The sequence below is a fragment of the Mus musculus genome, chromosome 12 (assembly GCF_000001635.26).
Source record: "Mus musculus strain C57BL/6J chromosome 12, GRCm38.p6 C57BL/6J".
NCBI lineage: Eukaryota > Metazoa > Chordata > Mammalia > Rodentia > Muridae > Mus > Mus musculus.
In genome coordinates this window covers 21,522,596-21,583,543 of record NC_000078.6, presented here as the reverse complement: position 1 = coordinate 21,583,543, position 60,948 = coordinate 21,522,596, and the positions used below count along the sequence as shown (strand labels likewise).

The following is a 60,948-nucleotide window of genomic DNA, read 5'->3' as shown; positions in this document are numbered from 1 at the left end:
TGCATACATGCAGGAAAAAAGCTCATATACATGAAATAAAAATAAACCTTAAACAAAAAGGATTTAAATGAGGTCAGGCAATTGTGGCACACACCTTTAATTCCAGTCCTCAGAAAGCAGAGACGTGCGAATCTCTGAGTTTGAGGCTACCCTGGTCTACAAAATGAATTTGAGGACAGCCAGAGCTACACAGCCAGAGCTATCTCAAAAAACCAAATGAATAATTCAAACATGAAAAATAGTGTAAATTTTAAAGAATTCTAATGTGAATAACTACAATACACAAAATATAAAAGAAAAGATATTTACTATCTTGGACAATTAACTAATTAAAGAAAACTTTTTTGAAAACCATAATTGATTAAGAATCAATCTAAGTTTCTCAACATATACATGGAAAGAACCTGAAGTGGAAAATGTGTTAACTAGCTTGATTTAGTTATTATACAATGCATAAATAAGCTGTTATGTTACATAAACATATGTATGAGTATTTGTTAATAACATAAGTTTTTCCATGTGTGAGTATTTGCCTGTATGTGTGCATACCACATGCATGCCTGGTGCCCTCTGAGTCTGGAAAAGGGTGTTAGATCCCCTGGAACTAGATTTACAGATGGTTGTGACTCACCATGTGGATGCTGGGAGTTGAACCTGGGTCCTCTGCAAGAGCAGCAAGTGCTCTTAACCACTGAGCTATAACATTTTCAATCCAGCAGAAGACATCCCCTGACATGCTCACTTAGAAGTTCCAAATGGCAAATTTACCATTTACTTCTAGCCCTTGGAATGATAAGGAAGTGCATTTAGGCGAGAATCTAACTTTAGGCTATAATAGGGAAGTAGGTTAAGGCAGGAATTTTAATCTTAGGGTGGAACAAAAGAAGTAGGCTTCAGGCAAGAGTTTGGGCTTTGACAAGAAAGTGAGCTCAAGTATTTTGGTCATTATGACTCGCCCCTCTTAAACAGCTGATATGGGAATAATCCTGGGACTCTGCTTACTGCCTGGTTAGTTCCTTATTGTACTGCTCACCCTTAATACTTGCATGTAAATAAAATGATATAAAAATGGATTGGGAAAATTAAATTTGCCTTCAGTCTCAGGATACACTGGGGTCATGCTACAATGTTGTCTAACTGTCTTTTCCTTTTTAATCCTCACTCCTGCCCTGGAGAACCTGTTGACTGACTGAGGGGGCTTGGTCACCTATCCAAATACCAATGAACTTTTTTGCAGAAATGAGACCCGGTCCTAAAAATAAAGGAATCACAAAGGTCCTCCAAAAGCCAAAAAAAAAAATCTTGAAAATAGTTAAATAACTCCGTTTCTGTTTTTGAAACTGTGTACAAACTACAGTAATCAAAAACAGTTGTACAACTGGCACAGGGACAGACTTTTAGGGTCAATGGAATTTAACACTGAAAATCAGCTGATTCTCTGCAGAGGCACCATGGCCATTCAATGCAAAATTAAATAAATAAATAAACAAACAAACAAACAAACTTTAATAAATGGTTCAGGCACAACTTGAAGACCACATGTAAATGAATGAAGTTGGGCCTTTACTTTGTATCATTTTTAAAAATGAATTTGAGATAGAGAAAAACCTAAATCTAAGAATTAAAATTATGAAAGTCTTTACAAATGAAGAAAAAGGAGGAGGAGGAGGAGGAGGAGGAGGAGGAGGAGGAGGAGGAGGAAGAAGAAGAGGAGGAGGAGGAGGAGGAGGAGGAAGAAGAAGAGGAGGAGGAGGAGGAGGAGGAGGAAGAGGAAGAGGACAAGAGGAGAGCATAGGGAGATGGTTCAGCAGTTAACAGCACATACTGCATTTCAGAGGACCTAAGTTCGATTCCCAGGATCTATGTCAGATGGTTCATAATAGCCTGTAATTCTAGCTCCAGGGGAACCCAATCACCTCTGGCTTCTGCTGGTACCTATGCTCATATTCTTACACACAATTACACACATACACAATTACACAAACACACAATTTAAAAAATAATAAAAATAAACCTAAACAAGAGAAAGAATTATAGTGGTTAATCTTATGTAGACTTGACTAGTCTATGGAACCCAGTTGTTTGGTCATATATTATCCTAGAACATTTCTTTGACAGTAATTCTTACATCTGATTAACATTTAGAATCAGTGCACTTTAAAGCAGATTGCTTTCCATACTGTGACTGGGCATGACCCAATCTGCTGAAGGCTTTAATAGCAGAGATCAGAACTCCCTGAAGAGAAAAGAATTCTTCCACAGGAGTGAAGCACAAAAAGTGTACCCATTTTTCTAGTCTGCCCTTTCCTGCATGTTTTGGACTCAGGACAATGGCACTAACTTTTACCTGAGTTTCTATGAATTTCAGAGGAGCCATGAGAGCTGTGTGTGTGTATGTGTGTGTGTGTGTGTGTGTGTGAGAGAGAGAGAGAGAGAGAGAGAGACAGAGACAGAGACAGAGACAGAGACAGAGACAGAGACAGAGACAGAGACAGAGACAGAGACAGAGACAGACAGAAAACAGCAATATGGTCTCTGTTCCAGATTTTTAAGTACAGAACTCGAAAATCCCTTGTGACTCCAATTAATGTTGAGGGTGTCTGTTAAACAAGATGCAAATATAGATTCGCTTCTATTTTTAATTGAGGAAGCTGGAAAGATCTTCATTCTAAAATCTAAGACCTGACCAGTCCCCGTCAGCCCATGACCCGCCTCTGTCCCCAGCCCTCCTGGTCCGACCTTGATAGGATTAGTAAGAAGATGGTGTTCCTACAGGGAGCTGGCAAGAGGGTGACACGTCCACTCGGCCTGGACAAGGGAGGCAAACTGCTCCCCTTCAACCGTCAGCTCGCCAGGAGCTCGCGATGGAGGCGATGGCCAACTGGAAGGTGGCAGGGAGTGAGCTTGGCAGCTGGCAATAGTTCTGTCGGAGCAGACAACTTGTGGCTGTGCCCTGCGCACGCCTGAGCCAGTGTGAGAGGAAGAGACAATCCTTCCTCACCATCGGGATAATCAAGAGTTTAGCAGGACCTTTGAGTACACATCAGGATAGTAAGGAGCCCGGCGAAAAGCACAGACTATGGCGCTGAAATGGATTAATAAGGAACTTAGTGTTTTGTTCCCCCTTCTAAGATGGCTATCCATCTCCTGAGAGGCTCTGCCAGTGCCTCACAAATACAGAGGTGGATGTTCACAGTCATCCATTGGACTGAGCATAGGATCCCCAATGAAGGAGCTGGAGGAAGGATACAAGGAGCTGACAGGGTTTACAGCCCCAAAGGAGGAACAACAATATGAACTAACCAGTACCCTCAGAGCTCCCTGGGACAAAACCATCAACCAAAGAGCAAACATGGTGTGACTCATGGCTCCAGCTGCATATGCAGCAGAGGATGGCCTAGTTGGTCATCAATGGGAGGAGAGGCCCTTTGTCCTATGAAGGGTCTATGACCCAGTGTGGAGGAATGCCAGGGCCAGGAAGCAGGAGTGGGTGGGTTGGTGAGCAGGGAGAGGGAGGAGAGGATAGGGGGAGGGTGTTTTTAGGAGGGGAGACCAGGAAAGGGGATAACATTTGAAATGTAAATGAAGAAAATATCCAATAAAAAAATTTTTTAAAAAAAAGGAACTTAGTGATTTGGTTCATGGCCCTCCAGTACAATGTTCTGCAGGTCCAGTTGGAGATGACATGTTTCATTGGCAAGCCACAATTATGTAACCTAATGACAGCCCATATCAAGGTGGTGTATTCTTTTTGACAATTTATTTTCCTACAGACTCACTCTTCAAACCACCTAAGGTTGCATTTACAACAAGAATTTATCATCCAAATATTAACAGTAATGACATCAATTGTCTTGATATTCTAAGATCACACTGGTCTCCTGCTTTAACTGTTTCTAAAGTTCTTTTATCCATTTGTTCACTGCTATGTGATCCAAATTCAGATGACCCCCTAGTGCCAGAGATCGCACGGATCTATAAAACAGAAGATCTTGGGAATGGTCTCAGAAGTATGCTGTGTGATGCTACCTTAAAGTCAGAATAACCTGCATTATAGCTGAAATAAACTTTAAATTACTGTTCCTTTTTTGACTTTCTTATCCACCTGCTCCCCTATCAGACCTCATCTTTTCTAATTTTATTTTTTGTTTACCTCCCTTCATTCATTCACATGTTCATCTGAGAAGACCTAAGTTCTTCTAGCTTTGGACAATAACTGCTTTTAGAAACTGTAAAGTAGTTACAAGAAAAGAGTTGCCCAAGATTCAGATTTTTTAAAACCTAGAGCATGTGTATTATGTGGCCAGTGTCTTCACTCTAACTTGGTTCTGAGACCAAACCAATCCTCACTGTTCTACCATGCTGAAGAAGCCATCTGAGGGGGAGGGAGATGGATGCTCAGCTGTCACATCAAAGGAAGCAGCACTGTTCTAGAAGCATCCATTCTTGTTTAAACCTTCCACTATTAGAGATTGGAGGTCACATGATGTACTTTATGATCATAACTGATGTGGCTGGAGAATTGGTACTGAATTAGAGCATTAGCAGAACAGAAAATATGATGTATTTTATGCATATCAATAAAGGAATGACCTATTCTTGTGCTACAGAGGATGGAAATTGGAAGACAAACACTATTTGTATACCAAAATAGGGTCTCAAAACATTTTGTAATTTTCATTTAAATTGTTAAGAGGCTTGGAGCAAACCGGGCGTGGTGCACACCTTTAATCCCAGCATGCGGGAGGCAGATGCAGGCAGATTTCTGAGTTCGAGGCCAGCCTGGTCTTACAAAGTGAGTTCCAGGACAGCCAGGGCTATACAGAGAAACCCTGTCTCGAAAAACCAAAAAAAAAAAAAAAAAAAAAAAGAGGCTTGGAGCTATTAGTTTATCTTCCAATACTGTTTAATGTAGCACTGAATAAATGATGTGAGTTGCAACTAATAGCTCTCCTATTATTTTTCTTCAATAAAGTTGCATAAATCAATGAGTTAACTGCCTGGATTAATCAGTATGGGACACAATCCTTTGTAAATGCAAAGCTGTTTTTGTATATACTGTTGGAATTTGCTTCAAATGATGATGTAAAGTTCAAAAGAGTGAATATATTGCCATGTTCAGTGTTACATGTTGACACATTGCTTGACTAGATTTATGCATAGTTAATAAGCTATTCAAATAGTGTAGCTTTAATACACTACACATGACTCTAGCAGGCCTACAGTTCATGTAAAACTCAAACTCAAACTCAAAACTCAGCAGTTTTGAAACATGTATATGGACTTTAAGAAATTTCTTTTCCAGGTGTATCCCCTTCTAACTAAAATTTCTTCATCATCTTATATACTTAACAGCTGAAATTATATATATATATATATATATATATATATATTGAGAGAGAGAGAGAGAGAGAGAGAGAGAGAGAGAGAGAACGAGAAATAATTGGTCAAAATTTATAAAACACGGTATTGTTTGGTGAAAAAACAAAACAAAATAAAAAAGGCCTGACCAGTCAATATATTTCACATACATAGATGCAGAAATCCCAAACAAAATATAAACAAACTGAATCTAATAAATCCATTAAAAGGGTATTGGGACTAACATTATAAATGTATTATATGTATACTAGGAATTCACAGTTGCCTTTCTTTCTTACATTCTCATGTAACTCAGTAAACTGATTGAACAAACAAGAAAATAGCATATGACCATCTAAATAGAAATAGGAATTATACTTAATATTTAGCATCCAGTATAAAGAGGTTAATTTTAAACATTTAATGCAAGTTTTTAAAAAACTAACACCAATTCTTGCTAAAACTCCCCTGATTTGGCAAAACATTTGAAAAACCACACACACACACAAACTGGTGAATCATGGAAATTTTTTCTTTTTTTTATGTTATAACTTTTTTATTAGATATTTTCTTTATTTACATTTCAAATGTTATCCCCTTTCCTAGTTTCCCCTCCAAAAATCCCCTAACCCCTCCCCCTGGCCCTGCTCCCCAACCCACCCACTCCCATTCCTGGTCCTGGCATTCCCCTATATTGGGGCATAGAGCCTTCGCAGGACCAAGAGCCTTGCCTCCCATTGACAACCAACTAAGCCATCCTCTGCTACAAATATAACTAGAGCCACAAGTTCCACCATGTGTTTTCTTTGATTAGTGGTATATAGTTCCAAGGAACTCTAAGAGTACTGCTTAGTTCATATTGATGTTCCTTCTATGGGGCTTCAGTCCCCTTCAGCTCCCTCGGTATTTCTCTGACTCCTTCATTGGGGACCTTGTGCTCCATCCAATACATGACTGTGAGCATCCACTTCTGTATTTGCCAGGCACTGGCAGAGCCTCACAGGAGACAGCTATATCAGGCGCCTGTCAGCAGGCTCTTGATTCCAGCCCACCCAGTCAGAATGGCTAAGATCAAAAACTCAGAGAAACTGAGATTGGGATGCAATATATGAGAGAAGAATTTTTTTTAAAGTTAGCTTTACAAAAAGAGAGAGGATTTATTAGGGGAAGCTGCGCATGTTGGAACATGCCTTTGTTTCCAGCCTTAAGGAGGCAGAGGCAGGTGGATCTCTATGAGTTTGAGGCCAGCCTGGCCTACAAAGTGAATTCCAGGGCAGCCAAGGTGACACAGAGAAACTCTGTCAAAAAAAAAAGAAAAGAAAAGAAAAGAAAAGAGAAGAGAAGAGAAGAGAAGAGAAGAGAAGAGAAGAGAAGAGAAGAGAAGAGAAGAGAAGAGAAGAGAAGAGAAGAGAAGAAAAGAAAGAAGAGAAGCCAGGTGGTGGTGTCGCATGCCTTTAATCCCAGCACTTGGGAGGCAGAGGCAGGCAGATTTCTGAGTTCAAGGCCAGCCTGGTCTACAAAGTGAGTTCCAGGACAGCCAGAGCTACACAGAGAAACCCTGTCTTGAAAAAAAGAAGAAGAAGAAGAAGAGGAGGAGGAGGAGGAGGAGGAGGAGGAGGAGAAAGGTGGCTGTAGGGGGGGGAAATAAAGGGTGAGTAATGAGGGGCTGAAGAGATGACTGAGTGTGAAGAGCTCTTGCCCTTCTGCCTCTAGATCTGAGCTAGAGTCCCAGCACCCACACTGGGAGGTCCACAATCACCTGCAACTTCAATTCCAGGAGATCCAATGCCCTCTGCTGGCCCACAACACTGCACACCCATGGTGTACATTCAAACAAGCAGGAACACACATGCATACATAAAAAAAATAAAATGAAAATGAAATTAAAATGTAAAAATATATTAGAGCACATCTAAACTTTGCACAGCGGTGAATGTCTGTTATTTCAGTATTCTGGAGCCTGAGGTAGGGGAGTTATGGTTCAAAAATAGTCTGAGCTTTATAATGGTTCTAGTCCAGCTATGCTACATAGAAACCCTGTCTCAGAAAAAAAAAAAAACTAAACTTTAACAACAAGAAAATTCATGAGTCCATAATGACATTAAACAACTACAGTTGGAGTGGGGAGTGAATCAGAAGCTCCTTAGCGGGGAGGGAACGCCAGTTAAAGAATATTTAAGAGGAAGAGAGCTAGCAATAGAAAACCACCAGTTGAGAGTCACCAAGGGGGAAACTGTGTCAAGCAGAAATCAGCGGCACGTGCAGAAACAGTGGGTAAGGACCGCTGGGTGACAAGATGTGGAAAGACAGCAGCTATTACCACCACTGAATGGTCCCGTGGCCTGGCCAAGGAAGAGACACACACGCCAGGTGACTCCTGATGTGACATATTAGTTTCCTCCAAAGGGAAAAAAAAAAACAAAAAACAAAAAACTTTAAACCTGAATGAGGAAAAGACAACACAGCACCTTTGTACATTCTGGAACTGTGAGGTACATTCCAGGAAAAGATTTGCCTACATTTCTAAAAATGTCAGTGTCATTAGAAAGAAGGAAAAAAGAAAAAGACTGAAGATAAGGAAGAGGGCAGAGACCTGGTGACTATGGTTGGTAGGTTCTCCTTGATTGGGTTCAAGATCTGAAAAATAAAAACAACTTCCCCAGGGATAACTCAGGAAATCTGTATTTAGGTAATGATATCAGATTTACTGTCATTCCCAGAGTGGATAATTGGTGTGAGGTTTTGGTTTTGGGGTTTTATTTATTTATTTATTTTTGGAAAAGGTCTCAAGTAACCCAGAGTGACCTTGAATTCCTTATATAGCTAGGGATGGCCTCGAACTCTTCCTGATTCTGTTTTGGGCCCCAGAGCTGGGATTACAGGATGTGCCACTCTGCCTGGCATAGTGTAAAGTATAAGACAGCCTCACTTATCTGTCCAGTGCTCTAGGGAAAAGAAAGGGATGAAGGAAATGTGACAGAGGAGGACCCTTGAATAGGATACAATGTTTCAAATTAAGAGTGAAGACCATTACAGTATCAAAAATATTTCTACTTACAGCAAACCAGTAGCCAGCATCAAACTAAATGGAGACAAACATATACAAGGCTGCCCACTTTCTCTCTACCTATTCAATATAGTACTTGAAGTTCTAGCCACAGCAATTAGACAACAAAGGGGGATCAAGCGGATACAAATTGGAAAGGATGGACCATCAAGAGACTGCCATATCCAGGGATCCATCCCATAATTAGCCTCCAAACGATGACACCATTGCATACACTAGCAAGCGTTTGGTGCAAGGACCATGATATAGCTGTCTCTTGTGAGACTAGGCCGGGGCCTAACAAACACAGAAGTGGATGCTCACAGTCAACTATTGGATGGATCACAGGGCCCCCAATGGAGGAGCTAGAGAAAGTATCCAAGGAGCTAAAGAGATCTGCAACCCTGTAGGTGCAACATTATGAACTAACCAGTACCCCGGAGCTCTTGACTCTAGCTGCCTATGTATCAAAAGATGGCCTAGTCGGCCATCACTGGAAAGAGAGGCCCACTGGACAGGCAAACTTTATATGCCCCAGTACAGGGGAACACCAGGGCCAAAAAATGGGAATGGGCGGGTAGGGGAGTGGGGGGGGGGAGACTTTTGGGATAGCATTGGAAATGTAATTGAGGAAAATATGTAATAAAAAAATTTAAAAAAAAAACAAATTGGAAAGGAAGAAGTCAAAATATCACTATTTGCAGATGATATGATAGTACACTTAAGTGACCCCCAAAATTCCACCAGAGAACTCCTAAACCTGATAAACATCTTCAGTGGAGTAGCTGGATATAAAATTAACTCAAACAAATCAGTGGCCTTTCTCTACAAAAGGATAAACAGGCTGAGAAAGAAATTAGGGAAACATCAGCCTTCACAATAGTCACAAATAATATAAAATACCTTGGCGTGATTCTAACTAAGGAAGTGAATGATTTGTATAATAAGAACTTCAAGTCTCTGAAGAAAGAAATTGAAGATCTCAGAACGTGGAAAGATCTCCCATGCTCATGGATTGGCAGGATTAATATAGTAAAAAAGGCTATCTTGCTGAAAGCAATCTACAGATTCAATGCAATCCCCATTAAAATTCCAACTCAATTCTTCATAGAGTTAGAAAGGGCAATCTGCAAATTCATCTGGAATAACAAAAAACCTAGGAGAGCAAAAACTCTTCTCAATAATAAAAGAACCTCTGGTGAAATCACCATCCCTGACATCAAGCTGTACTACAGAGCAATTGTGATAAAAAAAAAATGCATGGGACTGGTACACCAACAGGCAGGTAGATCAATGGAATAGAATTGAAGACACAGAAATGAACCCACACACCTATGGTCACTTGATCTTTGACAAAGGAGCTAAAACCATCCAGTGGAAAAAAGACAGCATTTTCAACAAATGGTGCTGGCACAACTGGCAGTTAGCATGTAGAAAAATGCAAATTGATCCATTCTTATCTCCTTGTACAAAGATCAAGTCTAAGTGGATCAAGGAACTCCACATAAAACCAGAGACACTGAAACTTATAGAGGAGAAAGTGGGGAAAAACTTGGAAGATATGGGCACAGGGGAAAAATTCCTGAATAGAACAGCAATGGCTTGTGTTGTAAGATCAAGAATTGACAAATGGGACCTCATAAAATTGCAAGGCTTCTGTAAGGCAAAAGACACTGTCACTAAGACAGAAAGACCACCAACAGATTGGGAAAGGATCTTTACCAACCCTAAGTCAGATAAGGGACTAATATCCAAAATATACAAAGAACTCAAGAAGCTGGACTCCAGAAAATCAAATAACCCCATTAAAAAGTGGGGTACGAGCTAAACAAAGAATTTTCAACCGAGGAATACCAAATGGCTGAGAAGCACCTGAAAAAATGTTCAACATCCTTAATCATCAGGGAAATGCAAATTTCCTGAGAGTCCACCTCACACCAGTCAGAATGGCTAAGATCAAAAATTTAGATGACAGCAGATGCTGGTGAGGATGTGGAAAAAGAGGAACACTCCTCTATTGAGAGTGGGATTGCAAGCTGGTACAACCACTCTGGAAATCAGTCTGGTGGTTCCTCAGAAAATTTGACATAGTACTACCAGAGTATCCAGCAATACCTCTCCTGGACATATACCCAGAAGATGTTCCAACTTGTAATAAGGACACATGCTCCACTATGTTCATAGCAGCCTTATTTATAATAACCAGAATCTGTAAAGAGCCCAGATGCCCCTCAACAGAGGAATGGATACAGAAAATGTGGTACATCTACACAATGGAGTACTACTCAGGTATTAAAAACAATAAATTTATGAAATTCTTGGCAAATGGATGGATCTAGAGGATATCATCCTGAGTGAGGTAACCCAATCACAAAAGAACTCACATGATATGCACTCACTGATAAGAATACCCAAGATACAATTTGCAAAACACATGAAACTCAATTAGAAGGAAGACCAAACTGTGGATACTTCTTTCCTCCTTAGAATGGGGAACAAAATACCCATGGAGGGAGTTACAGAGACAAAGTTTGGAGCAGAGTCTGAAGGAATGACCATCCAGAAACTGCCCCACTCGGGGATCCATCCCATAAACTACTGCCAAACCCAGATACTATTGCATATGTCACCAAGATATTTCTGTGGGGATCCATCCCATAAACTACTGCCAAACCCAGATACTATTGCATATGTCACCAAGATATTTCTAACAGGACCCTGATATAGCTGTCTCGTGTGAGGCTATGCCAGTGCCTGGCAAATACAGAAGTGGATGCTCACAGTCATCTGTTGGATGGAACACAGGGCCCCCAATGGAGGAGCTAGAGAAAGTACCCAAGGAGCTGAAGGGGTCTGCAGCCCTATAGGAGGAACAACAATATGAACTAACCAGTACCCCCAGAGCTTGTATATCTAGCTGCATATGTAGCAGAAGATGGCCTAGTAAGCCATCATTAGGAGGAGAGGCCCTTGGTCTTGCAAAGATTATATGCCCCAGAACAGGGGAATGCCATGGCCAGGAAGTGGGAGTGGGTGGGTAGGGGAGCAGGGCCAGGGGAGGGTATAGGGGACTTTTGGGATAGCATTTGAAATGTAAATGAGGAAAATATCTAATAAAAAAGAACAAATATTTCTACAACAAAAGCAACACGTCTGAGCTGCGTGCTGTCAACTTGATACAAGCTAGAATCCTATAGGAAGAGGAAACCTTAGATGAGGAACAGGCTCCATCACAGTGGCCAGTGGGCAACTCAGTTGGACATGTTTTTTCCTGGGCCCAGTCCACTCTGGGTGATGCCACCCCTGAGCAAGTGATCACAAGATGAAGGCTGATAAGATTGTTCAGTGGGTAGAGGTGCTGATAACTTAAAGCACAATGTACCACTCCTTCAAACACAACACACACACACACACAGACACCACACTAAGAAAATGAAATGGGAAATAAAAAAGAAGGGAAACTGAGCAAGCCGTGGAGAATAAGCCAGGAAGCAGCTTTCCTCCATGGTCCCTGCCTCTGCACCTGTTTCCTGCTTCAGCTCCTGTCCTGAATCTCTGAAATGATGGACTGTAAAGTGTCAGATGGAATAAACTTTCCTTTCCAAGTTGGTTGTGCTCAGGATTTTATCACAGCAGCAGAAGACAAAATAGGACAAAGTCCAACGGAAATTTTGTTGACCACTGCTGCTTGACAAAGTTTCATCATGTGGATATCTCGAATCACAGATCCCCAGCATCCTTTGACTTTCATTTTGATGATTCTGACTATGCATTATGGGAGTTTCCTTATGCCTTTTCCTTTGGGAAATTTTGTATGGGCTTTGGTAAAAGATATGAATGTATACAATAACAGTCTTGTTAAACAAAGTAAATCTTTGGAAACAAATGTCTGCCACTGTGGAATCATATAATTCTGCCTACTCCTGCGCAAGAATCCCCTTTGTGCCCCCTGTATGCACCAAGAATAGAGAAGCTGCACAGTCCTTAACTGAAAGATGGTGCCAGGAACTCTTACGTATACCTGGTCCTAAGGATGAAAGCACAAGGACTAGAGAAACAATGTGCCCAGGCTCTCAGAATGAGTGGCAAGACCAGGTACATCCCACAAGAAGCAGGTTCTGTTAAGAAGCTAGACTGGCTTGATCCCTCTCTGACATATACAGCAGCATACATTGAAGGGATTAGGATGGTAAGGCACAATGGAAGAAGAGGAAGAAGTGAGACCTTCCCTTTGAGGAGTTGATGAGAAGAGACCCATACTCTAAGACCAAGGCACATAGGAACACAATTAGGAAATGGCTCAATGCTTATTTTGCTTCCTGGTGCAAACACTGCTTCATGCCCCTGGAGGGATGGAAATTGCTCTCATGGGTTTGTTTCACAGGACTCGATGTCTGGTGCCTGCTGACCAGAAAGCCAGGACCTTGCAGAAGGAGGTGCAAAGGGCACATGCTGGGGTTGCTGGACCTTAGAGAACAATGGGGACTTAGATGCTTTCTGAACTTACTGCCTTTGCTTCAAAGAAAAATACAGCACTAAAGTTGATGATTTCATTCATTCTGGATATTAAAAAATAGAACTAAATTAGGTTAAAAACAATCTGTGAAAAGATCATATATTTCTTGTTATCATTAAGTCTGCTTTCAAGATTGCTAGTGACTAAGCCATTATGCAATCATAGACTCAAAAAGGTGTGTCCTTTTTTTTTTCCATTAACACCAGCTCTCCTGATTTACCCTCAGATAATGTCAGTCCCTTCTCTCCCCGACTCCACACCTCTACTTTGGGACCTGAACCTGGCTGGAGCCAGACTCCAGCAGAAACCTTCTTTCAGACAATTCCATGTAGAGAGATGAAACCAGTTCCAAGTGAAAGATTAAAAACCACCAAGGGGGGAAAAAAACCTAATAGATTGGAATACAGAGAAAAATCTAAATAAGATGTCACTACATTAAAAGCAGAAATAAAGGGCAAAACTCTACACACAGGCTTAGAAGATTGCTATGAGAACTGAGATAAAAGACATGAAATATTCACCAGACTATAAAGGGCTATATTTGTAACAGAGACCATGATTGTGTAAGTGTGGAGAAGAACATAGCATGGAGAGCCAAGACAATGTAAAGTTAATCAGAAGATGTCTCAAAAAACAGGCAAAGTCAGAGGAAACTGTGAATGTGAGAATCATGCCAAAAGTAGAGAGGTAACATTGAAACACTGAAACAGTATGTAGAACAAAAGACAAAGGAGAGTGGACCTTCCACTGGGGAGAGACATTTCTGTAAGAGCTCTAGGTTCCTTGAGGCCTTGTGTTGGCTCTGTCTGGTTAAGTCTAGAAGCTTCCAGAAAGAAGCAGTTTGAATAAGGATGAAAGACCATACCTCTCCCAGACCCCTTCTAGCCCCTGCTTCTGCCCTGTAGAGGGTAGGCAGGTTGTGTGAGAACAATAAAGCACAGAGATATAAGTTTGTTTTCTTTCTTGGGCCACACAGCAGAGCTCCTCTAACACCTTGATTTCCCAGTGTGTACTCCAAACCGAACTACAAAGTAAATACAAACTGCTCAGCATTTCTATGATTCCTATCAGTGTGACTCCTGGATTGTAATTTCACTATTGAGGGAGAACTCCATCGGGGTAATACCTGGATTATGTTCAGCATAGTGTACCATGCAAAAGAAAGGGTCTCAGTATCTTTTGGGTGGTGACAATGACTTCAATGTCAACAATGAACCCATCCCCCAAAACCCAACGAGTGTGCAACCACAGGTGGCCTGTCTTGCCCTTCCTGTATATTCCTAGACAGAACTGAACCCTGTTGCCTTGGCAACTCTCTTCAGAGACCTGACAAATCCAGTATTTGCCCAGCTTGGGGAGGGGAGAAGACTAAACAAATGTTTAGGCTTTCCCCATCCATTAGATTTGGGGGCTTTGGACTTCTCTCCTTCTTAGGAAACATTGCCTTCTCATCCCTGCCTACCTTAACATAGCTCCCTTTGTAATCGAAGAAAAGAAGTGGCCATGTGATGCTGATGAGCGAGGGAAAGAGCTTCTCTAGAGGAGCCTGAGGAGAACGAGATGAACAGGGTGGTTTGTTCCAGAAGGCCTGGCTGCACCACACCAGGTCTGCTCCCCAGTGCCTGACACTCACTGGCAAGGACTGCCCCACTGTGCTGTGCACCAGGGCCTGGATGTTTCAGCTCTTCTCCTTCACCACTTCTGCCAGGGCTTGTACTACTGTGAGGTTATCTGTTAACGTCAGAGTTAAAAGTCTGGGTTAGGAAACAGTTCTTCCTGCTGCCAGGACTCTCATTTGGACCCTCTGCGCTGGATAGTTTTATGTCAACTTGACACAAGCCAGAATCATTTGGCAAAAGGGAACCAGCACATGTCACTCCTTCCTCATTGTGTTCTGGCTTGAACCTGATGTTGTCACAGGCTCCTGAGTGGAACGCAGGGTCCCCGGCTGGTTTCACTGTTTTGGGAGGTTGTGAAACCTTTAAGAAGGGGAGGGAGTCTGGCGGGTGGAACAGGGTCACTTAGGAGCAGGCCTCTGTAGGTTATGACCCTGCTTCCCTCCTGTTCCAGTCCCGATTCAACCACCCTATGAGAAGCTCTGACCCAACTGCCTGGTACCTGCAGATGAGTCACTGAAGCCAGGGACTCCCAACTGGGACTGGAAGTCGTGCCCAGATATTGGCTAATCAGCACTTTATTAACCAATCACAGGTGATAGAAAACAACTTTTCCACAACACTGAGGTGGGAGATGCAATGGGATCTCTGGGCACAGAAACCAGCATCTGAGTACACCATGTAGTAAACCATCCCCTAACAGCTGGACTCAGATTTCTTTTTTCTTTCTATCTCTCTTTTTTTCTTATTCAGTTTATGTTCTGCTCACTGCCCCTCTCCTGGTCACCCTCTCCCACAATCCTTCCCCCACCCCCTTTTCCTCTGAGGGCTGGACTCAGATTTCTAAATCACACTGTTCATTGAGAAAAATTACTAAGCCAGGAAGTAGTGGTGCACATCTTTAATTCCAGCACTTGGAAAGCAGAGGCAGGTGGATCTCTGAGTTCGAGGCCACCCTGGTCTACAAAGTGAGTTCCAGGACAGCCAGGGATACACAGAGAAACCCTGTCTGGAAAACAAAGTAAGCAGCAAATAAAAGCCAAACCAAACCAAAAATTACTAAGAAAATACAAAGTCTCACACACTCTTCTAGGTCACTCAGTACCCAGCAGGTTTTTTTTTCTTTTTTTGTAAAGAAAGGGTTTATTAAGTTTATAACTCCAGGTTACAGTCTACTATTGCACAGAAGACAAGGTAGAAACTTAGTGGAGTTGTCAAATAACAACACAGGCAAGAACGAGAGGTGAATGCTTGTTGTGCTCAGATGAACTTCTGCATTCTTATACCGTCCAGGATCCCTTGTTTAGGAAATGGTGCTAAGCAAAGTGAGCTGGTCTCCCCACATAAATCAATGTAAAACAATCCCACACAGATCTACTCATGAGCTAATTCAATGTAGAAATCCCTCACTGTGCCTTTTTTCAAGATTGGGTCAAGTTAACAATTGGAATAATTATCAGTAGTTTTTCTTGTGAGGAACTATCCCATTAACTGGTTTTCTGTCCTGTATTATAAGAAAAACATGATGTCTCCATCTTAAGAAATTGAATAAGGGGAAACTAGGAAAGCGGATAACATTTGAAATGTAAATAAAGAAAATATCTAGTAAAAAAAGAAAAGAAAAAAGATCACTCTAGAGTAAAAATAAATAATGGTTACCGTTACTAGTAATTATATTTGACATTCAGCTATATGAATATTTTGTAGAGTATACAGATACTAATCTTTTACCAGAATCATGACTTGTAAATATTTCTTCTAAACCCACAGTTTAACTATCTTTATTATTTGTTTGCTGAATAGTTTTACGTTTATATCATCTCATTTGTTTACTTTTACTTTTAATGTGAAAAATTTTAAAAACATTATCATAAGCATTGTCAGGTGACTTTCTTATTTGCTTTTATTAGAGGATCTAGGTTTAATGTCTGACATTTAAGTTTTTAAATTTCATTTATTTTTGCATACATTGTAACATAATATTTTTAACAGTATTCACTGAAATATTATCTTTTTCTAACACAGTGTTATACTTGGAGGTTTCAAACTATAGTCCTCTCTACATACATGCTCGTTTTCAAGGACTTCTGTTTGTTTCTACTAAGATACTTGTATATCTTTATGTCAGTAGCATCCTCCTTTTGATTAATAAAGCTTTACAACATAATATGATATCAGAAAAACCTCATTGATTTACTCTACATTCTGATTGGGAATTGTTGTAGTTTAACAGTTGTTTGTCATCTTCAGTCATTCCATTTAAATTTCTTTTTTTTCCAATTTTTTATTAGGTATTTTCTTCATTTACATTTCCAATGCTATCCTGAAAGACCCCCATTTCCCCCCCTCCCTGCTCCCCTACCCACCCACTCCCACTTCTTGGCCCTGGTGTTCCCCTGTACTGGGGCATTAAAGTTTGCGTGTCCAATGGGCCTCTCTTTCCAGTGATGGCCGACTAGACCATCTTTTGATACATATGCAGCTAGAGTCAAGAGCTCCAGGGTACTGGTTAGTTCATAATGTTGTTCCACCTACAGGGTTGCAGATCCCCCCCAGCTCCTAGGGTACTTTCTCTAGCTCCTCCATTGGGGGCCCTGTGTTCCATCCAATAGCTGACTGTGAGCATCCACTTCTGTGTTTGCCAGGCACCGGCATAGCCTCACAAGAGACAGCTACCATAAAAATTTCTAGACACTCCCTTTGCAATAAAAAATGACATTGTTATTTTTAAAAAAAGAAATTGAATAAAATATCTTAAAATTAATTTTTATCCTTTTAATGGAATTGATGTTAACAAGAATAATATGTAATAATAGATGTTATGTAAACTTCCTCAAAGTAATTGATTGTGATTTGGTTGTTTTTGTTATTGTTTGTTTATTTGAAGGTATTGGCAACTTTTATTTTGCACTCTAGCTTGCCAGAAGAACATATAGCTGTGTAATATAAGTCTGTCTCTGCGTTTTTGCCCAATATAGAAGGAATAATTTTCTGATGGACCAAAATTACACTGGAGATTTCTTTTAGCCAATCCCTTGCTTATGCAACCTTGATGCATATACTACCATTCATCAGTGTGACTAGAACCTCAGGAACTTTCCTAATATGCCACAATGTTCACTGACATTATTTGTGTGTTCATTTCTTTTCCCCCAGAGCAAGTCCATTTCTAAGACCCTGTTCAACACTGTGCAGTAAGGGTTTCCAACTAAATCTCATAACAAAGCATTAACTTGTCAGTGTCTATTAAGATGCACAGAGAAGCATTTGTAAAAACAACAAGCAGAGAAGCATTCACTAGAGATAAAAACAAAACAAAATACACCACAGATAAAGTGTCCAGGATAGAGTTAGCCTTTGGGTTACTAAGTTTCTTAGATGGTTCAGTCTTGCGCACGCTCGACTGGCCAGGAAGAACAACGCTGCAACAGGATCCTTCTGCACACATTTATTGGGAGAGCTTGATTGTAGAGGCGAAGAGACCCCGAGCCCAGAACTGGTGCTGCTTTTATAGGCCTAGGAGAGGCGTGTCTTACACCCGGATTGGTTATGCACTACGCCTCATTTGCATGTTCCTCATCTGATTGGCTACTCTCAGTACCTCACAGAACCTCATTATCATACCTCATTTGCATGTCTCACATCTGATTGGTCATACTCTCAGTACCTTACAGAACCTCATTATCATACCTCATTTGCATGTCTCACATCTGATTGGTTATACTCTCAGTACCTTACAGAACCTCATTATCATGTCCAGGCCAGGCAGTGTCTTTGCAAAAAACTTTACTGCATATGTACACATTGGTTGTTTGTCCAAACTTATGCGTGGTGGCCAGCAGTAGTCAGTGCCACTCTGCAACGGCACATGTGGCTTCCCACAGTTCAGGTTTAATGGAGAGTCCATCTTCTCCATCCCTGAAATCCAATGCTGTTCCTTTTTGGTTTTTGTTTTTTATTAATTAGGCATTTTCTTCATTTACATTTCCAATGCTACCCCATAAGTCACCCAAACCCCCCCCACTCCCACTTCTTGGCCCTGGCGTTCCCCTGTACTGAGGCATATAAGGTTTGCACAACCAATGGGCGTCTCTTTTCACTGATGGCCAACTAGTTCATCTTCTGATACATATGCAGCTAGAGAGATGAGCTCTGGGGAGTACTGGTTAGTTCATATTGTTGCTCCACCTATAGGGTTGCAGATCCCTTTAGCTCCTTGGGTACTTTCTCTAGCTCCTCCATTGGGGGCCCTGTGATCCATCCAATAGCTGACTGTGAACATCCACTTCTGTGTTTGCCAGGCCCCGGCATAGTCTCACAAGAGACAGCTATATCAAGGTCCTTTCAGCAAAATCTTGCTAGTGTATGCAATGGTGTCAGCTTTTGGGGGCTGATTATGGGATGGATCCCCGGGTATGGCAGTCTCTAGATGGTCCATCCTTTTGGCTCAGCTCCAATCTTTGTCTCTGTAACTCCTTCCATGGGTGTTTTGTTCCCAATTCTAAGAAGGAGCAAAGTGTCCACACTTTTGTCTTCGTTCTTCTTGAGTTTCATGTGTTTTGCAAATTGTATCTTGTATCTTGGGTATTCTAAGTTTCTGGGCTAATATCCACTTATCAGTGAGTACATATCATGTGAGTTCTCTTGTGATTGGGAAGGTGGACTCCAGAAAATCAAATAACCCCATTAAAAAATGGGGCTCAGAGCTAAACAAAGAATTCTCACCTGAGGAATACTGAATGGCTGAGAAGCACCTGAAAAAATGTTCAACATCCTTAATCATCAGGGAAATGCAAATCAAAACAACCCTGAGATTCCACCTCACACCAGTCAGAATGGCTAAGATCAAAAATTCAGGTGACAGCAGATGCTGGCAAGGATGTGGAGAAAGAGGAACACTCCTCCATTGTTGGTAGAATTGCAAGCTTGTACAACCACTCTGGAAATCAGTCTGGCGGTTCCTCAGAAAATTGGACATAGTACTACCGGAGGATCCCGTAATACTTCTCCTGGGCATATATCCAGAAGATGTTCTAACCAGTAAGAAGGACACATGCTCTACTCTGTTCATAGCAGCCTTATTTATAATAGCCAGAAGTTGGAAAGAACCCAGATGCCCCTCAACAGAGGAATGGATACAGAAAATGTGGTACATTTACATAATGGAGTACTACTCAGCTATTAAAAAGAATGAATTTATGAAATTCCTAGGCAAATGAATGGACCTGGAGGGCATCATTCTGAGTGAGGTAACCGAATGCTGTTCTTGATGACATTCACTGTCATCCATTTGGGAAATAAACAATCATTTCCTAAAACAGAAAAATTTGCCTTTTTTGTCATTGGAATTCATCTTTCCCCAAATGTCTACTTGATATGATTTGTAACACAGATTTGATAGAGGAGAAAAATACAAATGTATGCAGGAAAGACATGTCTGGCTGCAAAGTTATATGAAGGCTCTCCTAGAGGTAGATTTTTCTAGCACTCTTCCCCTGCTTTAAGGATTTATAGAAATTTATAGGGTAGCATTTTTTACAACTTTTTTGTATAATGTAATCAAATAGTCACTTAGTTAGAAAACAGGATATGTTACAAAATTTCCATACTCTGTTGTGATTAGATTGATTTCAAAAACCCCAGAACCTTTTTTTTTTCTCCTATAGAATCTATTTCTAGCATGGGCATTTTGCATCATTTCTATGATTATACAATATTTGGGCACAAAGAGCCTCTTCCATATTCCTTCATCCTAGGAGCCTTCTCATCTATAACTATTAAAGTAGACATTCATTGGCCAGTTGACCTGATGAAGTCCCTTGCAGACTCCGAGGGATCAGCAGCCTCAAAGTGGGAACTCACACAAGGTGCTGGTCATGTTCACTGCAGTGCAGCTGAGAGCATCGCAGAGTGTACTGTTTTCACAGAGGCTCTGCTCTTTAGCTGTCCTCCAGTTCCACATAAAAACTGTCTTTATGGGGAACACTGAATTCAGTAACCCCTTCACATGAACAAAGATGTTTTGACCGCCTCAGTGATAGCATCAATTCTAGATTAATGACCAAACTGTTGAGCTCCTCCGAAGTTTCTTATATAAATTGCAAAGTTTAAGCCAACTACTGTTTGATTATTAGTGATTTATAACATTTACTCTAACCTTATGTTAATCTCTGCTCAAAGTGGTATGTGATTCTTTACATTTCTGTTGAAGTAGAAGCAAATTTAAACCTTCACAAAAATTGATGTCTTGTCCAAAGCAGTTGAATACACTATCTTTATCCATAGTCATTTAAAAACCCACTTGCTCAGAGATGCCTTGCACCAATTTCTATTCTCACTCCCAATTGTCTCCCGCCCCACTCTTCCCACATCCAATCCGCATGCCAGTGTACCTCCTCACGTCCTCTCATACTTAGCTCCCTCACTTTATCCTCCTCCAATGACTATTTTGTTTTCTCCTTTGAATGACATCCACACATCCTCTTTGGGCCTTCCTTATTTCTTAGTTTCCTTAGATCTGTAGATTATAGCATGGTTATCTTGCACTTTATACCTAATGTCCACTTTTTTTTTAAAGATTTATTTATTTATTTTATGTATATGAATACATGTACAGATGGTTGTGAGCCTTCATATGGTTGTTGGGAATTGAATTTTTAGGACCTCTGCTCTGTTCTTCTCTGGTCACCCTACTCACTCAGGTCAACTCCGCTTGCTCAGGCCCAAAGATTTATTTATTATACATAAGTACACTGTAGCTGTCTTCAGACGCACCAGAAGAGGGCGTTAGATCTCATTACAGGTGGTTGTGAGCCACCATGTGGTTGCTGGGATTTGAACTCAGGACCTTCGGAAAAGCAGTCAGTGCTCTTACCTGCTGAGCCATCTCTCCAGCCCTAATGTCCACTTATAAGTAAGTACATACCATATGTGTCTTTCTAGGTCTGGGTTACCTCACTCAGAATGATACTTTCTAGATCTATCCATTTACCTGAAAATGTTATGATGCCCTTGTTTTTCATAGCTGAATAGTATCATATTGTGTAGATAAACTACATTTTCTTTATCTATTCTTAAATTGAAGGACATCTAGATTGTTTACAGTTTCTGGGTATTTACTGCTATGAGCACCGTTAAGCAAGTATCTTTGTTGTATATAGTGATGCATCTTTTGAGTATATGCCTAGGAGTAGTATAGCTGAGTCTTGGGGTAGAACTGTTTCCAGTTTTTTGAGAAACCACAAAATTAATTTCCAAAGTGGTTGTACAAGTTTGCACCTCCACCAGCTCCAGACCCTCGCCAGCATGTGCTGTTGATTTAGATTTTGACCTTAGCCATTGTGATGGGTGTAAGATGGAATCTCAGAGTCATCTTGATTTATATTTCCCTGATGACTAAATACATTAAGCATTTCTTTAAGTGTTTCTCATCCATTTGAGATTCCTCTGTGGAGATTTCTCTGTTTAGCTCTGCATCCCATTTTTAAACTGTGCTTTTAGTTTGTTGGTGTCTAATTTCTTGAGTTCTCTATATAATTTAGATATTGTCTGTTGTCAGATGTAGGGTTGCTGAAGATCTTTTCTCAAACTATAGGCTGCTGTTTTGTCCTATCGATGGTGTATTTAACCTTTCAGAAGCTTTTCAGTTTCATGAGGCCCAACATTTTAATTTTTGATCTTAGTTTCAGAATGTTCTGTTCAAGAATTTGTCTCCGGTGAGAATATGTTCAAGACAGTTCTCCAATTTCTCTTCTGTTAGATTCAGTGTATCTCGTTTTCTGATCATTTTTACCATACTGTTGGGCAGAATGATAGATGTGGGCTTATTTGCATTCTTCTAAATGCAGCTATCCACCAGCAGCATTTGTTGAAGTTACTTTCACTTTTGTATTGTATGGTTTGGGCTTCCTTGTCAAATACAAAGTGTCCATAGGTGTGTGGGTTTATTTCTGGGTCTTCAATTATATTCCATTGATCAAACTGTCTTTCTTGTGCCAATAACATGTGTTTTTTATTACCATTGTTCTATAGTATAGCTTGAAATCATAGATGGTCCTCCAAAAGTGCTTTTCTTGTTCAGTATTGCATTAGCTATCCTGCATTTTTATTTTTTTCCATATGAAGTAAAGAATTTCTCTTTCAAGGTCTGTAAAGAATTGTGGTGGAATTTTAATAAGAATTATATTGAACCTAAGCTTTCTTTTGGTAAAATGGCCATTTTTACTATGTTAATCCTACTGGTTCATGAGCATAGGAGATCTTTCCACCTACAAAACCTTCAAACCCAAGTTTTTCCTGCATACAAGATAAACAGGGATAAAAATTAAGCCAAGACTGAGGGAATGGCCAACCAAGTACTGTCCAAACTTGAGATCCATCCCTAGGAAGAGAGCCAACACTCTGACACTATTAATGATACTCTGCTATGCTAGCAAAGAAGAAGCTAGCATAACTATCTTCTGAGAGGCTTCATCTGGAAGTTGATGGAATCCGATCCAGAGACCAACAGCTGAACATCAGGTGGAGCTTGTGAAAACTTGAGGAAGCATCAAAGAAATAAAGTTAAAGGACCACAAGAATATCTACAGAGTCACCTAACCTAGGACCATGGGAGTTCTCAAAGAGCATGCATGGGCTGGACCTAGTCCCTTACACATTTGTAACATTTATGTGGCTTGGTCTTCATGTGGTTGCCCTAACAATTAGAGCAGAGGTTGTCTTTTTTCTGTTACCTGCCATTGGATCCCCTTCCTTTAACTGACTGCCTTGTTGGGCTTCAGTGGGAGAATATGTGTTTAGTCCTTTTGGACCTGGATGTCCCAGGGTAGGATGGTACCTAAGAGGGGCGTCTCCTTCTCTGAGACTGGGAAGAGGAGAAAGAGAAGGCTGCCATTGGAATGTAAAGAATGAATAAGTAAATATTTTTTAAAAAAGAACTCCACTTGCTCCATTAATTGATGGCATCTCATATATAATATTGATTGACATCAATGTTGGTATGGTACTGAAAGCAAAATCTCATATTGTTGCCTAACCTGACTTTTTTAAAATTAATTTAATTTTACTTATACTTAACTCTGTGTCCCAAGTACTAAACCAAGCACTGTCATCTTTCTGTTTGAGACACTTGACTCCCTCTGTGTCTTTTTCCCCTACAGTTATGCTCCTTTGTAAAGTGTCGTACACTACCATTGAATTACCATCCAAGATCTTTAGCATGCCATACAGGAACATGCCTCAACTTTCACTGAGCTCAAACTTCTACACACTCACTCACTCTTCACTATCTCAAACTAGCTCAGGGTCCTGTGTGTGAGTATGCATTGCTGTGTGTCCATCAGCACAGATGTAACATATAGACGTCTGTGCATTATTGTAATATTCATAATTTACTTTCAAATGTGAACTACTTTCTTGAATTCTGGCATAACATCTTAAAATTACTACCTTTGACATTGGGCTTTCCTTGCTTGCCAGCTGCTCATAAGCTCCTGATTACTTAAACCTTAAAACTTTCCAAAGCCCCCAGACAACAGCCATTCGAGCACCTTGCATTTGCCTCTGCTGGTAGCATACTATTTGGTTCAGGTTAATGTTCTCCTTCAGGTCCATTCCCACCTTTCTTCTCTCTCTAACTGATGGGAATTTCCTAATAAAAGTCACTGGATATTCACTGTCTGAACTGAACTGAATTCTAAGGAGCAAAGGAACATTCACATGCTCCATAGGAACCACACTTAAAGTTGCACGTAGTACACAGTGGTAGTAAGCACGACGACAATAAGAAGTCTACTAACAATGATCAGCATAAGCAGAGCTCGTGTTGTAAATGACAGAAACTAAGCTTCACCGATTCTTGGCAAAGCAATAAAGCTATAAGATGACTCCTAAGGTACTGAATTTAATAACAGGAAGAGTAAGTGTGTCTAAGGTGGTAACATTTAACTGGAGTGCAAAACATGTTTGTCCCCTCACAACCTTGTTTTTTGTCCCTCTGCCTTCAGCATCAAATATTCATATATGTTCTGCCTGTCTGTATATTGTCAATACTCTATTGCTGTCAATTATATCTGACTACATACTAGAGAATACAGTAACCAACATCCTGTAGATTTCAATTTTTGTAATTCCAAATACCAAACAGGAATAACTTATTGGTGTGTATTTCTATGACATTGATAAGACAAAAAATAGCCGGGTGTAGTGTCGCACGCCTTTAATCCCAGCACTCAGGAGGTGGATTTCTGAGTTCGAGGCCAGCCTGGTCTACAGAGTGAGTTCCAGGACAACCAGGGCTATACAGAGAAACCCTGTCTCGAAAAAAAGAAAAAAAAAAAAAGATAAGGCAAAAAGAGCACTTATAAGTAGGGAAAAGATATGAATCAGAAATTACAAATTTTTGCCAAAATAAGAGATAGAGTAGGAGAGAAGTTGTCAGATCAAATTGGAGTTTTATCCTTTGTCATCATAGTGCATAGATAAAAAATAAAAATAAAAATAAACCTGATTTTCAGGTATTAAAATTGACTTTAGTTGCAATTCTATAATTTCAGAAATATCATAAATATTAAGAGCTTGATCCAATATTAGTGTGTAATTAGCATTTATAATTCTTATTTTGTTACTTCAGACATATACATATAAGTATACATATATATATTTAAGTTTTATTGCATTATGATGAGAAAAGATAAATAATTTCAATTTAACTGAATTTGTTAACATTTAAAAACATATTTTGAGTAAATAGTCTTACATCACATTCTTCTTTCCCTTTTGAACCCCAACTCCTCCCAGAGACCCCCTTCAATACCTGCCATACCTTTCATTTTTTATCATATTCTTTAAAATTTATAAAATATTATAACAATAAAAATGAGTATTATAAAAGTTGTCTTATTTAGATGCTTGTCTACAGCAATAATGAAAATACATGTTTTTCTCAATATAAACTTTAAATAACTCCAAATATATTAACTGTATGATATTTCAAAATAATATAACACTATTAGCTTGGTTTTTTTGGTTTGGTTTGGTTTGGTTTTGGTTTTTTTCGAGACAGGGTTTTTCTGTATAGCCCTGGCTGTCCTGGAACTCACTTTGTAGACCAGGCTGTCCTTGAACCCAGGAATCTGCCTACCTCTGCCTCCCAAGTGCTGGGATTAAAGGTGTGCGCCACCACCACCACCACCCCGGCTATTAGTTTGCTTTAATGAACATAAATAAAGTCTTTTTGTTAGTTAGTTAGTTAGTTAGTTAGTTAGTTAGTTAGTTAGTTAGTTAGTTAGTTAGTTTTTAGTAGAGCTTAAAATCTTGGCTCTTACTGTGGTACAAACCCAAAATAAGAACAATTTTTGGAATTGGAGGTCAGTGTAATAAGGCTATGCTTCAATTTACCTTACATCACCAAAGGATTTCACCTCCATAGTAGCTAAGCTAAGAGTTGACAAGTTTGCTGCACCAAGGAATGAATTGTAGGCACGATTTTTAGATACAGATTTCCTGCTATGGTCAAAGCTACTTGAATTGAGTGATTGTCTTCATTCTCAGCCCACAAGGGATAGGTTACATGCCTTTAAGAAATGGTGTGAGTATTGAGATGGTCTATTCATGAAGTCATTCATCGAATGTTTCAATGAAGTATGGTTCTGTTTGGAGGGTGGCACAGACATCACATGAGGGTAAGATTCTAGTTCCTTGGCTGTGATGATTTTGAAAAGCATTCATCTCAGAATAAGAGTAACTTACAAAGTCCTCTTCTAGCTGGGTGTGGTGGCGCACACCTTTAATTCTAGCACTCGGGAGGCAGAGGCAGGCGGATTTCTGAGTTCGAGGCCAGCCTGGTCTACAAAGTGAGTTCCAGGACAGCCAGGGCTTTACAGAGAAACCCTGTCTCAAAAACAAACAAACAAACAGACAAACAAACAAAAAAGTCCTCTTCTTCAAAATTGATAAAATAATTATAAATATCAAGTAGAGCATTCAGTCTCACTCTTTGCTGTTCTCTTTCAAGCCACATCCCAAATTAATTGTCTTCTTTTGGCTGTGTAAATCATTTTAAAATAAGTAAGCTGTTCTGAAAACCATAGTATAGTGTAAGAACATCAAATAAACAATCCTACTAGTAGAGAGGCTGAGATAGGAGAAGCATGATTTCAAGACCATTGTGTGGCACACAGCAACACTGTCATGTACAAACAAGCAGAAAGTGTGTATGGATTGTACAATATAAGACCTATTTCTCCAATTACCAAATTAAAGAGACCACTGGATGACAGCCAACAAATTTCTAATTGCTCATATTTTTCAATTTCAATCGATTAGGATATATTGGTAATATTAATTTTCATATTAAGAGATATTAAGGAAAAGTGATTGTTACTTCCCGTTATTTTTGTTGTTAAAGGTGAAATTATGTTTGTGTGGGTTTGTTGAAAGATTACTTTCTTCTTCTAGGATGTAGTTTCACTCTTTGTGTTGGTGTTTTCCATCTATTATCCTTTGTAGGGCTGGATTTGTGGAAAGACATTGTGTAAATTTGGTTTTGTCATGGAATATCTTGTTTTCTCCATCTATGGTAATTGAGAGTTTTGTTGGGTATAGTAGCCTGAATTGGCATTTGTGTTCTCTTAGGGTCTATATGACATCTGTCCAGGATCTTCGAGCTTTCATAGTCTCTGGTAAGAAGTCTGGTGTAATTCTGATAGGTCTGCCTTTATATGTTACTTGACCTTTTTCCCTTAATGCTTTTAAAATTCTTTCTTTGTTTAGTGCATTTGGTGTTTTGATTATTATGTGACAGGAGGAATTTCTTTTCTGGTCCAGTCTATTTCGAGTTCTGTAGGCTTCTTGTATGTTCATGGGCATCTCATTCTTTAGATTAGGGAAGTTTTATAGAAGTATAATTTTGTTGGAGATATTTACTGGCCCTTTAAGTTGGGAATCTTCTCTCTCTTCTATACCTATTTTCCTTAGGTTTGGTCTTCTCATTGTGTCCTGGATTTCCTGGATATTTTGGGTTAGGAGCTTTTTGCTTTTTGTGTTTTCTTTTACTGTTGTATCAATGTTTTCTATGGTATCTTCTGCCCCTGAGATTCTCTCTTCTATCTTGTATTCTGTTGGTGATGCTTGCATCTATGACTGCTGATCTGATCCAGGGTTGTCTCCCTTTGTGGTTTCTTTGTTGTTTCTAGTTCCATTTTTAGATCCTGGAGAGTTTTGTTTTTTTCCTTTTCCTTTGATTGTGTTTTCCTGTAATTCTTTAAGGGATTTTTGTGTTTCCTCTTTAAGGGCTTCTAGCTGTTTACCTGTGTTCTCCTGTATTTCTTTAAGGGAGTTATTTATGTCCTTCTTAAAGTCCTCTATCATCATCATGAGAAGTGATTTTAGATCTGAATCTTGCTTTTCTGGTTCGTTGGGGTATCCAGGTCTTGCTATGGTGGGAGAATTGGGTTCTGATGATGCCAAGTAACCTTGCTTTCTGTTGCTTCTGTTCTTTTGCTTGCCTCCAGCCATCTGGTTATCTCTAGTGCTACCTGCCCTGGTTATGTCTGACTGGAGCCGGTCCTTCCTGTGATCCTTGTTGTGTCAGAACTCCTCAGAGTCAAGCTGTCTCTGTGATCCTGTGATTCTGGGATCCTGTGATCCTGAGATCCTAGGTATGTCAGAGCTCCTGGGAGTCAAACTACCTCTGGAACCCTGAGATCCTTGTGTGACCAATGTCCTGGGATCCAGATGGGTGTGACCACCTGAGAGTGGAGCTGCCTCTGGGTGTTGTAGGGCTGTGGAGTTTGTGACCAAAGTCTGCTTGGGGCACTGGCCTAGACAGACCAGAAGGAACCCAAGCCACTGGTCTGGTGGAGTTCCTGCACGCCTGGGTAGCACTGGTCCCAGTTACTCCTGGTGTTGGGTCAGATGTTGTGTCCTCCTCACCTCTGATCCTATGATCCTGGGTGTGTTAGAGTGCCTGGGAGTAGAGCTACCTCTGGGTGTTGTGGGGCTGGCTGCAGAGTTCACACCCAAGGTCTGATCAGGGCACCAGCACAGACAGACCAGAAGAGGGTCTGGGTGTGGGCTATAAGACCCTCATCCTAGCTGCCTGGAAGCCAGTATTCTGGTAGGAGTCTTCAGATGAAGTAGACTAACAGCTCCACCTGCACCATGTCTGCCTAGATTCGGCCATGTTCCTGCCTTGATGATAATGGACTGAACCTCTGAACCTGAAGCCAACCCCAATTAAATGTTGTCCTTTATAAGAAGTGCCTTGATCATGGTGTCTGTTCACAGCAGTAAAACCCTAACTAAGACAGAAGATAACTTTTATGTTACAACTAGTTTAATAAATGGCCACAATTCACTGTAAAGTCTAGATCATTCTGGATTGCACCAGGAGCCTCCTCCCTGAAAATCTACAGGCAAGCACCACAGTCAAACTCAAGCAGTCACAAAAAAAAAAAAAAAAAAAAAAAACGCCTTTGTCTTTCTGCCACACAAAGTGAATTTTAGTGTCTCATGTCAGGGTCCAGGGCTCACTTTGGCTTTCCTTCCACTTGTACGAACTGGGTTTTTACAATAGGCCTGCTTGCTCTTCTGAAGGTAGCGCTTCCAAAAATTGTGTAAGACTTCATCCTAAGAAGGAAGGAAACAAGTGATGGTGACATCCACACAGGCACATGTACCACACAAGCTCTCACTCTACAGATGGCCCGGATCTAAATGCCTTCTTACCTGTTTCTCCTTACCAGGGACATGGGAAAACCCAATAAATAACATTCCATTTTGTTTTTCAGTGCTGGGGATTAAACACAGACCTCAAGACATACTTCTACTCTTAGAGTTAGGGGAGGGTCCACTCAATCTCACTTTTCAGATGATGATAGCTAACATCTAGCTTCCTACCTTTAGTTCTGGGCTTACTCCGAGGGTCTCCAGGGCTTTTGCTTGGTGATAAAGTATGCACTGGAAACCTTCACACACATACCAATCCCAGCCTTTCTCTAAAGGACAAATAACAGGCTTTAGACACACATATTCCTAACTTACTATGATGCTCCTACATAATGCAATCTCTGTGGACATGGGCCTGAAGACTTCTATTTTGGTACCTCAAATAGTTTTCTTGTATGTACACGTGTACACTTTATGTATACATGTATGTTTTGTGTGTGTGTGCACTCTGTGTCTATTTGTTGTATACACTGTGTGTATATATGTACATTTTATGCATGTATTTGTACATGCTGTGTATGTGTACATGCTTTAGTTTTTGTTTTGTTTCGCTTTTTAATAAGGTCCCACTATGTGACTGTGTGCAGCGGGGAACTTGCTATGCAGATTAGGTGGCCTCAGATTTGTATCTGTCTCCCTAACTATGTTTCCAACTCCTACGTGCTGAAAGCATAGGCATCCATTACTATACTCAACCATGAATAGCTTCTTTCTCTTTTTAAAGATTTATTTATTTACTTATGTATATGAGTGTTTTATTTGCGTATATGCCTGCATGACAGAAGAGGACATCAGATACTCCTATAGATGGTTGTGAGCCACCATGTGTGTACTGGTTGGCTTTATGTGTCAACTTGGCACAAATTGTCATAGGAGAGAAAAGACCCTAAGTTGAGAAAATGTCTCTATGATATCTAGCTGTAGGGGTGGCATTTTCTCAATTACTGATCAGTGAGGAAGGAACCAGCCCATTGTGGGTACCATCTCTGGGCTGGTGGTCCTGAGTTCTATGAGCAAGCAGACTGAGCAAGTCAGGGAAGCAAGCCAGTAAGCAACACCCTTCCCTTGGCCTTTGGACGAACTTCTGCCTCTAGGTCCCAGCAGACTTAAGTTCCTGCCTGGCTTCCTTCAATAATGTACTATAATCTGGAAGTATAAGCCAAATAAACCCTTTCCTCCCCAACTGGATTTCTGGTCATGGTGTTTTATCGCAACAATAGAAACCTTAAGACAATGTTGTTGCTAGGAAATCAACTCAGGAAACTCTGGAAGAGCAGCCAGTACTCTTAACCACTGAAACATCTCTCCAGCCTGAGAATTTCTATCTGCATATTGTTTTTTCCAATCAGATGTATTTGTGTAAAAATGCTAAAGCTAATCATTTTGTTATCGTACTCAGTTTTTTAAATTATCTATGATTGTTCTGAAATGTTATCATAAAAGGCAGAAAACTGCCTATTTGGCATGTTTAAAATTAGGTGAAATGTATGTTTGTTTGAGATTTTTATTTTTGTTTTTGTTTTGTTTTAGTTTTGAGATAGTGTCTCACTATGTCACCCAGGTTGTCCTGTAAATCAATACATAGACCAGGCTGGCATGGAACTCACAGAGATCTATCTACCTAGACCTCCTAATGCTGGAATTAAAGGCTTTGCCACCGTACCCAGTGAGATTTAAGGTTTTTTAATGTGTATTTCACAGTGCTCAAAGCATATGTGGAAATACATGGTCACTGCATCCACCAGTTTTCTGTTCCATTTCAACACATATTTTGGTTGACGAATACTCAAATGTCAAGATAAATAAATAATTTCTAGTGGTCAGGAAAGGGCAATCCACACAATCAAAAAAACAGACTCACAATGGCACTCTGCTTTTGTGAAAATGGCTCTGGGTTAGAGAGAGAAACTGAAAATAAGAAATCTGATACATACCAGTGCCTAGGTACAAGATGTATCCTAAGTATTTGTGTGTTGTGTTGTGTGCAGTGTTTGTGCATATGTAAGTGGGTTGCATGTGGCTACGTGTGTGTAGGGGGTGTAGATCTGTGATCAATGACAGGATCTTCCTTGATCACGCTGAATCTTTTAAAAATTACTATTACTTCATTTCATGTATATGGGTGTTCTGCCTGTATGCATGTATATATGTACCACATACAGAAGCCTGGTGCCCTTCCTTGAAGAAAGCATCGAATCCCCTGGATCTCAAATTATCGACAGTTGTAAGCCATCATGTGGGTGCTGGGAACTGAATGAAGATCCCAGAAAAGCAAGTGCTCTTCAGTGCTGACCATCTCTCCAGCCCTTCCACCTTTATTTTTTTTAAGTACACTGTAGCTATCTTCAGACACACCAGAAGAGGGCATCAGATCCCATCACTGATGGTTGTGAACCACCATGTGGTTGCTGGGAATTGAACTCAGGACCTCTGGAAAAACAGTCAGTGCTCTTATCCACTGAGCCATCTCTCCAGCCCCAACCTTTATTTTTTTTAAATGGGGTTTCTCAGTGACTTTGAAGCTTGTGGATTTAGCTAGGATGGCTGAGGATCTACCTGTATCTATTCCTTCCAATACTGAGGTTATAAGAAGCATGCCATAATTAGAAGCTTTTACGTATGTGTTGGGGCTCTGACCTCCAGTCCTTGTACATTAGGTACATCACTGATGGAGACATCTTCCCAGCCCCTAAATATTTTAAATGGACTTATTCTTGTGAGCCTCACAACTCTAAGAGATAATAAAGAAATTGCCAGAGCAGTCAGAATTATATGTTTAGCTATGGTTAACAACCAATTTGAGACAATGTTACAGTGGGTAAAGACCCTTGTATTTTACCTGCCATGGCCAGACAATCACAGAAATTCATTCAAAAGCATGCTAACAAAATTCCTCACACATGGCTTCTGAAGTCTGTTATTTTTTCCCAGATAGCTTGTCTGCACCCTGTGAAGACTCCAACTCCTTACACTTACCAGAATATCAGGGCTTCCTGTCCCCATTGACTAACCAATCCTTCCTGGGCAGAGTCTCAAATATAACAAGAAGCCTATAATTTCTGATGCATGCAGAGGCTAAGAGGAGTAAACCCTCCGAGTGGTACACATGCACAAGGTTCCCACACACTGTCATACAAATGTAGAAACTGACAATGTTGCATTTTACACTCTCTGCACTCTCCTACGTATATACCAATGGTGTCACTATTTTCCTTCACAGGTGACAATGCCATGACTCTGGCATTGACTAGGAGACACCACTTAATGCAGCATCCAAGGTTCTGTAGACATTAAGCGTGAACTACACATTTTAACTATTTACATATCTGAGTTACAATTAATCGTGTGTTACTCTAATAAAACTGAATAAAAACCAACCAGGTTTTAGCCTGTAAAGAGTGACTACTGGGCTGGAGAGATGGACAGTTCAGTAACCTGGGTTTGGTTCCCAGCATCTACATAATAGGTCACAACCATTTGTAACACAGTCCCCTGGCCTCTAAGGGTAGCCGCATAGACATGGTACAGACATACATGTACACAAATACCTACACACATAAACATAAAATAATCATTTCTTTTAAAGTTACTATTAAAGGCTAAACAGAAATCTGTGTTAGTATTTTGAGCATTCCCTGTTATTTATCTAAGAATGTCAATGTATTTCACATACATATTTCATGTATGTCCTTATGTGTATACTCATACACATGTACACACACACATATTTGTATGTATATTTTCACAGCTACCTTTTGTAGAACTCTTTACTATCACCGTTAGGTCAGTGGTTTCCAACTTGAGAATCTATCTGGTCCTAGTTACTCACAAAAAGACAAAAATGCCAGCCAGATATTTTCAGATCCTTCTCAATAATGGCACACTGTAAGGAGTCAATGGATCAGTACTCTCTATAGCTATTTTAGAGAAAGATAACCTTTCCTATTCTCAAAAGGTTCAAACGTCAACGTGGGAAAGTGTTCTAAACTGAATATGGTGTTGACCTAGCCCACTCTGAGACGCACTCAGCTGAACCATTTCAGAAAATCACATCACTATTCATGGCACAGCACAGGACACAGGCCAGGTACAGACAGCTAACACTCACTACCTTCTGCAGAACAGCCGCCCCTGCAAGAAGAGTAGCTTATGGACAACATATACTTCCACACATTGCTCCCACATTTACCCCAGCAGCAACTTGACTTTAAGAACTTGGATTTTCTGTCATTTTATCTGGAATTTATTTAAATTCACTCTGTGCCCTCACATCATGAAAGGAAGTGTGAGGGAGCCTCGCCACCGTGGGGCATCTGTGCTCACCATGCTTGCTTCTCTGTCTCAGCCCCCTGTTGATGGAGTTGATCTTGGTGTTGGGGATATCTGCAGCGCTCACCACTTCCTCAGATCGCTGCAGGAAACACAGACAGGCCATGAGGAGGAAATCGCTGTACCCTGAAGCACACCTTCCAAGTACACACTGGGAAGTGTCCAGGAACCAACCTGAAAGTGACTGGACAGATGACTGGGAAAACATACTATGACAGTTAATCTTTATGCTACTTTTTCATTAAAAAAGACTTTGGTTCCTAAAAGAGCCAGTTACACAGTAAACAAACAAATAAACCTTTACTTTAAACTATGCAATTATATTGCAATTAAATTTGAATTTAAAAAGCTGGGCATGCTGGTGTATGACTTTAATCCAGCATCTGGGAGCAGAAATAGTCAGATTTTTGAGTTTGAGGCTTGCCTGGTCTACAGAGCAAGTTCCAGGACAGCCGGGTTGCACAGTGAAACCCTATCTTGAAAACAACAACAAAACAAAACAAAAATATATTAAAAGATAACTTTTATTTAATGTTTAAAAAAAATAATGGGAATCAAACAAGACCAAAAATAAAATATACTCGTTTTTTATCCATGCAAAATACACTTTAACATAACAACAACTCATGGTTAGAGATAGAAGCACATGCCCTAATCCTAACACTTAGGAGGTGAAAGCAGGAAGATCAAGAGTTTGAGGCCAGCCTGTGCTACATGGACCCTCCCTCAAAGCAAACAAAGACAACAAAAACAAGCAACTCCCTGAGTCCCTGCCACCAAGGGAGGCTCAGCCTCCTTCAGCATGGCTGTGTGAACATTAATTCAGAAAGGATTTTCATTTACAAAAGTACTACCATGGGTGTGGGGAGCATGCCTTTAATCCCAGCACTAGGAAGTCAGAGGCAGGGCCAGCCTGATCTACACAGTGCGTTCCAGGCCAGACAGCATTACAAAGGAAGACCCTTTCTGAAAAAATAAAATAAATAAAAGCACTTTTTATTTCCAATAAAAAAAAACTTTAAAATGGTAATGGTACCATTGATAACAAACTGATCAGTACCAACAGCTATCAAAGGCAATTATCTCACACTGACTTTCTTGCAACCAAAAACAAAATACTGATTCTTATTTCTGGAGAAAAATAAAAATTTTTAAATAATGAATAACAGTAATATATTTTTCTAAATTTAAAGATTGAGAATGAAGCTTATCTTAATTTTGGGGGGGGGGCGGTTCCAAATAGCCTGGGAAAGCCCTTGCCCTTTAAGCGCTAGAGTTCTAGGCCCTACTACCATTTGCAGAGTAAGTCTCATAAGAATAAAAGGCACAAGCTGAGGAGTACCCCACCAACCTAACATGCCCAAATCCTAGTCCAATCCCCAAGAGCCAGCCTGGGCTGCATGAGACCAATCTCAAACATAGTAAGAGACATGCCTCTGACTATAGGATTTCTGGGTGCAGATATTGTTATCAAAGCACTATGATATACGGAAGAGGCTATAGTGAGAAGATAAGACATGCCAAAATGACACTGAAGCAGTTATCTAGAAAAGATAACTGTCAGAGGTGAAAGGGGCTTTACACTTGAACTATGTAAGACATAGAACAACAAAAAACTAGAAGGCTAACACCGCCATGGTTAGATCGTGGAATATTCACATACTTAATAGAAAGCTGTGACACTTTGAACCACACAGTAGAAACCATCAAGACAAATACTCAGTAGTACTCGCAAGCATCCCTAACCCTTTCCATACACTGAAAAACAAAAGACTGGACGGGAGCTGCTGAGTGTAGACTCAGAGTGTCGGTGACTTGGGCTTCCACATAGTTTTCAATCTCCTTCAATGAGCATGCACTGTTCTTACAAAATCTATTAAACTCACATAATTTAAGCCCATACTTGTATTAAATATTTAAGGGTTTTCAAAAAATATATATGTCATCTAAACTGGCCAGATTAAGGACCTTAAGTTCTTTTTCCTGACTAAAACACACCAGGAAAAAAGCCTTCCACACAGAAGGCTTTGCTGGGATTGTACACAGTGCCAAGAGCTTGAAGAATCACACACAGTGCACTGAGGGGAGAGGAGAGAAGCAGACCGTCAGGAGAGCTGTATCGCAGCCTCCACCTGTCCCAGGCTACTGACTCACTGGTCATTCTTCACCCACTGAATTTCAACAGCACCACACTACACAACTCCAGGAAGCACAGCTGAACACTATTCTGTGTGCTGAATATGCCTGGGTTAGTGTAAAGCCAAGAGTAACAATTGAAGTTGTATAACTTCCCTCAGGTTTGCCTATTGTGTGGAGGGCAGCTTCTCAGGGTCACAGCCTTTTACAAAAACACATTGGGACCAGGGCTGTAGTTAATAGGACACTTGTCCAGCACACAGAATGTACTAGATCATGCCCCTGAACAGTAGGAAAAGAAAAAAAATGTCATACACCTTCAAGAACTGTACATCCTCACTCCCTTGGGTTGAGACTCTTAAATATGGAGCTTAGTAGTAATATTATATTTGTTTCAAACTAAAAATGATGGTAGTTGACTTAATCAGACCAAACCAAGAAACATCAAAGATAAAGATAAAAGAAGTCATTAGTTATGGCTATTCAATGCCTATAAAAATAGTGCCCTGACTCCATCTGCAAATGGAGACTCCCCCATTATGACATCCCACTCCTTCACTATGTTTACATTTGAACCACACTATAAAATTAACACTGACTAAACCACTGGAGCTTCAGTGAGCATCAAAGCACAGGATAAACTGCATACATTTCAAGTGTAATCTGATGTATTTGTGTACATGAGCATTTATATATCTCGATGGGACGTGTCTGCACTGCCATGATCAAGGAGATCACTGCTCCCTCATTGCCCAGTGTTTTAGTTAAGTATATATCTGGGCAATATCCTGTCTGACTAACGAGGAAGCAAACAAGCACCTGAGCTATAGACTAAAGAAGCCACCTCAAAGGAACACCCTGTGTGGGGCAGGAGGGACAGCTCAGGGCCGAGAGCATGCACAGGTCTTGCAGAAGGCCTTTGGGTTCCATTACAACCATCCCAAACCCAGCTCCCCCTGCTGGACTCCATAGACGCCTACACTCACACGCACATGCACATACCCATACATATACATACCTTTTAAAAAGCAAAGTGCTTTGTGAAACTGAGTCATCTGCTAAATTAGCTATGTGTCTTAAGGTGGCTTTTGTTGTTGTTTTACATCTTCTGCGCAGATTTTGAGTTGTCTGAGGTGGGAAGGCACGTCAGTCCCTATCATGCTCTACATTGGGGCACAGTCTCTCTTCCACCCCAGCTAGCCCTTCTGAATAAGTGCTGAAAGCAGTGCTTATCCCTTCTTGGCTCTGCACTTCCAGCAAATCCTTCCCTATGAAAAACAGTCATGGCAGGTTTAGCTAGTCCAGCATCAGGCTGTCCACACTCTGTTACTGGCCTAAAGGTATGCTCACCAGACCAGGACCTAGAACTTTCAGGGTGGAGATGGCCCCGAACACCATGACTACACAATACAGAGTGACAATCTTTAGTTTAAGAAACAGGCATGATGGGGTTAGAAGACTCAGATTCAAGTCTTGTCCCAAGTCTTTGTACTCCTGTGGCATTAGCCACAAACTCAACTGTGTCAGGTGTGGTGGTGTCAGGTGTGGTGGTGTCAGGTGTGGTGGTGTCAGGTGTGGTGGTGTCAGGTGTGGTGGTGTCAGGTGTGGTGGTGCGTGGCTTGGATGCTAGCTCTCTTGGATCTCTAAGTGGGAGCCCAGTCTGGTCTCCATAGTCAGACTCTGTCTTAAAACAACAACAACAACAAAAACCACTAATGACTCCTGAGCCCTGCTTACTCTCTCTGGGCATACTGTTGTATCTCACAGAAGCAGAAATTACATACTGGATGAGAAAGTACTTGGTAGGTTGTGAGGAACTACACAAAGATACGTGGTAAGGAAGCCTGGTTCCAATATGCCCAACAGTCCCCCTGCATTCTAACACTCCATCCTCCAAATCTCTAAGCTGGTACAACACATTAAAAACTAATAAAAATATCCTTCAAGTATAATGTTAAATACTTCATGTTGGGCATGGTGACACATGCCTTTAATCCCAGCATTCAGGAGGCAAAGGTAAGCAGATCTCTGTGAGTTCTAGGCTGGCCTGCTCTACAAAGCAAGTTCCAGGACACCGAGGCTGTTATATAGAGAAAACCTGTCTCAAAAACACCAAAACCAAGCAACCAAACAAACAAACAAACAAAAAACAACAACAAAAAACTTCCATATGCATAGAGTGTAAATGAAACATTCATTTATAAATGTGACTCAACGTAACTTTAGAAGTTCATCACCAATCTAGTTTGCAAATTTCTTAATCTAAGTCTGTGCTCTTAAAGCCTGTTTCTATTCTTGGAATTCAGCCATTGAGTGAGTGATACCGATGCACTGTTTAGGAGTCAGGCCACATACCACCCGGAAACTTCAATTTTGAGAACATAATCAAGTTCGTGAATGGCACATTACTTACATCTGTGTCAGGAAGTACAGTAATATTTGCCTTCTTTGGTAAGGCCCCAGGAGACAGCAGCACACTGAGAACAGCGGTCTCTGAACGCTTTCTGTGGAAGGCAGAAATCTGTTATTGTCAGGCCAACACACTGCACCATGGTTCTGAACTCTACTTCTAGTGTTCCTGGCAATTTCATCCCCCCAAATTAAAAAACAATCAAACTAAAAATACACAGACAGTATATAAAAATAAGGAGAATTTAGTCTCTCTCTCTTTTTTTAAGATTTGTTTATTATTATAAATAAGTACACGGTTGCTGTCTTCAGATGCACCAGAAGAGGGCGTCAGATCTCATTACGGGTGGTTGTGAGTCACCATGTGGTTACTGGGAATTGAACTCAGGACCTTTGGAAGAGCAGTCAGTGCTCTTACCCGCTGAGCCATCTTGCCAGCCTGAGTCTCGTCTCTTTAGTAGCATGAAATGCAGTAACCATTCCATAAAACTACTGAAATATACAGAGTGAGAACAAGAAAGAAAGGTGGACAGGGCTAGATTGGAAACAAAGATATAGGTAAACTCTCTGGGAGAGCTGAGGGAGAAAAGGATGACCCACCGTATGGATGATCAAAGCAAACAAAGATTGAAAACACTGTTGACTTTTTCTTTGGGGCACTGAGGCAGATGTTTCAAGTTTTGATCTATTCATCCAACCATATAAAGGGTATCAACTGTATGAGTACTAAACGTTTAACTGGGTGCTTAGGGGTTCTACTGGAAGCAAAAGGAGCATATGGTCCACTTATGGTCTATATGGATTATAATTTTAGGTTTATCAATGTATTATCTAGACATTATTACATTTGTCATGGATACAGATAGTATCTACTGTCTACCTTGGGTCCCTCTATCATTATTCTGTCAGTGCACACACAGAGAATTGGTTCCTAATTCTTTGGTGTTTGACTTATGGGTCAGCTACTGAATACACCCATCATGTTCACAGTGCATGCAAAGTGCAGCAGCTTCCTAACCACTCTTACAGTGAGGTGTGGGCACGTGTGCTGGATAGTTTTGTGTCAGCTTGACACAAACTAAAGACATCTGAGATGAGGGAAGCTCAATTAAGAAAAATACCTCCATACCATCAGGTGGCAGGTAGGCCAGTAAGGCACTTTCTTAATCAGTGATTGATGAGGAAGGGTCCATCCCATTGTGGGTGGTGTCACCTCTGGGCTGGTAGCTCTAGGTTTTACAGAACCTGGTAAGCTGACCAAATCATGAGGAGTAAGCCAGTAAGCAGCACCCCTCCATGGCCTCTGCATCAGCTCCTGCCTCCAGGAGCTGGATAATACATTGATAAACCTAAAATTATAATCCATATAGACCATAAGTGGACCATATGCTCCTTTTGCTTCCAGTAGAACCCCTAAGCACCCAGTTAAACGTTTAGTACTCATACAGTTGATACCCTTTATATGGTTGGATGAATAAATCAAAACTTGAAACATCTGCCTCAGTGCCTCCAAGTTCCTGCCCTGTTCTTTAGATGATGAACAATCATATAGAAGTGTTAGCCCTTTTCTCCCCAGCTTGCTTTTTTGGTCATGGTGTTTCATCGCTGCAATAGAAACCCTAAGATAGCAAGCACATTAGAACGTCCTCGGCAAGGGTCTGGTATCTGTACCCTAGACAGGCTGACAGGGATTACTTGGAGGCAACCCAAGTTCCAGGTCCTGCTCTTCCTCACGCGCAACCAGCATCAAAGGGAGCTTTGCTGGGTGATCCCCTCCAAGGAGCCACGGGGGTGGCCATCCCACAGTTTCATCCTCCTTCTGGCCCACGCCCCCTCTGAACAAACACTCCACCCAATCCCACCCGCAACCTCCCAGAGCGGACAAGCAGCCAGGTTCCGGGCCCAAGTGGCCACCGCCCCCTCGCTCCGCCCCCTATGCGGGTCACCGCCCCGAGCCGACGCCTGCCCCGGGCGCTGCTCCTCCTCCTCCTGGCTGTCCCTGGCTCTTTGAGTTAGGGAACGCGAGTGGGAGCTCCACGCGTTCCTCTAGGTACTTACCACCTCCTCCACATCCATCGCGGCTCCGCTGCAGACCCCGTTACCCAGACAGCAAGCGCAGCTTCCGGGAGAGACGGGGAGAGCGCTCTGGTCGGAAACACAGCCTCTGCCTTTGCGTTCCAGGAGTCTTCTGTGCTGCCCTTGTGGGACTCACAACCCAGGCTTCAAGCAGGCAGTACAGGACCAGGACCAGGACCAGGCCCCAGTGACAGAGCTCAGACCTACGAGGGTTTTCTGTGGTTTTGTTTTTGTGGCCCTGGATGTCCTGGAATTCAGCTCAGGAGACTATAACTGGCCTCGAACTCACTAAGATCCACCTGCCTCTGCTTCCTGAGAGCTGGGATTAAAGGTGTGTGCCATGACTTCCGGCTTCTGAGTTTTACAGAATGTGTTCTCAGTGTTTGAAGTAGAGAACACAGGTTGTTGAGCTAGAACTGGGTGTCTATTCGGATTTTTTTTTTTTTTAACTTCCCATATCCTAGGAACCAAACCCTGCTAGTGCATGCTCGCCAAGAACTCCACACCACTGAACAACATCCCCAGACCAAGATTTCTAATCATGACTCTATTTCTTTCTTGTACCTTCACCTCCTCCTGTGTAAAAAGTATATATGTTTGCCTATGAATATAATTATGTCTCGTTTAATAAATTCTTGATACATTTATCTCTTGTTCCCTCGTTGAACACACTAATCCCCTGCTTCATTCCATAAACTAAAGTTGTTTTAGATTTTAGAGATTTACCTGTGAACAAAATAAGTCGCCACCTTCGTGAACATTTATATCTGTTTTTTTTGTTTGTTTGTTTGTTTGTTTGTTTGTTTTGCTTATTTGTTTCCAGACAGAGTTTGTCTGAGTAGTACTGTCTGTCTTGGAACTCACTTTGTAGATCAGGCTGGCCTTGAAGTCAGAGACATGTGTTTGTCTTTGCCTTCTGAGTGCTGGGATTAAAGGTCTGTGCCACCAGAGCCTGACATTTGTTTTAGATACTAAAAATTCTTTCCAGGTGCAGTAGAGAAGAGCTGAGATGGACTTCAGATGATAAGGTCCCCAGCAGGGTAGGCTGGGATATGTCAAGGATCCTGCAGCACTCTGGAGAACAAAGGAAACTCTTGATATTATAGATGTTAGAGGGAAAGGATCTCCAAGCCCAGAGGAGAGAGGGTCTCTGCAATTTGCAAATTAATGAAGGTACTAAAAATAAAGGGCCATAATTTAGAAAGCTAAACCTATTTTGCCTCCTCCCACTTGGGACTGCTATGTTCTAGGAGTTTAGTAGTTTACAGAAGGTACTAAATAAAGTGAGGCTAATTGACTTTAATATCAATATCATGGTAGGAAGAGACAAAAATAAGAAAATCATGGAGCTGGGTGTGGTGGTGCACGCCTTTAATCCCAGCACTCAGGAGGCAGAGGCAGACAGATTTTTGAGTTCAAGGTCTACAAAGTGAGTTCCAGGACAGCCAAAAAGAAAAAGAAAAAGAAAAAGAAAAAGAAAAAGAAAAAAAAGGGAAGGGAAGGGAAGGGAAGGGAAGGGAAGGGAAGGGAAGGGAAGGGAAGGGAAGGGAAGGGAAGAGAAGAGAAGAGAAGAGAAGAGAAGAGAAGAGAAGAGAAGAGAAGAGAAGAGAAGAGAAGAGAAGAGAAGAGAAGAGAAGAGAAAAAGAAAAGAGCCCTCCCTGTCCACGCCAGCACCAGGGTATCTTGGGTGCGGAGTCTGCAGACACCCGCAAGGTACCCACAGGACCCTCCATGGGATCTTAAGACCTCTGGTGAGTGGATCACAACTAATTCCAGGAGGCAGGTTCGAACACCAAATATCTGGGTGCCTTCCCTGCAAGAGGAGAGCTTGCCTGCAGAGAGTACTCTGAACACTGAAACTCAGGAGAGAGCTAGTCTCCCAGGTCTGCTGATAGAGGCTAACATAATCACCTGAGGAACAAGCTCTAACCAGAGACAACTACAACAACTAACTCTAGAGATTACCAGATGGCAAAAGGCAAACGTAAGAGTCTTACTAACAGAAACCAAGACCACTCACCATCATCAGAATGCAGCACTCCCACTACACCCAGTCCTGGGCACCCCAACACACCCGAAAAGATAGTCCCTGATTTAAAAGCATATCTCATGATGATGGCAGAGGACATCAAGAAGGACTTTAATAACTCACTTAAAGAAATACAGGAGAACACTGCTAAACAGGTAGAAGACCTTAAAGAGGAAGCACAAAAATTCCTTAAAGAATTGCAGGAAAACACGACCAAACAGGTGATGGAATTGAATAAAATCATCCAAGACCTAAAAAGGGAAGTAGACACAATAAAGAAAACCCAAAGTGAGGCAACACTGGAGATAGAAAACCTAGGAAAGAAATCTGGAACCATTGATGCGAGCATCAGCAACAGAATACAAGAGATGGAAGAGAGAATCTCAGGTGCAGAAGATTCCATAGAGAACATCAGCACAACAATCAAAGAAAATACAAAATGCAAAAAGATCTAACTCAAAACATCCAGGAAATCCAGGACACAATGAGAAGACCAAACCTACAGATAATAGGAGTAGATGAGAATGAAGATTTTCAACTTAAAGGGCCAGCAAATATCTTCAACAAAATAATAGAAGAAAACTTCCCAAACATAAAGAAAGAGATGCCCATGAACATACAAGAAGCCTACAGAACTCCAAATAGACTGGAACAGAAAAGAAATTCCTCCCAACATATAATAATCAGAACAACAAATGCACTAAATAAAGATAGAATATTAAAAGCAGTAAGGAAAAAGGTCAAGTAACATATAAAGGCAGGCCTATCAGAATTACACCAGACTTTTCACCAGAGACTATGAAAGCCAGAAGAGCCTGGACAGATGTTATACAGACACTAAGAGAATACAAATGCCAGCCCAGGCTACTATACCCACCCAAACTCTCAATTACCATAGATGGAGAAACCAAAGTATTCCACGACAAAACCAAATTCACACATTATCTTTCCACAAACCCAGCCCTTCAAAGGATAATAACAGAAAAAAAGAAAAAGAAAAAAAACATTACAAGGACGGACACCACACCCTAGAAAAAGCAAGAAAGTAGTCCCTCAACAAACCAAAAAGAAGACAGCCACAAGAACAGAATGCCAACTTTAACAACAAAAATAATAGGAAACAACAATTACTGTACTTAATATCTCTTAATATCAATGGACTCAATTCCCCAAATAAAAAGACATAGACTAACAGACTGGCTACACAAACAGGACCCAACATTCTGCTGCTTACAGGAAACCCATCTCAGGGAAAAAGACAGACACTACCTCAGAGTGAAAGGCTGGAAAACAATTTTCCAAGCAAATGGTCTGAAGAAACAAGCTGGAGTAGCCATTCTAATATTGGATAAAATCGACTTCCAACCCAAAGTTATCAAAAAAGACAAGGAGGGACACTTCATACTCATCAAAGGTAAAATCCTCCAAGAGGAACTCTCAATTCTGAATATCTATGCTCCAAATGCAAAGGCAGCCACATTCATTAAAGAAACTTTAGTAAAGCTCAAAGCACACATTGCACCTTACACAATAATAGTGAGAGACTTCAACACACCACTTTTATCAATGGACAGATCATGGAAACAGAAACTAAACAGGGACACAGTGAAACTCACAGAAGTTATGAAACAAATGGATCTAACAGGTATCTACAAAACATTTTATCCTAAAACAAAAGGATATACCTTCTTCTCAGCACCTCATGGTACCTTTTCCAAAATTGACCATATAATTGGTCACAAAACAGGCCTCAACAGATACAAAAATATTGAAATTGTCCCATGCATCCTATCAGATCACCATGGACTAAGGATGATCTTCAATAGCAACATAAATAATGGAAAGCCAACATTCACGTGGAAACTGAACAACACTCTTCTCAATGATACCTTAGTCAAGGAAGGAATAAAGAAAGAAATTAAAGGCTTTTTAGAGTTTAATGAAAATCAAGCCACAACATACCCAAACTTATGGGACACAATGAAAACATTTCTAAGAGGGAAACTCATAGCTCTGAGTGCCTCCAAAAAGAAACCAGGAAGAGCACACACTAGCAGCTTGACAACACACCTAAAAGCTCTAGAAAAAAAGGAAGCAAATTCACCCAAGAGGAGTAGACAGCAGGAAATAATCAAACTCAGGGGCGAAATCAACCAAGTGGAAACAAGAAGAAGTATTCAAAGAATCAACCAAATGAGAAGCTGGTTCTTTGAGAAAATCAACAAGATAAATAAACCCTTAGCCAGACTCACGAGAGGGCACAGGGAAAGCATCCTAATTAACAAAATCAGAAATGAAAAGGGAAACATAACAACAGATCCTGAAGAAATCCAAAACACCATCAGATCCTTCTACAAAAGGCTATACTCAACAAAACTGGAAAACCTGGACGAAATGGACAAATTTCTAGACAGATACCAGGTACCAAAGTTAAATCAGGATCAAGTTAACGATCTAAACAGTCCCATATCTCCTAAAGAAATAGAAGCAGTCATTAATAGTCTCCCAACTAAAAAAAGCCCAGGACCAGATGGGTTTAGTGCAGAGTTCTATCAGACCTTCAAAGAAGATCTAATTCCAGTTCTGCACAAACTATTCCATAAAATAGAAGTAGAAGGTACTCTACCCAACTCATTCTATGAAGCCACAATTACTCTGATACCTAAACCACAGAAAGATCCAACAAAGATACAGAACTTCAGACCAATTTCCCTTATGAATATCGATGCAAAAATCCTCAATAAAATTCTCGCTAACCGAATCCAAGAACACATTAAAACAATCATCCATCCTGACCAAGTAGGTTTTATTCCAGGGATGCAGGGTTAGTTTAATATACGGAAATCCATCAACATAATCGATTATATAAACAAACTCAAAGACAAAAACCACATGATCATCTCGTTAGATGTGGAGAAAGCATTTGACAAAATCCAATACCCATTCATGATAAAAGTCTTGGAAAGATCAGGAATTCAAGGCTCATACCTAAACATGATAAAAGCAATCTACAGCAAACCAGTAGCCAACATCAAAGTAAATGGTGAGAAGCTGGAAGCAATCCCACTAAAATCAGGGACTAGACAAGGCTGTCCACTTTCTCCCTACCTATTCAACATTGTACTTGAAGTCCCAGCCAGAGCAATTTGACAACAAAAGGAGTTCAAGGGGATACAAACTGGAAAGGAAGAAGTCAAAATATCACTTTTTGCAGATGATATGATAGTATATATAAGTGACCCTAAAAATTCCACCAGAGAACTCCTAAACCTGATAAACAGCTTCAGTGAAGTAGCTGGATATAAAATTAAACAAGTCAATGGCCTTTTTCTTCACAAAGAATAAACAGGCTGAGAAAGAAATTAGGGAAACAACATCCTTCTCAATAGTCACAAATAATATAAAATACCTAGGTGTGACTCTAACTAAGGAAGTGAAAGATCTGTATGATAAGAACTTCAAGTCTCTAAAGAAAGAAATTAAAGAAGATCTCACAAGATGGAAAGATCTCCCATGCTCATGGATTGGCAGGATCAACATTGTAAAAATGGCTATCTTGCCAAAGCAATCTACAGATTCAATGCAATCCCCATCAAAATTCCAACTCAATTCTTCAACGAATTAGAAAGAGCAATTTGCAAATTCATCTGGAATAACAAAAAAACTAGGATAGCAAAAACTCTTCTCAAGGAGAAAAGAACCTCAGGTGGAATCTCCATGCCTGACCTAAAGCTTTACTACAGAGCAATTTTGATAAAAACTGCATGGTACTGGTATAGCAACAGACAAGTAGACCAATGGAATAGAATTGAAGACCCAGAAATGAACCCACATACCTATGGTCACTTGATCTTCGACAAGGGAGCTAAAACCATCCAGTGGAAAAAAGACAGCATTTTCAACAAATGGTGCTGGCACAACTGGTGGTTATCGTGTAGAAGAATGTGAATTGATCCATTCCTATCTCCTTGTACTAAGGTCAAATCTAAGTGGATCAAGGAGTTCCACATAAAACCAGAGACACTGAAACTTATAGAGGAGAAAGTGGGGAAAAGCCTCGAAGATATGGGTACAGGGGAAAAATTCCTGAATAGAACAGCAATGGCTTGTGCTGTAAGATCGAGAATTGACAAATGGGACCTCATGAAACTGCAAAGCTTCCGTAAGGCAAATGACACCGTCAATAAGACAAAAAGGCCACCAACAGATTGGGAAAGGATCTTTACCTATCCTAAATCAGATAGGGGACTAATATCCAATGTATATAAAGAACTCAAGAAGGTGGACTCCAGAAAATCAAATAACCCCATTAAAAAATGGGGCTCAAAGCTAAACAAAAAATTCTCACCTGAGGAATACCGAATGGCTGAGAAACACCTGAAAAAATGTTCAGCATCCTTAATCATCAGGGAAATGCAAATCAAAACAACCCTGAGATTCCATCTCACACCAGTCAGAATGGCTAAGATCAAAACTTCAGGTGACAGTAGATGCTGGCGAGGATGTGGAGAAAGAGGAACACTCCTCCATTGTTGGTGGGATTGCAAGCTTGTACAACCACTCTGGAAATCAGTCTGGCGGTTCCTCAGAAAATTGGACATAGTACTACCTACTACCGGAGGATCCCGCAATACCTCTCCTGGGCATATATCCAAAAGATGTTCCAACTAGTAAGAAAGACACATGCTCCACTATGTTTATAGCAGCCTTATTTATAATAGCCAGAAGCTGGAAAGAACCCAGATGCCCCTCAACAGAGGAATGGATACAAAAAAATGTGGTACATTTACACAATGGAGTACTACTACTCAGCTATTAAAAAGAATGAATTTATGAAGTTCCTAGGCAAATGGTTGGACCTGGAGGTCATTATCCTGAGTAACCCAATCACAAAATCACAAAAGAACTCAAATGATATGTACTCACTGATAAGTGGATATTAGCCCAGAAACTTAGAATACCCAATATATAAGTTACAATTTGCAAAACACATGAAACTCAAGAAGAACGAAGACCAAAGTGTAGACACTTTGCCCCTTCTTAGAATTGGGAACAAAACACCCATGGAAGGAGTTACAGAGACAAACTTTGGAGCTGAGACAAAAGGATGGACCATCTAGAGACTGCCATATCCTGGGATCCATCCCATAATCCGCCTCCAAACACTGACACCATTGCATACACTAGCAAGATTTTGCTGAAAGGACCCTGATATAGCTGTCTCTTGTGAGACTATTCCCGGGGCCTAGCAAACACATAAGTGGATGCTCACAGTCAGCTATTGGATGGATCACAGGGCCCCCAATGGAGGAGCTAGAGAAAGTACCCAAGGAGCTAAAGGGATCTGCAACCCTATAGGTGGAACAACATCATGAATTAACCAGTACCCCGGAGCTCTTGACTCTAGCTGCATATGTATCAAAAGATGGCCTAGTCAGCCATCACTGGAAAGAGAGGCCCATTGGACATGCAAACTTTATATGCCCCAGTACATGGGGAACGCCAGGGCCAAAAAGTGGGAATGGGTGGGTAGGGAAGTGGGGGGGGGGTAATGGGGGACTTTTGGGATAGCATTGGATATGTAAATGAGGAAAATACCTAATAAAAATATAAAAAAAAAGGAAAGAAAAAAAGAATCGTGGGGTTGGAGAGATGGCTCAGCAGCTAAGAGAACACTGCATCTCTTGTAAGATTTCAGTTTGATTCCCAGCATCCACATGGCAGCTCACAACTGTCTGTAACTCTAGTTCCTGGGGATCAGGTGCCATCATCTACTGGCGTGGGTACCAGGCACAGACATGGTGTACACATACATGCATGCAAAACATCCACACATATAAAATAAAAATGAAATAGGGAAGGCATGTTAAATGTGGTGAGAGGGTGGTCTCAGTTGGAGATGGGGTAGTCTGGAAAGGTCTCACTGAAGAAAGATCTTTAATGCAGATACACATTTTTTTAAGAAGATAAAGGTTAGACTGAGAAAGAAAACAATAAGAGAAAGGGAGAGCAAGCATTCAACAGGAAGCTGCCACAGACCAATATCAGCTCATTCTGAGAGTAACAATTTTAATAATTCAGGGAAGATTGATCAAGAAGAGAAGCACATTTGTGAGCCCCTGGGTTGAATTAATAACACCAAAATAGAATAATATAGGATAAAATATGAACCAGTCTATTATAACTAGAAATGCCATAGGCAAAAAGAGAAAGAGAGAGAGAAAATCTGTTTTATGGAAAACCCTAGGCCAGTACATTTAAATTTTCTTTCCAAACTGGGTTGCTCTGTGTAGTCCCGGCTGTACTGGAACTCAATCTGTAGACCAGGCTGAACTCAGAGATCTGCCTGCCTCTGCCTCCCAAATGATTAAAGGCTTGTGCCACCACTGTCTGCCTACATTTGAATTTTTCAAAGGAAGCTACTTTTTTTTTCTTTAAGAAAACAACATTAATTAAAAATATACAAAGAGAAATAGAATGATCTGAATAATCTGATAGCTACTTCAGAAATTGTCTTAGGGCTGTGACGTCACTCGGTGGTCGTGTGCTTGCCTATCATGTGAAAGACCATGAGCTCAAGCTCTGAGACTGGAAATAAATGAATAACTGAAATATCAGCAAGAAAAGAAAAGACAAAAACTGTTGACACTCCTCTGCTCAGGAACGGACTTACAGAACCAGAATTCTATATGAATCAATAATGAACAGTTAAAAATGGGCAAGAGACAAGACAGCAGAGTATAGTTGTGCTGAAGCTCTTAATCACAGCTCCTCTGGAGGTTGGGGCAAGAGGGTCATAAGTTCAAGGCCAAGCTGCACTATATGACATGTGGTTTTAAAAAAGAGAGAGAAAACAGATTTAGTTCAGTAATAGAACGAGAAGCTCTAAATCTAATATTGCAGAGGGTTTTCATAAGTAATCAATGCAAATCATTACTCATCAGAAAAAATGCAAATTAAAAAGGACCAAAAGGAGAAATTATCACACATCCAGCCAGGTGACCTCAATGTAAAAAATTGATAATACCAAGACTATGGCTAAGTTAGCTCTCTTCTGTATTATGATCATTATTGGTAAAGAAAATTTTGGGGGAAAAAAATGAAGTAAAACCAAGTGTTAGGCCAGGTGTGGTGGCACTCATCTTTAATCTCAGCACTCAGGAGGCTGAGGCAGGAGGACCATGAGTTTGAGGGTTACCTAGGCTACATGATGATTCCTTGCCTTAAAAAAGCAGAACAAAATGTCCATGGGGAAGAGCAGAGATGGAGAGAGAGGGGTAAGTTCTGGATATAAGCAAAAGGCAAACCTGGTGGGTTGGGTGTGAGAGGAGTTAAGATGGTCTGTACCTGTCAGCATCTGACCTGCTGTGAGAAGATGGTTAGCCTTTACTGAGGCAGAAAGTCTTCAGCATCCACACACAGTACAGTGGAGGAGAAAGCAGGATTTCGTTTGGGTGTATGTCTTAGTGGTTCTTGTCCCATGTTCATGTGGGGACTCTGAATACCACGCTGAATAGGTGAGTTGGATATTCAGGGGAAGAGGCACCACCGTGGGTATGAATTTGAGGATAAAGACTGGAGGAGATCACTAGGGTAGGGGTATCCAGACAGGAAAAGGTCTGAGAGAGAATGTCCTTGATGCAGAAGGAAAACCAGCAGCATGAGTATCCTGGAAGCCAGCAGTGTCCCTGAGGAAGAGCCACCACCCTCAGCAGATGCTCTTGAGACCTGCAGTCAGGGGAAGATGGGATCTCCTTCCCATCTACTGGATGACGGATGGATCTAGCCACAAGGGTCAGTAGGGAGTAAAGTAATGTGCTGGCTAATCTCCATTGGCAGCTTGACTGGATTGAGAAATGGTTGGGAGACCAGCGAGACACATGTCTGCGAATGTCTGTAAGAGTGTTTCCAGAGATGACTAACATGTGTGATAGCAACGGAGTGAGGAAAGACCCTCATGAATATAGGCAGCTCCATCTTAATAAGCTAGGGACCTGGAGGGATCTGAAGTGGGAGGAGGGAGCTCCCAGCTCCCACAAACTCCATCATCCTTCTCTGTAAATCCTTCTTGCTGCTATCATTACCAAAGGACATCAGACCCCGTCTGCTTCAACTTTTCAACATGATTCATACCAGCAGGCCTTTAGGGAGCCTGCAGGCTTTTAACCTTACACTTGGGCTGCATCTTTGAGCCCCTTGTTCTGAAGCTTCCAGCTTCTTAGATACAGAAGCCACGAGGTTATCAGGCTCCTGATGTGCAGACAACCATTGCTGAATCACCCAGCTTCCAATGAGCACTAAGGGTGCCCAACCTTCTGATACTACAGCTTGACATTGTCATCTACAAAGTTCACGCTCACATGCATCGGTGCTTGTTCTTGGATGTTGGGTGTGTGGATGTTAAAGGATAGCTTTCCTTGTTTGTAATTGGGTCTCTTTGTCACCGTGGATGTCAGGTTACCTGGCCCTTGAGCTTCCAGAGAGTCTTTGATCTCTGCCTCCCATATCCCTGTAGGGAAAACCTGGGATGGCAGATGCTTGCACTATTGTAGATGTGGGTTCCAGGGATCCAAACCCAGGTCAACAGATTTGACACTGAACCAACATCTACTTGGCCCAATCATGGACTATACAATACATAGGACTTTTTAAGATCCTGCCCTTTCGTGAGGATTGATGCTGCTGTCTGTAGAGTGGATTAGGTATCATAAGAGTTTGTCTTTTACCTTATTTTCCCCTCCCCTTCTTGTATGTGCCTATGCCTATCTTACCCCTCTGCTTCCCACCATGGGATGTTACATCAAAAAAAGCTCTCACCAGATATGGTCCCTGAATTCGCAGGTTCCACAGCTGTGAGCCAATTACGTTTCTACTCACTGTTTATTGGCATGCTAGTTAGTCTTATCCAGCTGTAGAATTTTAATTAGTGATTGCTGAGGGAGGGCCCAGTCCATCGTGGCTAGTCCTGGGTTCTATACAAAAGTAGGCTGAGCAAGCCATGAGGAGCAAGTCAGTAAGCAGCACCCCTCCATGGCCTCTGCATCAGCTCCTGCCTCCAGGTCCCTGCCCTATTTAAGTTCCTGTCCTGGCTTCCTTCAGTGATGCATTACAATGTAGCAGTGTAAGCCAAATAAACCCTTTCCTCCCCAGGTTGCTTTGGTCATGGTGTTTCATCACAGCAATAGTAATCCTAAAACAATTGCTCAGTCTCAAGGATTGGTTATTGCGGCAATAGTGCACTACACTACAACACATTCTTAATGCTTTCTTCAGCAGAGAGGAGCATTCGGCTAATGGCCAGCAAGGCAGGCCAGGGAGAGCTGGTTGTCAGTCAGGAGTGGACAGGCTGGCGTAGGGCCCAGCACATTGAATCCTAAAGGGTTTTTATCAGCAGAGCCTTGCATGTCAGGCTTGCAGCCTGAGATGCTGATCTGTTAACTTGACAAGATGGAGCCACTGGTCTAGGAAGGACCCCCCCTGACTCATGTGATATAAAATGTCAACATATGGATTCCTGATGGGAAATATATGTCATATGGACCCACATTTAGCATCCAGTGGTCCATTTTCCTTTCTAGGAAGCAACATCTACTTAGTGACATGAATCTGCATATTAGAATTGAACCACTTGGGTATCTAAGGCATCAGACTGTTCTGGTCATTGCCAGAGGGTTGCCTTGACAACCAACTGCCCTTCAGCGTCACTGACTCAGCCTCCATATCCTCTTTTTTTTACTCCCATGAGGCACCTCTCTCTTCTAAATTGGTACTTCTAAAGCTATGTTAATAAATTCAATTAAAATAGAAACGATTTTGTGCTAGAGGGATGGCTCAGTGGTTACGACCTTCACTGTTCTTACAAAGGACCTGAGTTTGGTTCCCAGAATCAATGTTAGGTGACTCACAACAACCTCCAGCTCCAGGGGACCCAACAATTCTGGTCTCTGCAGGCTGTATTCACATTCACACACACACACACACACACACACACACACACACACACACACACACCTTACTTATACTTTAAAAACAATAAAAATAAGTCTTTTTTAAAAATAAAATAGAAAGTTTCATTTTTCCTTTTTTTACTTCTTTTTCTCCCTTTTCTTTTTGGCAAGCAGATAAAATTTAGGGTAAGTTTAGGATCTGTTGAAAGCTATTTGGAGACGGCTAAGAGCTCTCACGAGGGACAGAGACTAAGGCAGAATGATCTTAGTGAATTGTTTCACTTGACAGTGGTTGGTAAGTCCATAATTTTCAAGGCAGTCTGGCAAGTGACAAGGAGGGGAGAGGGGAGCAACAGGTGACATGACTGCTTAAGCCTAAAGGTGACAGGCTGTGGAGATGGATGCCCTGACCACATTTCCCATCTGTAAGAGAAAGCCAGCCCTATCAGATCAGAAGCTCACTCTACTAAGAACGCCTTACCTGCAGGGAGTCCATTCCCAAGTAAGGTCACCTTCTGGGGTGCTGCTTTAAAGAGTTTCCATACACTTGATGGTCGTAAACAATGAAGTTGTTCCTCATAGTTCTGGAGGCCGAGAAATTTAGAATCAGGGTGTCTTGCATGGTGTCTTTCTGCTGTGTGCTCATATAGTGATCTTTTCAGTGTTTTTGAGACAGTTTCCTTTGTAAATCTGACTAGCTAGGAATTGACTATGTAGACCAGTCTGGTCTCAAATTTGTTCTGATCTCCCTGCCTCTGCCTCGTGAGTGCTGGGATCACAGGTCTGTACTACGATGCCCTGCTTCACAGGGCTACTGACCCCATCATAAGGGTGCCACCATCTTTAATTCTCAAAGTTCTGCCTTCAACTGTCTTTAACCTGAAGGCTGGGGTTTCAACATATAAAGGAGAAAAGCACCCACTCAAATTATAATAGGAACACAGTTTGCAGGCTAACAACAGAGATGGGCTCAGAGGAGGGAAGAAACAGGCTTGTTTACAGTCAGCCAGCCAGAGGGTCTAGAAACTTGGAAAAAACAGCTTTTGGCTTGCTGCCAGTGCAACAGACTCTGCACTTCTTCAGAGGACTGGGGTGCCATGCATGGCTAGTATCTTGAGCCCCTCTATTGTTCACATGCCTGAGGGAGCCCTTATCTGGCCTAGTTGAGCCTAGGGCCTGTCTTTTAGTCTAGACAAGGCAAGCAGAGCTTCCTTAACCATGATTCCGGTAGACGGTGTGGAAATGTTGACTCTACACTGGCAGATGGTTGAGCAGAGGGAGTGGAAGTCAATGAAAAGTGTGCCCAGCTTCCTCCCAAGTGGCTGTCCCACCTGTCAGGGTGTCAAGTGTGGTCTCCTGACCCAATTCCCGGAGACTTTTCACAGTTGGGAGCAACCAGCTACGCAGGTATGGAAGCTGCTGCCAGGTCTGGCAGGGATCCAGGAAGCCCAGGTGTTCCTGACACCTCCGGTCAAGTCCTGGGCGTGGGTCAGCCCTCTTTACCTGGAGCATTTGGAGCAGGTGTGCTCTCAGCCCTTCTGGTCCAGATGTCCATACTGGCAGAGCACAGAGAGAACTCTGCACTTGACCTCCAAAGTGCATTCTCCAGTTCAAAATCTCCTTATAGCATCCTCTCCTCTCCATCCATCTTCCCCAGGGGGAAGGGACCAAGGCCAGTCCTCTCCTTGGCTTCAGAGGGAGACAGATACAATTTCAGGTGTGCCAGGGAAATTTGCAAGGTTTAGGATTCCCTACCAGGACCAAGAGGATCCAGCTGGTATCTTTCTATAAACAGTGGGACGCTCTTGTACCTGGAAGCCCGGGCTAGGGCTCCCAGTGAAACACCCTCTACAACTTAGACCCCTGTCCTGTCCTTAATGGGAAGCCAGCATGGTCTTCAAAACCGCTTGCTGCCACTGCTTCACATTGCCATTCACTGCCCTATGAGTTCAGACACAAGCTGTGCCTGGAGGTCTATGTTTGACAGGCTACAGGCCTGGGCTATCTCTAAAGAACCAGAGGCAAAAAATGTCAGCACTTCCAAGAACCTCAGATTAGGAAGCAAGGCTCACAGGCAGTAGGCCTGCACACTGGGGTCAGGAGAATGACTGCAAGTGGGTCCTACCCTGTGCTTTCAGCTCTTGACTGTTATCAAGTTGTGTTCCCCTAGGTAAGGGAACAATTATTTGAGTGTCCTGAGATTCCTTTCTTTCCCTTTTCCTGCTGCAGTCAAACCTCACTTGGGTCCTCGATCCATGGGTGAAACTCGGGTTCGGGTTACAGGTGTGCAAGGAGTGGGAGAGAAGGGGGTGACAAACAGACAGGACACAAGAGAGTGTGGATCTGAACGTATTGTCACAAAGCGAACACCAGTCTTATATAATAACGGAAAACTGTATTATATTAGGATGTCACAGTAGGCAAAGTACATAGCAGTTATCTGACACAAAACAGAGGTATGACTTCAAAAGGACTGACAGGAACCAGGTAATGTTCACAGCAAAGATAAAACAGCCCTGCCTAGAGTCAGCTAATGACAGGTAAGGATTTCACACCCTAGTCACAATTTATGCTATTCCTCTGAGCCTTGTGAAAGCTAGCACCAGGGGGTTCTGCTCTAGCAGACCTTCTCATGAATAATGCAATGCTGTAGTTCTTCCTTAAACCACAACCCTCCTTTTTCCTAGGCCATGGTAAATTCTTTCATATGGAAGTAACTTGGCTGCTCTTTTACTTATCTGTAGGGAATCTCCATTTGACAGAAGAACTCACTAACTTTCTTCTAATATGCAATGTAGTCTGCCATACCTGACTGTAATGAAGATTCTCAGTATAATTTGCTGAGCTTGCCCTGAGATTTCTATCTGGCAAACTGAGATGCCTGATTCCTAACTGTCAACACTGAGGCATTTCGTCTGGATGAATGACATTCCTATGCAATTCCAAGCCCAAAGTCAGCTCAAGGGCTGTCTGGGGCATTGATGAAAACCAGGGAGTAAAATTTAACCTGGTTAAGTACTTGTAAAAATCATTTCTTGGAAGCACCTATAATAGAAGAAAGCACACAGATCCATACATCAGACTAGCTCGGGGACAGGGTTTGAGTATACAGGCTATGGGAATGCCAAGGTTCCAGGAGGCTGAGTTTCCTTGAAATTCTTTGCCTCGTGACTGCTTCCAGGTTTCTAAACCTGTAACGCTACTGGAGTGGATGTAGCATTTTCCTTTCGTTCTTTCCTTTCATCTTTTCTTTCTTTCAAGACAAGGTAGCCCAGGCTAACCTTACTCATAGCCTTGAATTCCCGCTCCCCAGTCTCCCCCTCCCAAGTGTCAGGACGACAGGAACACACCACAACACCCTAAAAGTCCTAGGAAAGATCTTTAACTAGGAGTTTCAATCTGAGAACAATCTAGAAAGAATAGTACTTTCTATTCATGATCATAAACCCCTAATCCCTGGGAACTGCTGGGGCTCTCAGTCTAGTTGAGCTCTGCCATCCCAACTAGGGTTGTTTAAACTATTGCAGGCTACAAAGAGAAGAACCAAGAGAAGGCAATGGCGATGTTCTCACCCCTAAGAGCCTGACAGAGAAATGGAGGAAGGCTCAGCCTGGATGGGGGTTTTAAGGCCTACAGGATCCCACCCACTTGTGGTTCTTTGCCACAGCCAGCGTTTCACAGGTCCTCTTGGTCCCAAAGATAGAGACCCAGGCCTCACAGCAGAATTTTCTAGGCTATGTGACCACAAGATCAATCATCCCAAGAACACTTTGGGTGCTGAGGGCGGGGATCGTATCTGACATGAAGAGGGTCGGTCGCTTAAGGGCCAGACTCTAGCAGACAGGGGCCTGGGCGTCTCTAGAGAATCCTGCTGTGAGCCTGGCCTGAGCAGATTTGTGAGTCTCTAAGCAGCAAACTAGAAGCGTTCTAAAGAAGCAATGACCTCAATTACACAGTACCTTTGCTCTTGGCGCTTAGTGGTCCCTGTCCCTAAATGCCAGTAGGTTCCACCCACTGGGAGGCCCTTGTCAACCAGAGCATGGCCTAGCTGGAGAGGTCAGAGCTACAGCCAGGTCCAAGAAGCCTGCAGGAAGAATCACTCCAACCCTGACAAATGCAGGCATGAGCTCCACCCTATTGGGGGGAAGGTGGGGTTAGGTTTCTGTGATGCTGGTCATGACTCTGTTTGGGCCCCTGAAGATGCTTTGCTCCACCCTGGAACTGTTGACAGAGTGGCAAGGAAATCTAGGTCAGTAGTGGGTGAGGCCCTGCAGGTGTGACCCAGTGCCAGGAGAGAAGGCAAGGCCAGCTGGGGAGAGAGCACCCACGCTTATGACACATTCCCCACTTCCGGGCTCTCCCAGAAACCCTTTCCCTGGAAGCTTTGCAATGGGGGATAACAGGAACTTAGGATCCCAGGTCTGGACTTAGCTCTATGCAAATGTGTCTTTACTTTACCCTGGGTCTCTGGCTCTGATTTGAGACAGTGACTTCTCTGGCTGGGAGCCCCTGTGGACATGGCTTCACGCTTAAAACCATTTCCTCAGAGCACCCTGCTCAGTCTTTCCTGAGTCATTCCCTCGGTCGATGGGACCCCTAGCGAGAAGGGCCTAGGGAGTATTTGCTGAATAAAGAGAGAAATGCAAACATGAACCAAGCCCCGCAGTCTGGAAGAATCTGAAAATGTAGACCAAAACCCCTATGGCTACTATCTGTGCTGACTCTAAGAGACAGGGAGCCTCAAAATGGGACACCCCTCCATTGACTGCCTAGACCTTGGTTCTCTTAAGAAGTCCTTAGGGTTCTGCTAGAACCGTGCATGGAAATCTCTTTGCTACAAGTACTCTGAAGTAATGCATGAACTAATCTATCCCTCCCTCCCTCCCTCCCATCCATCCATCCTCCCCTTGTTCCTTCCTCCCTCCCCCTCCACTTCCGCCTATCCACCTATCCATCCTTCCTGTACACCTGCTTATCTCTTCTGACATGCAGCAGGACCGGCTGAGGTTCGGAATACATTCCAACATTGCTAAAGTTCCCAGCCTGGGGTAGAAGTCACTCCAGTCTGACTAGTTCAGCCAGCCTGCCCAGCACCACTGAACAGAATCTCATGGCATCCTCTACCAGGAACGGAGGCCTGATGAGCCAGCTCACACTGGGGTAGAGGGAGGGACTAGTTTTGCCCAGGATATAGCCTGGAGCTCCTGACAGCCTGAACGGGTTGTCCTATATAAAATGTCCCAACCCCCCACCCCAAGGAAAAGGCAAAGGGAATGTGCACTAAATTGGATATATTATTCTTCCCACTTTGCAGATGGGTAATCTAAGGTTAGAGAGAAAAGGTATCCTAGACCATCAAAGTCAAGATTGAACCTAGATCTCAGCCTCTAAACAGCAGGAAGGGAAGGAAGACAGGAAAGGCATAGAAAGGCAAGAAGAAAGAAGTACTCTGGGGCCCGCAGAAGCTACCAGAGTCCTCTACTCCTTTCTCTTCTCCTCCTGGCCCACACATGTACTGGAACTAGATGCTCAAGTCACCACAAAGCCCCACTTTCTTCTGCAGAGTAGCTGTGTGTTCCTGCCCCCTAGTGGCCATATCTGGAAGTGCGTCTCCATCGGTCCCAGTACTTTACTGGGTACCCTTGGGTGTAAGCCCAGTTCCATCCTCATAGCGGTACATTGAAGGGAGACAGGAGCAAGTCTCGGAAGCTCAGAGCCTCCGAGGAGCCCTTGGTTCCTGCTGGGTAATGGAGTTAAGAAGGCACTATAGGGCCTATATCTGTCCAAGGAAATTGGGAATCTCAGCCGAATTTGAGGAAGGTAGACATATGGGGTGTCCTTGGAAGAAGGAAGTTTGTGAGAATATAGTTAACCTTCCTGAGACAATCTCAGGGTTTGGGGCAAGCATATAGTCCAAGGCTGACATGCTGTGTGTCTGAATATTTGAAAGTGATACATCAAACTCAAACTATGAAATAAATATGCTCCAATCTTTTTCCTTGACAAATATATCTTCAAAGGGGATTGGAGAACCTGGTTAGGGTTTAGAATTTGGATCCCTGAATGTTCTTCACTGTACCATAGCAATGTGGGGGGTGGCCAGCTCCTATGTGTTCCCTGTCTCTTCCCATCTCTACATTGTTAGATACCAGGAGGACATATGCATGTATGCATACATACGTATGTAATACATAATACATACATGCAGCACGCACACACACCTCCTACACTTTGCACATCAGGCATGTATACAAGCTATACTGGCTCATTCTCCATATATGCTGCCCCTAAGTCAGGAAGACAGACCCTTGGAAAAGTCTATGGAAGACCTGGGAATGAAGAGGGGGTGAGATCCTGGGAGAATGCAGTCCTCTACTTGTGGGAAGGCCTCAGCAGTGAGACCCTGTCACAATTTGAGTGTATTGATGACATTAAAGCCCTGGGGCTACAGATGACTCAATAGTTAAGAGCATGTGTAATTCTTGCAGAGGACCTAGTATCAGTACCCACATGGTGGCTCACAGAGGACCTAGTATCAGTACCCACGTGGTGGCTCACAATCTCCTGCAAGTCCAGTTCTAGGAGATCCAACACCCCATCTTCTGACCTCCATGCAAGCCATTGTTTTTACTAGCTCAGTATTATTCCATTGTGTAAATTTACCACATGCTCTGTATCCATTCCTCTGATGAAAGACATCTGGGTTCTTTCCAGCTTCTGGCTATTATAAATAAATAAGGCTGCTATGAACATAGTGGAGCATGTGTCCTTGTTACACATTGGAGCATCTATTGGGAATAGGCCTAGCAGTGGTATAGCTGAATCCTCAGATAGTACTATGTCTAATTTTCTGAGGAACCGCCAGACTCATTTCCAGAGTGGTAGTACAAGCTTGCAATCTTCTGCGTGGCATAGACATACATGTAAGCAAAACACTCATGGTCATTAAAAATAATAATAAATAAGAGTATTTTTTAGCTGTGCAATGGTGGCACATGCCTTTAATGCCAGTCCTGGGAAGTCAGAGGCAGGCAGATATCTGTGAGTTTGAGGCTAGCCTGGTCTACAGTGCAAGTTCCAGGATAGCCAGTGTTACACAAAGAACTCCTGTCTTGAAAAGAAAAAAAGAGAGTGAACTTTTTTAAAAAAATGGATAAAACTGGGACTGAAGAGATGATGTCTCAGCGGTCAAGAGTACTGACTGTTCTTCCAGAGGTCCTGAGTTCAATTCCCTGCAACCACATGGTGGCTTACAACCATCTGTAATGGGATCCAATGCCCTCTTCTGGTATGGCTGAAAACAGCTACTATGTACTTAAATAAATAAAATAAATATGGTTTTAAAACATGGCTAAACTCCTCATGGTACTAGATCATCCAATCCATGAACAGAAGTTGTCTTTTTTTTTTTTTTTTTTTTTTTCCGAGACAGGGTTTCTCTGAGTATCCCTGGCTGTCCTGGAACTCACTCTGTAGATCAGGCTGGCCTCGAACTCAGAAATCTGCCTGCCTCTGCCTCCCAAGTGCTGGTATTAAAGGTGTGTACCACCACTGCCCAGCAAGATGTCTTTTTATTAGTTTATGTATTCACTTAATTTCCATCAATGATGTTTTTGGCTCTTCCATGTACATGTGTGTGCATGCATGTCTGTGTGCACACTCTCAGGTACACGTGTGTGCACAAGCATTTGGAGGCCACAGGTCAGCTTCAAGTATCATCCTTCAGGAGCTGTTCACCTTGACTTCTGAGTCAGGGTCTCTCATAGGATCTGGCACTTGACAGTCTGGCGAGGTTGGCTGGTTAGTGAATGCCAGGAGTACTTCTGTCTCTAACGTCTGCACTGGGGTTACAAATGTGTGCCACTGTGCCTGGCTCTTTATGTGGGTAGTGGGCATCAGAAGCAGGTCCTTGTGCTCATCTTCCAAGCATGTTAACTGACTGAGCAATTCTCCCCACCCCCACCCCGCAAGCTTGGCATTTTATACATTTTCCCTCCGTAAGTCTTAAAAACCATCTGTGAAGTATCGTGGTGGTTATAAGCCATGCTTTATGGATCAGAAAACTGGAGCTTAAGGGTCCTCGGGCCATAAGTGGTGGAGCTAGAAAGGAAATCTCTGTCTCCAGCACCCTGTGTTCTATCTCAGCCTGGGAAACCCCCATGATGGGGTCAGTGCTCCCTCCTAAGTGGCTGAGGAAGGGGGTAGGGGAAGGTCCAGAGTGAGATGCTCTCAGCCAATAAGGGAGTAGGCAGGAACAAGCAAGGGAACTGTTGCTTTTGGGTTGAAATCAGGGGTCCTGGCTTGTGGCTACAGTGAAAAATCACCTACAAACTCCTAAAAATAACAGAGTCTAATGAATGAGGAAAGTTGCCCCCTGCAAGCAGAGAGTGGAAGCACTGTGGGCCACAGATACACAAAGGAATAAGCTCCTCGCTGGGATCTAGGCTGAGGCTGGCTCATCTGTTCCTCTTGCCCTCTCTGCTACCGCTTATACTGAAGCAGCTGAGGCGGGTTGGGTTGGGGGTGGGGAGAGTGCTGGCTCCAAGCTGTAGTCCTGGCCAATCTTGGTTCTGTCTCATCTTTTCTAAGGCCCATGTCTCTGAGCTGTCCAAGGGGGATGGCATATGCCTTAGGAGGTAGGGTCTAGTGTTTGTTTGTTTGTTTGTTTGTTTGAGTTTTGTTTTTTTGTTGTTTTGTTTTGTTTTGTTTTGCCTGAGTTGCTGTGATTTATCCAGATGGCAGAAGTCACTGTGCCA

General features: G+C 41.9%; 2 long non-coding RNA genes and 2 pseudogenes across 4 annotated transcripts; 2 read left to right on the top strand and 2 right to left on the bottom strand.

The window, feature by feature from the left end:
- Positions 1 to 2,864: 2,864 nt before the first annotated feature.
- Gm46314 lies at positions 2,865 to 4,023 on the top strand (annotated as a pseudogene).
- An 11,603-nt stretch (positions 4,024 to 15,626) lies between these two features.
- On the bottom strand, positions 15,627 to 40,303 carry LOC115487949. Of its 3 annotated transcripts, none has more exons than XR_003950112.1 (5): positions 40,199 to 40,303; positions 38,145 to 38,235; positions 33,590 to 33,677; positions 29,438 to 29,535; positions 15,627 to 29,167 (listed from the first exon to the last, which is right to left on the bottom strand). It is a non-coding gene; the product is annotated as an uncharacterized LOC115487949 (long non-coding RNA). The 3 variants fall into 3 exon arrangements; XR_003950114.1 differs by lacking the exon at positions 40,199 to 40,303 and adding an exon at positions 39,812 to 39,918; XR_003950113.1 differs by lacking the exon at positions 29,438 to 29,535.
- Gm19196 (predicted gene, 19196) lies at positions 29,069 to 38,235 on the bottom strand (annotated as a pseudogene).
- Positions 40,018 to 40,863, top strand: Gm31676. Its single transcript, XR_381320.2, has 2 exons — positions 40,018 to 40,190; positions 40,322 to 40,863. It is a non-coding gene; the product is annotated as a predicted gene, 31676 (long non-coding RNA).
- The last annotated feature ends 20,085 nt before the right edge of the window (positions 40,864 to 60,948 follow it).